Source organism: Pelophylax lessonae (assembly GCF_965119305.1).
Source record: "Pelophylax lessonae genome assembly, chromosome: 2".
Classification (NCBI taxonomy): domain Eukaryota; kingdom Metazoa; phylum Chordata; class Amphibia; order Anura; family Ranidae; genus Pelophylax; species Pelophylax lessonae.
Window position 1 is genome coordinate 11201710 of NC_138769.1, and position 72089 is coordinate 11273798.

The window sequence follows — 72089 nt, forward strand, 5'->3', positions numbered from 1 at the left end:
ATATATTACCTGCCCAGATTATTGGCTCACAGAGTTGGGGGTTTGCTTTATGAAATGTAACCCTTAATTAAAGAAATTTTTTTTTTTTATTTGGTAATATGTATATCAAATTAAAATCAGCAAAATGTTGGGAGCTTCAGAAATCCGTGATTCCACTGTAGCGGAAATAATTAAAGTGAGCCTGTGCCCAGACTAAGGACTTTAAATAATTCATTTTATTAACAAGAAGGAAAAAAAGCTTTAAAACAAGCCCTCACTCACCTCTATAGCTGCTTGTAATGTGACGTTATTCATTCCCAAGTCTCTCGAGGATCACAACAAAGACTTTAAGGCAACCTTTTTCAACCAGAGTTGCGTGGAATCCTAGGGTTCCTTCAGAAGTTTCTAGGGGTTCCTTGATCTATAGGCAATTTCTGTCCCTCAGATTACCACTAACACCATTGATCCTTTTAGCTACATGGGAGCCAGGGAGCATTCTTTCAAATGAGTACCATTGTAAGGAGCATTCTGCCTCCCACCAATGTAAGAAGGCCTTTCTCCTCTGACCAAGGTGGGCCAGTGTAAGGTGGCTCTTCTACCACTGAACACCAACATACAGGGGAGTATTCTCCACTGAACACCAATGTAAGAAGGCCTTTCTTCACTGACCAACAATGTAAAGGAGGCATTCTCCACTTTCCACCAGCGTAACGTGGCTCTTCTACCACCGAGCACCAACATATTGGGGAGTATCCTCCACTGACAATAAATTTAAGAAGGCCTTTCTTCACTGACCAACAACGTAAAGGAGGCCTTCTCTACTTTCCACCAGCGTAACGTGGCTCTTCTACCACTGAGCACCAACATATTGGGGAGTATCCTCCACTGACAACCAATTTAAGAAGGCCTTTCTTCACTGACCAACAACGTAAAGGAGGCCTTCTCTACTTTCCACCAGCGTAACGTGGCTCTTCTACCACTGAGCACCAACATATTGGGGAGTATCCTCCACTGACAACCAATTTAAGAAGGCCTTTCTTCACTGACCAACAACGTAAAGGAGGCCTTCTCTACTTTCCACCAGCGTAACGTGGCTCTTCTACCACTGAGCACCAACATATTGGGGAGTATCCTCCACTGACAACCAATTTAAGAAGGCCTTTCTTCACTGACCAACAACTTAAAGGAGGCCTTCTCTACTTTCCACCAGCGTAACGTGACTCTTCTACCACTGAGCACCAACATATAAGGGAGTATCCTCCACTGACCACCAATGTAAGAAGGCCTTTCTTCACTGACCAACAACGTAAAGGAGGCCTTCTCCACTTTCCACCAGTATAAAGGTGGCTCTTCTAACACTGAGCACCAACATATAGGGAAGTGTCCTCCACTGACCAACAATGTAAGAAGGCTTTTCTCCACTGATCAGCAAAGTAAAGAGGGTTCTTTTCCCACTGACCAACAACCTAGGAGGGACCTTATCCACTTATCACTAACATAAGGGGGCTTTTCTGCCACTGACCACCAATGTAAGAGGGGGCCTTCTCTAATAACACCAGGTTAAGGGGCTCTTCAATCACTGACCATCATAGTAGGGAGGGCCTTCTCCACTGACCTTCTATGTAAAGGTACAACAGTCAAAACAGTCAGTAGCTCGGAAGGTTAAAATCCAGTCTTCTTTATTTAAAGCAATGTTGGGGTAAAATACCAGGAACAAAACGGATAACATGTTTCAGCCACGCAGACAGGAGATCATGGAACCCATCCATTATGGATTCACAGCAAAGTGTCCTTGTACCTTACACCTTAAGAAGAGCTTCATTAGAAAATACTCATCAAACACATTACTAAAGGTTTATTCTATGATAGTTCAGGTCAGAGATCTCTGGACACATTTACCTTTTAGTTGTCATGTCACTGATTATATTATTTGTGTCTTTATCCAGATCCAGAATCTGCGTCCCCCACCAAGATGGGTCTCCTGGTGATGGTACGATTACCAACCAACTTTATTTCATCAATCAATGTACTAACCCAACATTTGCTCCATGGTTTAAGTTTTCCGAATGCAATTCACATATCGGTGAAGAACCGGAATTAGAAGGATTGGGTTTTTGAACCTTTAATCAGAATTATCAACCTACCACATAGTATAACTTTGGCAATAACTGGATTTAATTAATGCAATTTTTGACCTAGAAGTAATATTAGGGCTAGAAATAGGCCTGTTGTGATTATCTAGTGTAGCACCCCCTGACCACTTCAGGAAGGTGGAGTACCCCCAGAGACAGGGTGGGCTCACATTTCACCCCAGGGCTAAAATTGGTGACAGCTGATGAGTCATCCATTGTTATGGATGAGGTGGCCGGTTTCCTGGCCCGCTCCTTAAAAACCAGCTATTCACTGGTTGTTAAGGACTCTGATGGCCGCCGATCCTTAACAAACATGCTACCACTCCTAAACACTGCAAAAACGTTGGCAAAAACCCACTAGATTGAGGATCCAGTGAAGCTGACAGTGGAGTTGCTGGCAGAGTCTCCCAGGAAAAACAGTGTCCATGAGTACTAAGGGACTTGCCAAAGGGTCGGCCCAGGAAGGGGACCACTCCAGTGAAGTCAGGGTATCAAGGAGCTACCTCACACAGAAAGAGTTACAGTAAAGGGGGTGCTGTGTAGAACCCTGAAGAATAGGGATAAAGGGGGTGCCTAGTTGGGCCCTTAAGAGTGATTCACAGAGTAATACAAGTCAATTAAATTCTTCTTCACTGCTAGTGACAAGGGGAAGCAGCGGCCTTGCCGCACTCAGTGATATCTAGACGTCCCAGCAAATTGTGCATAGTTCATTCAAGTTGGAGCATTCCACTCCTCCCTACTCCGATCCAAATTCTCAAATAAACTACAAAAATACCAAAACCCCTAGACTGTTTCTTGACTGAGCCAAGCACTTTGAAAATGCTGAACCGTGATGTTGTTGCTATGGGTAACCCAGGGGAATCCATAACCAGCAGCTCCCAAGGGGGGAGTAGTAATACATTTTTTTATTTTAGCCTTGTTGCAGTGCTGAGTTAATTAACATGTTAATTATAGCATTGTCTAGATGTGGATTCCCATTCACCTATTGTTTCTGTCCAGATGGCTAGGAAATTAGTTCAGGTTAGTTATATTTCTGTACAAAATTTAATCTGCATAGGATAATGTAATCAGGCACCTGACCTGGTGGGGTAATCTGATCAGGAGGGGATGTCCTCCTGTGTGGTATATATTGTGTGTGAGTCTGTTCAATAAAAGTTGTTGTTCCAGATCTATACAAGCTATGTTCTGGCTAGTTTTGTATGTAGGGCGGCTGTAATATCTGATATCTATGTTCAGACTGGAGGAAGCCGTAATCTGACGGATGCCCACAAGCACATTGTGGGGTCGCGGTTCTATTACAGGGTTTATTTACTAATGCTAAAGAGGGCAAAATTAGTCACAATTCTCCATAGAAACTAATCAGATTCTAACCTCAGCTTGTTTACTTAACCACATAACGACCGCCCACCGCAGATATACTGCAGCAGGCAGCCGCTGCTGGGCAAAGTGACATAGGGGTACGTCACTCGCTCAGCCGCCTGTAAGGGGGAAAGGGCACGCCGCAGGAGGCGCGCTTCCACCCCCGCTTGTTCACAGGCATCCCCACGCGAGTGACCGGCAGCTCCGGTCACTCGCGATCTCCCGCAGGAGAGGGAGAAACGCAGGCGGCTGATGTAAACAAAGCCGCTATGTCATTCTCACTGATGTAAGTGCAGAGACTATACAATCCTGCTATGTAGGATCGTATGTCTCTGTGGTTACATCACAAGCCACGCCCCCCACAGTTAGAATCACGCCCCTAGGGACACACTTAACCCCTTGATCACCCTGTCAGTGTCATTTTGACAGTAACAGTGCATATGCATAGCACTGATTACTGTAGTAATCTCACTGGTACTCCCAAAAGTGTCAAAAATGTCAGCCAGGGGTCCGATCTGTCCGCCGCAATGTCGCAGTCCCGAAAAAAAAATCGCAGATCGCCGCCATTACTAGTAAATAAAAAAACAATAAAAATGACATAAATCTTTCCCATAGTTAGTAAACGCAATAACTTTTGCGCAAACCAATCAAAATACACCTATTGCAATTTTTATTTACCAAACATATGTAGAAGAAAACAAATTGGCCTAAAATTTAAAAAATTTGGGATTTTTACATTTTTTTTTGAGAATTTCATATAAAAAAATGTGAAAAATATTGTTATTTTTTTCAAAATTGTCGCTTTTTTTTGTTTATAGCGCAAAAAATAAAAATTGCACAGGTGATCAAATACCACCAAAAAAAAGCTCTATTTGTGGGAAAAAAAGGACGTCAATTTTGTTTGGGTACAGCGTCGCACAACCGCGCAATTGTCCGTTAAAGTCACACAGTGCCGAATCGCAAAATAGGGCCTGGTCATTGAGCAGTCATATCTTCCGGGGCTTAAGTGGTTAAGCTTTAGCAATAAAACCGGGAAGCTGATTGGTTTCTCTGCAGAATCGTGACCAATTTACCCTCTCCAGCTTTAGTAAAAAAAAAAAACCTTATGTGACACTTTTTGAAGACATGTGACAGTAATACAGTAATCAGTGCTAAAAATAAAATGTCACTGTACTAATGACACTGGCAAAGAAGGAGTTAACATCAGGGGCAATCAAAGGGTTAAGCGTGTTCCTAGGGAGTGCTTTCTAACTGTGTGTGGGAGGATGGCTTAACTGGAGGAAGACAGCGATCCGTGTTCCTGCTTAGCAGAAACACAAGATCTCCATCTTCCCCTCTCATAGACCGCCGTTCTGCCTCTCCTCTAAACGATCCGCGGGTCCCGGTGAACATTGCATCTGCCGGACCCGCTTATTGGCTCCTGCTGTGTCCAATTACAGCGGAAGCGAGTCACCAGCGGCAGGCGCCCCAACCCAGAGCATGAGGCGACATACAGATATGCCAGTTTGTGCAGGAGGGCCGTTCTGCCGCAGTATATCTGCATGGGGCGGTCCTCAAGTAGTTAAAGAAAACAATTCCATGATTTATTTTTTAGGTCCAATTGTTTATTTGTTCTAAACTGCGCATCTTCCAATAAAAACTGGGGAAATGGGGGGGTTCTAAAACTTTTGACTAATAGGATAGATAGATAGATAGATAGATAGATAGATAGATAGATAGATAGATAGATAGATAGATAGATAGATAGATAGATAGATAGATAGATAGATAGATAGATAGATAGATAGATAGATAGATAGATAGATAGATGTTAAAACTAGGGATTGACCGATTATTGGCAAAGCCGATATATCCAGGGCCGATATGCACTTTCCCTGATATATCGAACTCGGCCCCCGAGGTGACCGATATTGCCGATATTTCGGGAAAGTGTTTGTACCGCAGTGATCCCTGCAGCTAGAGGCATCACCCCGGTACCGGCGTCCATAGCCGACGGTCGGCTGTCTTGCAATGACAACCGATGTGGCTGAGAAGCCGCTTGGCTGTCTTTACAAGGAGCGGGATGGGACGTCCCCCTCCCGCCGCCTTCCATTGCTCGCCTGGGTTTTCCCGTCCCACCAGGAGACCAGGGCAACCAGCTTGCATGACCGCCGAAGACCCGATCAAAGCCGCATTCGGCTCTGATTGGGTCTCCATGTAAAAACCAGGAAGTGATGTCATGACATCACTTCCGGGTACTCGGCGCCAGATTACAAAAAATGACAGCATTCAAAACACCCAAACTTGGCGTTTTGAATGCTTAAGCCCCAGAAGATTTTACCCCCTTCCTGACCAGGGCCTATTTTGCGATTCGGCACTGCGTGACTTTAACGGACAATTGCGCGGTCGTGCGACGCTGTACCCAAACTAATTTGACGTCCTTTTTTTCCCACAAACAGAGCTTTCTTTTGGTGGTATTTGATCACCTCTGCGATTTTTTTGATCATGCGCTATAAACAAAAAAAAAGCGTTAATTTTGCAAAAATAACAATATTTTTCACATTTTTTTATATGAAATTCCCCAAAAAATAAATGTAAAAATCAAAATTTTTTAACATTTTCGGCCAATTTGTTTTATGCTACATATGTTTGGTAAAAAAAAAAAATCGCAATAAGCGTATTTTGATTGGTTTGTGCAAAAGTTATTGCGTTTACTAACTAAGGGAAAGATTTTTGTCATTTTTGTTGTTTTTTTTTTAACTAGTAATGGCGGCGATCTGCGATTTTTTTTTTGCGGGACTGCGACATTGCGGCGGACAGATTGGACCCTTGACTGACATTTTTGACACTTTTGGGGTTACCAGTGACATTATTTCAGTAATCAGTGCTATACATATGCACTGTTACTGTAAAAATGACTGGCAGTGAAGGGGTTAACTTTTTTTTTGAGAGGGAGGGGTTAAGTGTGTCCCTAGGGGCGTGATTCTAACTGTGATTGGATGTGGCTTGAGGTGTAAGAACAGTGATCAACGGTCGTACATAGTAGAACCGTATGATCTCCCTTCTTACACAGGGAAGAATGACAGGCAGCTTTGTTTACATCAGCCGCCTGCCTTTCTCCCGCTGTCACGGATGATCGCGAGTGAGCCCAATGTCTGCCGGGCACACGCGTGGGGTGGTCCGTGACCGAGCGGGAGCACGCCTTCAGCGGCGCGCGCTCGCTCCCTAGAGCCTCACAGGCTAGCGACGTAGTCCTAAGTCACTTTGCCTGTGAAGGGCTGACTGCCGACATAAATAGTCGTTAGGCAGTCGGCAAGTGGTTAAGTGCTGAGGAGTGGTTTGGGGTCTTTTAGACCCCCAGATTGCTCCACAACAGTACCTGTAAGAAAAAAAAATGTAAATGTACAAAAATATCGGCCCATTTTGGCCGATACCGATTTGCATTGGCCAAAATATCGGCATCGGCAACGAAAAACCGATATCGGTCGATCACTAGTTAAAACATATTTATATTTTAAAGGATACTAAAAGTAAATACAAAGTACGCTGCCTGGCCAAAAAAAAAAGTCACCACCAAAAAAAAAAAAATGGTCACACACAGAAAACAGAATTATTTCCCTCCGGTGTTGCATTCATTTTTTTACCAAGATCTTGTATTGATGATGGGAGAGTCGGAGCACTGCGCAAATCCTTCTCCCGCACATCCCAAAGATTGTTAATGGGGTTAGGTTCTGGACTCTGTGGAGGCCAATCCATGTGTGACAATGACGTCTCATACTCACTGAACCACTCTTTCACAATCTGATCCCGATGAATCCTGGCATTGTCATCTTGGAATATTCCCGAGCCATCAGGGAAGAAAAAATCCATTGATGGAATAACCTGCTCATTCCGTATATTCAGGGAGTCAGCTGACCTCATTCTTTGGGTGCATCCAATAGGAGAGTCAAGGCAGGCTTAGTTTAGTTAGTTTCTTAGTTAATTCCAGGTGGCGACTGGAATTTTTTTTTTTGGCCAGGCATTGTATATCGATAGTTTGCAATGACAGTGGTCTGGGTTGGGTGTTTATTCTAATTCTTTTTATATCCAGACAAGTATATGAGGGTGGGGGGGGGGGTAATCTGTACAGGTGATGCTGAATAAATATCTTGTCTTCTTGTTTCAGTTGCTGTGGGTGGGATGTACCATCATCCAATCTGTGGGGGTCCCAGGTAATGATCCCTCATATAAATGAACTCATTCTGCGTGTCTCTCTTATTCTCATCATGAACAAATGCCCCATTTATACAGGATGGAATGTCTGACATATTATTATGTCACCTCATTCCACATAAGGGAAAGGTGTATTATGGGTCAATGATAATCATCACTCTTATTCTATTACTATTCTACTTATTTTAATTTTATATATTATTTTACTATATTAGTAATTTATTTAGTATCTGTTTTTCTAATATCTATCTATCTATCTATCTATCTATCTATCTATCTATCTATCTATCTATCTATCTATCTATCTATCTATCTATCTATCTATCTATCTATCTATCTATCTATCTATCTATCTATCTATCTATCTACTGTGTGTGTGTGTATATACTGTATATATATGTATATATGTATACATTATATATATATATATATATATATATATATATATATATATATATATATATATATGTATGTGTATATATATATATATATATATATATATACACACAGTATATGTATGTATATATATATATATATATATTTACTTATATATATATATATATATATATATATATATATATATATATATATATATATAAATATATATATATATATAATGTACACATATATATATATATATATATATATATATATATATATATATATATATATATATATATATATATATTCTGTATATATATATATATACACACACACATATATATATATATATTTACAAACACAGTATCTGATAAAAGTAAGTACACCCCTCACATTTTTGTAAATATTTTATTCTATCTTTTCATGTGACAACACTGAAGAAATGACACTTTGCTACAATGTAAAGTAGTGAGTGTACAGCTTGTATAACAGTGTACATTTGCTGTCCCCTCAAAATAACTCAACACACAGCCATTAATGTCTAAACCGCTGGCAACAAAAGTGAGTACACCCCTAAGTGACAATGTTCAAATTGGGCACAAAGCGTCAATATTTTGTGTGGCCACCATTATTTTCCATCACTGCCTTAACCCTCTTGGGCTTGGAGTTCACCAGAGCTTCACAGGTTGCCACTGGAGTCCTCTTCCACTCCTCCATGAGGACATCAAAAGGCTGGTGGATGTTAGAGACCTTGCGCTCCTCCACTTTTCATTTGAGGATACCCCACAGATGCTCAATAGGGTTTAGGTCTGGAGACATGCTTGGCCAGTCCATCACCTTTACCCTCAGCTTCTTTAGCAAGGCAGTGGTCGTCTTGGAGGTGTGTTTGGGGTCATTATCATGTTGGAATACTGCCCTGCAGCCCAGTCTCTGAAGGGAGGGGATCATGCTCTGCTTCAGTATGTCACAGTACATGTTGGCATTCATGGTTCTCTCAATGATCTGTAGCTCCCCAGTGCCAGCAGCACTCATGCAGCCCCAGACCATGACATTCCCACCCCCATGCTTAAATGTAGGCAAGACACACTTGTCTTTGTACTCCTCACCTGGTTGCCGCCACACACGCGTGACACCATCTGAACCAAATAGGTTTATCTTGGTCTCATCAGACCACAGGACATGGTTCCAGTAATCCATGTCCTTAGTCTGCTTGTCTTCAGCAAACTGTTTGCAGGCTTTCTTGTACATCATCTTTAGAAGAGGCTTCCTTCTGGGACGACAGCCATGCAGACCAATTTGATGCAGTGTGCGGCGTATGGTCTGAGCACTGACAGGCTGACCCCCCAACCCTTCAACTTCTGCAGCAATGCTGGCAGCACTAATACGTCTATTTCCCAAAGACAACCTCTGGATATGACGCTGAGCACGTGCACTCAACTTCTTTGGTCAAGAATGGTGAGGCCTGTTCTGAGTGGAACCTGTTCTGTTAAACCACTGTATGGTCTTGGCCACCGTGCTGCAGCTCAGTTTCTGGGTCTTGCCAATCTTATTATAGCCTAGGCCATCTTTATGTAGAGCAACAATTCTTTTTTTCAGATCCTCAGAGAGTTCTTTGCCATGGGGTGCCATGTTAAACTTCCAGTGACCAGTATGAGAGAGTGAGAGCGATAACACCAAATTTAACACACCTGCTCCCCATTTACACCTGAAACCTTGTAACACTAACGAGTCACATGACACCGGGGAGGGAAAATTGCTAATTGGGCCCAGTTTGGACATTTTTACCTAGCCATCAATTGACATTGTCACTTAGGGGTGTACTCACTTTTGTTGCCAGCAGTTTAGACATTATTGGCTGTGTGTTGAGTTATTTTGAGGGGGCAGAAAATTTACACTGTTATACAAGCTGTACACTCACTATTGTTTGGAGGAAGAAAAATGTTGACTATGACCCTAAGAACACCATCCCTACTGTAAACCACGGAGGTGGAACATTATGCTTTGGGGCTGTTTTTCTGCTAAAGGTACAGGCCGACATTGCCGCATTGAGGGGCCAATGGACGGGGCCATGTATTGTAAAATCTGGGATGAGAACCTTCTTCCCTCTGCCAGAACACTGAAGATGGGTCGTGGATGGGTCTTCCAGCATGATAATGACCCAAAGCATACCACTAAGAGAACAAAGTAATGGCTCAACAAGAAGCACATTAAGGTCATGGAGTGGCCTAGCCAGTCTCCAGACCTTAAAACTTTAGAAAATTTATGGAAGAAGCTGAAACTTTGAGTTGCCAAGCGACAGCCAAGAAACCCCAAGGATTTAGAGAAGATCTGTAAAGAAGAGAGGACCAAAATCCCTCCTGAGATGTGTGCAAACCTGGTCACCAACTACAAGAAACGTCTGACCTCTGTGCTTCCCAACAAGGGTTTCTCCACCAACTACTAAGTCATGTTTTGCTTGAGGATCAAATACTTATTTTACTCACAGAACTGCAACTCAATTTGTAACATTTGTATCATGTGTTTTCTCTGGATTTTTGGTTGATATTCTGTCTCTATCATTTAAAATACACCTATGATAAACATTTTAGACCCTTAGATTCTGTGTAAGTGGGCAAACTTACAAAATCTGCAGGGGATCAAATCTTTATTTTCCCCACTGTATCTCTGGAGCTTATTTAGACTTGTAAAGTCACAGACATATCCACGTGTATATATAAGCCTCAAATCTTCTCTCAATTTTTTTTCAGTCCTCCCCCCAGCATCCACCTATTTGTATGGCTCTGTCCAGCTGCCGTGTTCTTTCGAATTTGTACAAGGACCGGAGGGCCTGACGGTGGTTTGGGAAAAAGTGGAATCCAGTGGACGCAAGTTACTGGTTTACAAGTTCATGGAGGGCAAGGACCTTCTCATTGACCAGGATCCGCAGTTCAAAGGGCGCGTGGAACTCTCCAAAAATTTCACGATGGGGAACCTGAACCTGACTCTGAGGGACGTGACCTTCCAGGATGAGGGGGTGTACATCTGCAAGGCCGCCCATAAAAAGGGTGATGGAGATCAGACGGTGACGCTGGCTATCAGTGGTGAGGACCGACAATGCACGTGATTCACAAAACTGTCAATGGCTTCTGTTTTCCTCCTAATTTCCATACATGACAATGGCCCCAGATGTGCCAGGACAGTTCCACTTCTTGGTCCTCTGTCCCGCTGATGCTGTATTCTGGGCCATGTCCCGGGATCACAGTGTCAATCTTACTTGAGTTGCTGCTAAGAGAAGGCATTAATTGTGGAAGCCACCCATTCACAGCCCCAGGGCCCTCAATGAATGCCTCTTTATTTAGAGGCGGGATCTGAGTTGTGGTGGGCAGTCCTAAAATATTTGGAGCTGGGGTGTGGGTGGGACCAACCCAAAAAATGGGTGTGATTTGGGCATGTCCACCTAGAAAGTGGGTGGACAAAATGTGGACCATAGGCGGGGCTAGGTGTCCTGGGATTTGGGACCATGATGTTGGAAGTATGAAGCTGAGAGACCTTGCCATGAGAAGCAGCAGTGACTTTCCCTGACTCTTCACATCAGTTTTAGTCATTGACTATAAATACAATGGGGTTGATTCACTAAGAGTTAAATAACGGCAAATAAAATGCGGTAAAATACTGCATGCAGTAAATCAGTTGTGAAAGTTCAATTCACTAAGAATTTACTGTTTAATACTGGATGCAGTATTTGTTCAATTTAGCAGTAATTTAGCGCATTGGGCTTGTTGCTAAGGAGTGGACCGGGATTTGTAAAAAAAAAACAGCCTGGGAGTCAGGAGACCCCTATCCTGGTTTTTGGCAATGCTGGTTGCTAAGGAGCAGGCCGGGAAGCCGGCCCCTGCCACGTCCTTAACAACCGCAGATTGTAAAAAAAAAAAGCAGACAAAAAAAAGGATTAAAAAAAAAACTGGTGGTTGTGGGGGCCTGTGGGCGGGGGGGGGGCTCATCGGAAACTGGAAGCCCCCTATCACAAGGGGGCCCCCAGATGCCGCTTTCCCCCCCTATATGAATGAGTATGGGGTAAAAAAGTGTCAGAAAGTAAGAAAACCCCATGGATGTTTTTTGACAATTTCTTTACTAAAAAAAATTTTAAAAAAATGTCCCCTGATGTAAACCTATCGTCAATCACAATGCCCAGCGCACCGCCGGAAACCAAAAAACAAACAAAAAAAGAGCTCCGCTCCTGAGGACGGCTGCCTGCCGATGCCTTCTTTGCTGTTTGACAGTTCTTTTATAGGTAAGGGCAGAGCCACCTGGTGATGTCACCTGGTGGCACCGCCCCTTGATGTCACGGATCGATGCATGCTACCTGGTACGGTTCAGGAGAGAGGGCGCTCGCTCGTCCTCGTCCCCCCCCCTTTCCTGACCTGTGGGGCTACATACTCAGATAAGGGTCTGGTATGGATTTTGGGGGGAACCTCACACCGTTTTTTAAAAATTTGGCATGGTATATACTGGCGGGGAGACCCCATGCTGTTTTTTTTCCCATTCTTTTTAATTGTTGCCTTTTTTTTACAATCAGCTGTTAGCAAAGAAGCCCGCTGACAGCTGATGAGTCATCCTTTGTTAAGGACACAGTGGCCTGGGCTGGTTTTTGACGAATACCGCCAGCAAAACCCTGGTGGTAATTATCGCATGCTTTTTTACTCTCTCTGTTCCATTTGTGAATTGGACTTAAGAGCTTTTTATGCAATATTTTTTTTTTTACCGTAAATACCGCATAATCATAATTTTTTTAAATAATTTTTTGTGAATTGGACTTAATTTACTGCATGCAATAATTTATGCAAATCAGTAACAGGACACCCTTATCGCATGCGGTAAATGCAGATTAAGGGAAATAGTGTTGTCTGTCAATGAAGAACAGGAAGAAGCTGATTGTCTATAGTTTAGATAAGACTTTCTAAGCTAGACAATCAGCTAGCCAGAAAATGAATAATATCAAAGATAAAGATATTTAACATACTATTAATAGGAAAAAAAATAATTTTTGACAGGAGTTTTCCTTTAAGGAATGTTTCCAATTTCAACCTCATTTTTCTTTCAGGTTTAAATGTAACGGACCCCGCTATTATCTTCACCTACATAGACGGGGATCAGTATCTGCGCTGCCTGAGCTCCGGGGTGTTCCGTCATCTGGAAGTCAGCTGGTACGATATACGGGAAACAGACTTATCCCGCAACGCCACCAGAAACGTTACCGATCTCGGAGACGGGAGGCAGATGGTGGAATCTGTACTGACGATGGATACGATGCCGAACATAGCCTACTTCTGTCAGATCCAGGAAGGGAGACTGAGGAGAACCGTCCGTGCTGTGATCTCAGGTAGGGCACCCGAGATAAACAGAATCACGTATGTTAACCGCTTGCCGACCGCCCGCCGCATATATATTGCCGCAGGCTGACTCGGCTGTGCGAATCGACGTACAGGTACGTCAGTTTGCGAGAGTGGTGCTAGGGGGCGAGCGGCGCGCTCCTGCCCCCACTTGGCAGCGGGGATGCTGATCCACGGGACCGGCGACCGCGATTTCCGCCGGGCACCCGCGATCGCTCCCCGCAGAGAGAGAAGAACGGTCAGCTATTGTAAACACAGCTGACCGTTTTTCTCTCTGAAATGATCACAGAGCGCCTGTGATCCTTCTATATATGGACAAATGTCTCTATGGTCATTTCACAAGCCACGCCCCCATACAGTTAGAAAACACTCCTCTAGGTTTACAATTAACCCTTTGATCCCCCCCCTAGGTTAACCCCTTCCTTGCCATTAGTACATTAACAGTGCATATTTTTTAGCACTGATTACTGTAGTAATGTCACTGGTCCCTTCAAAAATGTCAGTTAGGGGTCCGATCTGTCAGCCGCAATGTTTCAGTCCAGGTAAAAATTTGCAGATCACCGCCATTACTTGTAAAATATAAATAAATAAATAAAAATGACCTAAATCTTTCCCCTAGTTTGTAGATGTGATAACTTTTTGCGCAAAACAATCAAAATACGCCTATTGCAATTTTTTATTTTAACCAAAAATATGTAGCAAAATACAAATTGGCCTAAAATTATCAAAAAGTTTGATTTTTAAATTTTTTTGGGGAATGTTATATAGCAGAATGTGAAAAATATTGTTTTTTTTTTCTCTTTTTTTCAGAATTGTCGCTATATTTTTTTGTTTATAATTCAAAAAATAAAAATCGCACAGGTGATCAAATACCACCAAAAAAAAGCTCTATTTGTGGGGAAAAAAAGGACATCAGTTTTATTTGGGTACAGCATCGCACGACCGCAAAATTGTCAGTTAAAGTAACGCAGTGCCAAATCACAAAAAATAGCCTGGTCATTAAGGGGGGGAAAATCTTCCAGTCCAGAACTGGTTAAAGCTGACACAAAAAAAAAAACGTACATATAAAAATATATTCACCGACAGCCACAAAGGATTTAAATACACTGTGCGTGCACCAAATGTCTTTGCAAACCCAGATATTGCATCATCACTGTGCTGTACAGAGCCTATGCAGAGAGCAGAGCTGTGGGAGGGGCCCAACAGGCTCCACCCACAGCAAAAAAACTACAGGAGGGGGCGGAGACAAGACCAGTCACCCCGCACAAGGAGAGAGAGAGAGAGAGAGTAACAGTAAACAATCTTTATTACAGGAAGCTCCTGCAAGCCATTTGGTTAAAAGCTGACCATTGTAAAGCACCCCCGGGAGTGTGATATGGTTTGTCCCGACCTCTGTAACTCACTTTTTCTGGACAGCTTGGTCTGCACGTAAAGGTTGAAAATATTTTAAATTCTTTCTTTCAGCTTTTAGCCCTGTCAAACTTTGAATGACAACTGCGCGGTCATGCAACACTGTACCCATATAACATTTTTATCTTTTTTTTTGAGACAGATAGAGCTTTCTTTTAGTGCTATTTAATCACCGCTGGGTGAAATAAACAAAGTTAAACGTTCTTCTTTACTAATGCGAGCTGATGAGGCTGCACTGATGGGCACTGATGAGGTGGCACTTATGAGGAAGCACTGATGGCCACTGATGGCCACTGATGGCCACTGATGAGGCTACACTATTATGCAAAACTGGTAGGCGGCACTGATGAGGCTGCACTGACGGGCACTGATGAGGTGGCATTGATAAGGAGGCACTGCTAAGGCTGCACTGATATGCAGAACTGGTAGGCGGCACTGATGGGCACTGATGAGGAGGCACTGATGAACACTGATAAGTGGCACTATCAGGCTCTGATAGGCGGCACTGATATTGAGCACTGATGGGCACTGATGAGGTGGTACTAATGGGCACTGATAAGAAGGCACTGATGAGGCTGCACTGATATGCGGAACTGGAAGGTGGGACTGATGAGGTGGCCCTAATGGGCACTGATGAGGAGGCACTAATAAGGTTTCAGTGAGAGGCAGTACTGATGGACACTGATAGGTGGCCCTAACGGGCACTGATAGGCCGCATTGATGAGGAGGCACTGATATTGAGCGCTGATAGGCAGCACTAATGGGCATTAATAAGCAGCACTAATGGGCACTGATAGGTGGCACTAATGGGCAATGAAAGGCAGCATTGATATGCAGCACTGATGGACACTAATATGGAGCACTGATGGGCAGCACTGATAGGCGGCACTAATGGGCACTGATGGGGATGCACTGATTGGAACTGATGTCAGGGTTGGCGGTTACCGACTCTCCTCACACTGTGACAGCGGGCGAGAAAGGAGAGCTGATAACTGGCAACTCGGTATACATTGTGATCAGCTGTGATTGGCCCTTCACCATGATTTATGATTGTCTGTGTCTGAAGGGTTTAGTTTTGCTAGGGGTATCTATTGTTGCTGGAGGTATCTATTGTTTCTGTTGGGATCTATTGTTGCTGGGGTGGGGTCTGTTTTTGCTGGGGTGGGGTCTATTGTTGCTGGGGTGGGGTCTATTGTTGCTGGGGGTTCTACTGTTGCTGGCTGCAGAGGATCTATTTTACTGATTTTCTTGATATCATTCACAAATATTATACAAATTATTTATCACCACAAAAAAATACTTGGCTCTGTATTCTCTAAAAGGCCCCTTACTGGGAGGTGGGTAGGGGTGGAACTAAGGGATGGTGCTCGGGGGTGGGTAGGGGGTGGAGGCAAGTAGTGTCTCAGAAGGCGGGAATTCCTGCACCTATTCTCTGAGATAAAAAGCCCCGGATAGGAGGAGTTGGCGGTGCTCCATGTATTACTGACCAATAGAGCTTATGTTTCTTTTTCCAATGCGTGAGTTCGGATCTCATGGTTGTTTCTTTGTGTTGTAGATGGAAGTACACCGGTCATTATCCAAAATATTCACAGCTCCGCCCCCTGGACCACAGCCTGGACGATTCTCCCAGCGCTCCTCACCTGCACCGCCATCAGGATCTGCATTGTGTAATCACCGGGACAGAACAACACTTCCCATTGGCTGCAAATTGTAAAGTTGGCTCCATATAGATTTGGACATCGGCACAATTTTCATACTTTTGGCTCTGTATGCCACCAGAATAAAATGAAAAGGAAACAATCCAAATTAATTTGAAGTTCAGACTTTCAGCTTTTATTCAAGGGGTTTGAACATAAATATCAAGTACAAATATTAGGAACTGCAACCATTTTTTTTTTTTACAGTCCCTCCCCTCTAAGGGCTCAAACGTAATTGGACAACTAAATATAATCATACATAAAATGTTAATTTTTTATATTTTGTTGAGAATCCTTCACTGGCAATGACTGCCTGAAGTCTGGAAGCCATGGACATTACCAAAGACTGGCTTTCCTCCTTTCTGATGCTTTGCCAGGCTCTAACTGCAGCTGTCTTCGGTTGTTCTTTGTTTGTGGGTCTTTCTGCCTTTAGTTTTGCCTTCAGCAAATGAAATGCACGCTCAGTTGGGTTGAGATCAGGTGATTGACTCGGCCATTGCAGAATATTCCACTTCTTTTCCTTCAAAAGCACCTAGGTTGCTTTTGCGGTGTGTTTTGGATCATTGTCCATCTGTACTGTGAAGCGCCGTCCAATCAACTTTGCTGCATTTGGCTGAATCTGGGCTGAAAGTACAGTATCTCACAGAAGTGAGTACACCCCTCACATTTTTGTAAATATTTTATTCTATCTTTTCATGTGACAACACTGAAGAAATGACACTTTGCTACATTGTAAAGTAGTGAGTGTACAGCTTGTATAACAGTGTAAATTTACTGTCACCTCAAAATAACTCAACACACAGCCATTAATGTCTAAACCGCTGGCAACAAAAGTGAGTACACCCCTAAGTGAAAATGTCCAAATTGAGCCCAAAGTGTCAATATTTTGTGTGGCCACCATTATTTTCCAGCACTGCCTTAACCCTCTTGGGCATGGAGTTCACCAGAGCTTCACAGGTTGTCACTGGAGTTCTCTTCCACTCCTCCATGATGACATCACAGAGCTGGTGGATGTTAGAGACCTTGCGCTCCTCCATCTTCTGTTTGAGTATACTCCACACATGCTCAATAGGGTTTAGGTCTGGAGACATGCTTGGCCAGTCCATCACCTTTACCCTCAGCTTCTTTAGCAAGGCAGTGGTCATCTTGGAGGTGTGTTTGGGGTCGTTATCATGTTGGAATACTGCCCTGTGGCCCAGTCTCTGAAGGGAGGGGATCATGCTCTGCTTCAGTATGTCACAGTACATGTTGGCATTCATGGTTCCCTCAATGAACTGTAGCTCCCCAGTGCCGGCAGCACTCATGCAGCCCAAGACCATGACAGTCCCACCACCATACTTGACTGTAGGCTATACACACTTGTCTTTGTACTCCTCACCTGGTTGCCCCCACACACGCCTGACACCATCTGAACCAAATAAGTTTATCTTGGTCCCATCAGACCACAGGACATGATTCCAGTAATCCATGTCCTTAGTCTGCTTGTCTTCAGCAAACTGTTTGTGGCCTTTCTTGTGCATCATCTTTAGAAGAGGTTTCCTTATGCAATGACAGCCATGCAGACCAATTTTATGCAGTGTGCGGCGTATGGTCTGAGCACTGACAGGCTGACTCCCCACCCCTTCAACCTCTGAAGTAATGCTGGCAGCACTCATACGTCTATTTCCCAAAGACAACCTCTGGATATGACGCTGAGCATGTGCACTCAATCCCTTTGGTCAACCATGGCAAGGACTATTCTGAGTGGAACCTGTCCTGTTAAACCGCTGTATGGTCTTGGCCAGGGGCAGACTGGCAACTTTTGGCCCAGGGAGCAGGTACAAACCAGAGGCCCATGGTGCAGTGACTCGGCCCCCCTCCCACTCTCCCTCTTCTCAGCCGCCTCCTGACCCCCATTCCAGGCTGAAGCCCTGCTCCAGGTACTCTCTACTCATTGGCTGAAACCTGGCCAGCAGGAGGCGGTTGGGAGGAGCTGGGACAGCTCAGTTGGGGCTGGCCAGGAGAGGAGAGTCTCCAGTGGGGCATGGAACCTGTCTCTGCTCAGACACAGTTTACACCATCCATGCTGGGGGGTGGAAGTCTGCGCTCTGTCCTTGTCTTCAACCCGCACTCAGTCACTTTTTACTTCTCTTCACCAGGAATCATTTAGGCATGTCTGCGGCAGCCTTTTTACAGGACATCAGAGTGGCCCAGGGGGAAATTGCCTCCCTGCCCCCTGGCCCAGTCCTTTCTTGGTCTTGGCCACTGTGCTGCAGCTCAGTTTCAGGGTCTTGGCAATCTTCTTATAGCCTTGGCCATCTTTATGTAGAGCAACAATTCTTTTTTTTCAGATCAACAGAGGGTTCTTTGCCATGTTGCACTTTCAGTGACCAGTATGAGAGAGTGAGAGCGATAAAACCAAAGTTAACGCACCACATGACACCGGGGAGGGAAAATGGCTAATTGGGCACAATTTGGAAATTTTTACTTAGGGGTGTACTCACTTTTGTTGCCAGCAGTTTAGACATTAATGGCTGTGTGTTGAGTTATTTTGAGGGGACAGTAAATTTACACTGTTATACAAGCTGTACACTCACTACTTACATTGTAGCAAAGTGTCATTTCTTCAGTGTTGTCACATGAAAAGATAGAATAAAATATTTACAAAAATGTGAGGGGTGTACTCACTTTTGTGACATACTGTATATATCTCAAAGATTGCGGACGATATAACTTTTGCCCAAACCAATCAATATACGCTTATAGGGAGTATGTAGCAGAATACATATTGGCCTATATTGATAAGGACATTTGATGTTTTAACATTTTTTTTGGGGAATGTTATATAGCAGAAAGTAAAAAATATTGTTATTTTTGTTGTTATTGTGTTATTGTTATTTTTTTCAGAATTGTCGCTCTTTTTTTGTTTATAGGGCAAAAAATAAAAATCGCACAGGTGATCAAATACCACCAAAAGAAAGCTCTGTTTGTGCAAAAAAAGGGACACACATTTTATTTTGGTACAGCGTTGCATGACTGCGCAATTGTCAGTTAAAGTAATGCAGTGCCGTATAGCAAAAAAATGGTAAGGTCATGAAGGGGGGGTTAAACCTTCTGGAGGTCAAGTGGTTTAAGGGGACCCCATGCCAAAAAAAACCCCCTATAACATCATAGGGCGTGGTCTCTAAGGACCATCATGTAAAGTTGTAGGATTGGGGTCACCCAGTGACGTCACTGGGTGACCCTGCCCCTTTGTTTACTTTGGAGACAGCGGCACTGTCAGTCAGTCAAGTGAGCAGCTGTGTACGGCGGGCGCCTTTTTTTTTTTTTTCCTTTACTGAGCAAGTCGGCAGCTGGCTTTCATTGTGAATAATGATGGATTTACATCGGGGGACATTTTTATTCATTTATTTTTTTTAAATAAAGGACTTATCTCGTGTTTTATTTTCTTTTTACTTTTTCGGTGAATTATGTTTCTATGTACCCTATACTCATTCACATTCACTCCATAGAGGGGTCTTCCAGATTCCAATAATTCACCCTCTGCACCTCTTCAACCACTGGGCAAGGGTCGTGGGGGAAGAGACCTTTCTACTCATCAACATGGGGACAAGGTGCTTTGGGATCCCCTCCATGGGAAAGTGCCCCTCCCCATATTGAGAGCCTGGTATGGTTCAGGAGGGGGTGGGACACTCACTTGTCCCCCTTTCCTGGGCTGCTGCTTGGTAAAGGGTCTGGTATGGATTTTGGGGAACACCCCACATTTTTTTTTCTTATGGCATAAAGTTCCCCTTAACCACTTGCCGACCGCCGCAAGTACATATACTGCAGTGGTCAGCCCCGTGCAGGCAAAGTGAAGTACCGGTACGTCACTAGCCTGTGAGCCAATAGGGGGCGAGCGTGTGCCGCCGGAGGCGCGCTCCCGCCCCCGCTCGTTCACGGACACCTCCGCGCGAGTGACCGGCGGACCCGATGTCCGCCGGTCACTCGCGATCATCAGTTACAGAGGGAGAAAGGCAGGCGGCTAATGTAAACAAAGCCGCCTGTCATTCTCCCCTGTGTAACAGCAGAGATCATACGGTCCTGCTATGTAGGACCGTTGATCTCTGCTGTTACATGAACAGCCACATCCCTGCACAGTTAGAAACACGCCCCTAGGGACACACTTACCCCCTCCTTCTCCAATAAAGTTAACCCCTTCCCTGCCAGTGTCATTTTTACAGTAACAGTGCATATTTATAGCACTGATTACTGTAGAAATGTCACTGGTACACCCAAAAGTGTCAAAAATGTCAGTCAAGGGTCCGATCTGTCCGCCGCAATGTCACAGTCCCGCAAAAAAAATCGCAGATCGCCGCCATTACTCGTTAAAAAAAAAAAAACAACAAAAATGACAAAAATCTTTCCCGTAGTTAGTAAACGCAATAAATTTTGCGCAAACCAATCAAAATACGCTTATTGTGATTATTTTTACCAAACATATGTAGCAGAAAACAAATTGGCCAAAAATGTTAAAACATTTAGATTTTTACATTTTTTGGGGGGAATTTCATTTAAAAAAATGTGAAAAATATTGTTATTTTTCCAAAATTTACGCAATTTTTTTGTTTATAGCGCATGATCAAAAAATCGCACAGGTGATCAAATACCACCAAAAAAAAGCTCTGTTTGTGGGTAAAAAAGGACATCAAATTCGTTTAGGTACAGTGTCGCACGACCGCGCAATTTTCCGTTAAAGTCACGCAGTGCCGAATCGCAAAATAGGGCCTGGTCAGGAAGGGGGGAAAATCTTCCGGGGCTTAAGTGGTTAAAATCCACACCAGACCGAAGGGCCTGATATAGATTCTGGTGGGGGCGGACCCCACACTTTTTTTCTCAACATCCATTCCAGACCCGAAGGGACTCTTCCATTCGGAAGCATTAATGTGTTTTATCAAAAACTTGTAAATTAGCCTTCAAAAGGGCCAGAAAGGATTTGGCTTCTATAGACTCCTATAGGGTTTGGTGCTATGTTTGCCATTCATGATCATCACCATTCATGATCCAGCACACATCCCATAGCAAATCATAAATATATTCTATATAGTTTGGTCCTTGTAAGAAAGAGGAAACTAGGGATGGCCTCTGTGTTAGAGTCAAATGTAAGTTTGACTTAAACAACAGCTGTTTGTGTGTTCGCAGAACATACAAACAAATGGGGCGCTGGGTGGGTAGTTCACCCACCGATGAGCGCCCCATAATGCACTGCGCTGCTGCAGTGCCTTGATTGCTGATGATTGGCCAAAGCATGCACATGACCTGTATGCTTTGGCCAATCACAGCACAATGTCCTATCAGAGCCATGATTGGCCAAAGGCAGGGTGCCTTTAGCCAATTATGGCTCAGGGGCTAAATCCACGTCCCGTACTATATAAGGCTGCTTCTTAGACGGCAGCCATGTATAGTGTGTGATAATAGAGGTTAGGCAGGTAGTTAGTGGATAGTGAGTTCAGTTAGTTTAGTGCAGTCAGTGTAGCGAACAGGCATACCCCACTTTTATAATGTAAAGATATGTTGTAGTCCTGGGTCCCCTCTCAGTGCTCCCCTAGCTTGGTGTCCCTGTCACTTATAGTTCGTGAGCAGTGCCATGCCAAGCTGACCAATATTTCCCATAGATGCCAATGTTAAAGACAGGGAGCTGTGCCATGCCAAGCTGACCAATATTTCCCATAGATGCCAACGAGCGCTGAAAGCTGAAAAGTGGTCTGGGCAGGAAGGGGGTGAAAGTGTACTGTATCTAAGTGGTTAAGGAGAACCCGATGACAGAATAAAAAAAAAATGGCGTGGGGTCCCCCCTAAAATCCATACCAGGCCCTTTGGGTCTGGTAGAGATTTTAAGGGGAACTCCATGGCAAAATTGTAAAGGAAAATTGCGTGGGGTCCCCCCCAAATTTATACCAGACCCTTATCCGAGCATGCAACCTGGCAGGCCAAAAAATGGGGGGGACAAGCGAGCGGCGCCCCCCCCCCCCTCCTCCTGAACCATACCAGGTCGCTTGCCCTCAACATGCCATGTCAATCATGATGCCCGCCGGACCCGAAAAAAAAGAGAAAAATTCAAAAACGCTTTGCCTCCTATTTTATAGAAAAGGGGCGGGGCCACCCAGGTACATCACTTGGTGGTACTGCCCCCTTCTGATGTCACATAAAGTCACGTGAGGTCAGAAGGGGGCCGCGCCACTGTTTGACGTAACCGGGTGCCCCCCCCCTCTGCCTATAAAAGAACTGTCAAAGCCGAAGATCGGCAGATGGCAGGTAGCCTCTGAAGAGGTGAAGCGTTTTTGAATTTTTTCTATTTTTTGGGTACGGCGGGCGTCGTGATTGACGATGGATTTAGATTGAGGGACACTATTTTTTTTTTAATAAAGAACACGTCAAAAACTGTGTTCTGTGGTTTTTAATTCTTTACACTTTTTTGGTGAATGGGTAGGCATTATCCATTCACATGGGGGGGGGGGGGGATCTGGGGACCCTTTTGTTAAAGGAGGTTTCCATATTCCAATAAGCCCCTCACTCGCAGACCCCGACAACCACAGCCCAGGGTTGTCGGGAAGAGGCCCTTGCCCCCATCAACATGGGGACAAGGTGCTTTGGGGTGGGGGGGGGCGCAGCCCCCCATTCCCCAAAGCACCCATCCCCCCATGTTGAGGGCATTTAGCCTTATTTGGTTCAGGAGGGTGGGGTGCTCTCACGTCCCCACCCCTTTCCTGACCTGCCGGGCTCCATGTTTGGACAAGGGTCTGGTATGGATTTTGGGGGGACCCCAAGTCGTTTTTTTCTTATTTTTTTATCTGTATTGCCGGAAGCCGACAATACATTACAGCTGTGAGCAAGTTTTAATGACATTTTTTCCTTTAGAAATGTCAGTATTGCTGCAGCAGGCTCCATACATCGTACAGATGCGCCACTTTACAGGCACATTAAGGGGACCCCCAGGCACGATATTTAAAGGAACTTTTCATTGTTATTTTTTTTCACTTTAAGCCTCATTTAAATCACTGCTCCTGTAAAAAGAGTGTTTTAAAAAAATATTTTGCATTGATACATGTCCCCCAGGGCAGTACCCGGGTCCCCATACACTTTATATGGCAATAACTTGCATATAAGCCTTTAAAATGAGGACTTTTGATTTTTCATGTTTGTGTCCCATAGACTTTAATGGAGTTCGAATGTTCTCTAGAACTTTTCCCTGTTCGAGATGTTCTGGTGCGAACCGAACCCGGGGGTGTTCAGTCCACCACTAGAGGAAACATGGGAAGGTCTTCTATGAATATCCTCTGTGACTATTCTCTGTGGTTATAAAGCGGGGACAGTGTAACATTCAATCAATTATCTCCTCTCCTCCGGGAGACGGGGGAGGAAATTACAGGAGATGCAGAAAAGATAATAAAGGTGAATGAGTCCCAGGTGAGCGGAGCTGACAGGTGAGAGCAGAACACAGCATGGGACAGGTGGATGGTGACAACAAGTGTCAGGAGGGGGGGGGGGGACTCTGCTACATTTCCCATAATCCAACCAACCCCCCCCCCCCCCCATATACCTGAACCCACCTGTACACCCTCCTCTACACAGGACATAGATAGATAGATAGATAGATAGATAGATAGATAGATAGATAGATAGATAGATAGATAGATAGATAGATAGATAGATAGATAGATAGATAGATAGATAGATAGATGGATAGATAGATAGATAGATATGGGATAGATAGATAGATAGATAGATAGATAGATAGATAGATAGATAGATAGATAGATAGATAGATAGATAGATAGATAACATAATAGATAGATAAAATAGATTAGGTAATAGATGGATGATAGATAGAGAGATAGATAGATAGATAGATAGATAGATAGATAGATAGATAGATAGATAGATAGATAGATAGATAGATAGATAGATAGATAGATAGATAGATAGATAGATAGATAGATAGATAGATAGATAGATAGACAGATACATGGATAGATAGATAGATAGATAGATAGATAGATAGATAGATAGATAGATAGATAGATAGATAGATAGATAGATAGATAGATAGATAGATAGATAGATAGATAGATAGATAGATAGATAGATAGATAGATAGATTACATAATAGATAGATGATAGATAAAATAGATTAGGTAATAGATGGAAGATAGATAGATAGATAGATAGATAGATAGATAGATAGATAGATAGATAGATAGATAGATAGATAGATAGATAGATAGATAGATAGATAGATAGACTGATACATGGATAGATAGATAGATAGATAGATAGATAGATAGATAGATAGATAGATAGATAGATAGATAGATAGATAGATAGATAGATAGATAGATAGATAGATAGATAGATAGATAGATAGATAGATAGATAGATAGATGATGGATAAAATAGATTAGGTAAAAGATGGAAGATAGATAGATAGATAGATAGATAGATAGATAGATAGATAGATAGATAGATAGATAGATAGATAGATAGATAGATAGACTGATACATGGATAGATAGATAGATAGATAGATAGATAGATAGATAGATAGATAGATAGATAGATAGATAGATAGATAGATAGATAGATAGATAGATAGATAGATAGATAGATAGATAGATAGATGATGGATAAAATAGATTAGGTAATAGATGGAAGATAGATAGATAGATAGATAGATAGATAGATAGATAGATAGATAGATAGATAGATAGATAGATAGATTACATAATAGATAGATGATAGATAAAATAGATTAGGTAATAGATGGAAGATAGATAGATAGATAGATAGATAGATAGATAGATAGATAGATAGATAGATAGATAGATAGATAGATAGATAGATAGATAGATAGATAGATAGATAGATAGATAGATGAATAAATCAGTAGATGGATACATGGGACACAAACATGAAAAATCAAAAGTCCTCATTTTAAAGGCTAGATAGATAGATAGATAGATAGATAGATAGATAGATAGATAGATAGATAGATAGATAGATAGATAGATGATGGATAAAATAGATTAGGTAATAGATGGAAGATAGATAGATAGATAGATAGATAGATAGATAGATAGATAGATAGATAGATAGATAGATAGATAGATAGATAGATAGATAGATAGATAGATAGATAGATAGATAGATAGATAGATAGATAGATAGATGAATAAATCAGTAGATGGATACATGGTTAGATAAATAGATAGATTACATAATAGATAGATAGATAGATAGATAGATAGATAGATAGATAGATAGATAGATAGATAGATAGATAGATAGATAGATAGATAGATAGATAGATAGATAGATAGATAGATAGATAGATAGATAGATAGATAGATAGATAGATAGATAGATAGACTGATACATGGATAGATAGATAGATAGATAGATAGATAGATAGATAGATAGATAGATAGATAGATAGATAGATAGATAGATAGATAGATAGATAGATAGATAGATAGATAGATAGATAGATAGATAGATAGATAGATAGATAGATAGATAGATAGATAGATGATGGATAAAATAGATTAGGTAATAGATGGAAGATAGATAGATAGATAGATAGATAGATAGATAGATAGATAGATAGATAGATAGATAGATAGATGAATAAATTAGTAGACGGATACATGGATAGATAAATAGCTAGATTACATAATAGATAGTTGATAGATATAATAGAAGATAGATAGATAGATAGATAGATAGATAGATAGATAGATAGATAGATAGATAGATAGATAGATTACATAATAGATAGATGATAGATAAAATAGATTAGGTAATAGATGGATGATAGATAGAGAGATAGATAGATAGATAGATAGATAGATAGATAGATAGATAGATAGATAGATAGATAGATAGATAGATAGATAGATAGATAGATAGATAGATAGACTGATACATGGATAGATAGATAGATAGATAGATAGATAGATAGATAGATAGATAGATAGATAGATAGATAGATAGATAGATAGATAGATAGATAGATAGATAGATAGATAGATAGATAGATAGATAGATAGATAGATAGATAGATAGATGATGGATAAAATAGATTAGGTAATAGATGGAAGATAGATAGATAGATAGATAGATAGATAGATAGATAGATAGATAGATAGATAGATAGATAGATAGATGAATAAATCAGTAGATGGATACATGGTTAGATAAATAGATAGATTACATAATAGATTAGGAGATAGATAGATAGATAGATAGATAGATAGATAGATAGATAGATAGATAGATAGATAGATAGATAGATAGATAGATAGATAGATAGATAGATAGATAGATGATGGATAAAATAGATTAGGTAATAGATGGAAGATAGATAGATAGATAGATAGATAGATAGATAGATAGATAGATAGATAGATAGATAGATAGATAGATAGACTGATACATGGATAGATAGATAGATAGATAGATAGATAGATAGATAGATAGATAGATAGATAGATAGATAGATAGATAGATAGATAGATAGATAGATAGATAGATAGATAGATAGATAGATAGATAGATAGATAGATAGATAGATAGATAGATAGATGAATAAATTAGTAGACGGATACATGGATAGATAAATAGCTAGATTACATAATAGATAGTTGATAGATATAATAGAAGATAGATAGATAGATAGATAGATAGATAGATAGATAGATAGATAGATAGATAGATAGATGATGGATAAAATAGATTAGGTAATAGATGGAAGATAGATAGATAGATAGATAGATAGATAGATAGATAGATAGATAGATAGATAGATAGATAGATAGATAGATAGATAGATAGATAGATAGATAGATAGATAGATAGATAGATGAATAAATTAGTAGACGGATACATGGATAGATAAATAGCTAGATTACATAATAGATAGTTGATAGATATAATAGAAGATAGATTGATAGATAGATAGATAGATAGATAGATTACATAATAGATAGATGATAGATAAAATAGATTAGGTAATAGATGGATGATAGATAGAGAGATAGATAGATAGATAGATAGATAGATAGATAGATAGATAGATAGATAGATAGATAGATAGATAGATAGATAGATAGATAGATAGATAGATAGATAGATAGATCACAGTCGGTCACCTCTGCATTATCCATTATAAGACCATGCACGGGGTCCAATCAGAATTCTTCTTCCCACAATACAGGAAGGTTGTAGAGCGGGGGAGGGATATTTCGGGGTCAGTAGGCGGAAGGTCATAGTAAGGTGATGAATTGGTTGGTTTCTATGGCTTTCTGCACTCAGCTCTACTCAATAAAAGATTCTCCGTTCAACCAATCAGGATTCCCTCTGCAGAAGTGAGACCAGTGTGTGATGGAGACCAAATGGTTGCTATGGGTTACAGCACTTTATTGAAGTTAAAGAGTCCATAGTGAGAGATGGGTGTGATCATACACAGGTGACACAGGTGACACAGGTGACACAGGTGAGGGTGGCTCAGCGTGGCGATATGTGACTGGCCGCCTCCGGCACACGGCTCCCCCGGGTCCTCTCTCTCCACATCCCTCATCTAGAGATATAATTATCAGCAGATTGTTCTCTGTCATCCCAGAGAGGAGACTCTGCAACCTTCAGGTGAGAGAAACTCCTTATATCTATATCCAATATCTGTATCCAGAATATTCCACATCCATATCTCATCTTCTATATCTGTATACGGAATATTCCATATCTCATCTTCTTTATCTGTATACGGAATATTCCATATCTCATCTTCTATATCTGTATCCGGAATATTCCATATCTTATCTTCTATATCTGTATCCGGAATATTCCACATCTCATCTTCTATATCTGTATCCAGAATATTCCATATCTCACCTTCTATATCTGTATCCGGAATATTCCATATCTCATCTTCTTTATCTGTATACGGAATATTCCATATCTCACCTTCTATATCTGTATCCAGAATATTCCATATCTCATCTTCTATATCTGTATCCGGAATATTCCATATCTCATCTTCTATATCTGTATCCTGAATATTCCATATCTCATCTTCTATATCTGTATCCGGAATATTCCACATCTCATCTTCTATATCTGTATCCAGAATATTCCATATCTCACCTTCTATATCTGTATCCTGAATATTCCATATCTCATCTTCTATATCTGTATCCGGAATATTCCACATCTCATCTTCTATATCTGTATCCAGAATATTCCATATCTCACCTTCTATATCTGTATCCGGAATATTCCATATCTCATCTTCTATATCTGTATACGGAATATTCCATATCTCACCTTCTATATCTGTATCCAGAATATTCCATATCTCATCTTCTATATCTGTATCCTGAATATTCCATATCTCATCTTCTATATCTGTATCCGGAATATTCCATATCTCATCTTCTATATCTGTATCCTGAATATTCCATATCTCATCTTCTATATCTGTATCCGGAATATTCCGTATCTCATCTTCTATATCTGTATCCTGAGTATTCCATATCTCATCTTCTATATCTGTATACGGAATATTCCATATCTCACCTTCTATATCTGTATCCTGAATATTCCATATCTCATCTTCTATATCTGTATCCGGAATATTCCACATCTCATCTTCTATATCTGTATCCTGAATATTTATCCGGAATATTCCACATCTCATCTTCTATATCTGTATCCTGAATATTCCATATCTCATCTTCTATATCTGTATCCGGAATATTCCATATCTCATCTTCTATATCTGTATCCTGAATATTCCATATCTCATCTTCTATATCTGTATCCTGAATATTCCATATCTCATCTTCTATATCTGTATCCGGAATATTCCATATCTCATCTTCTATATCTGTATCCGGAATATTCCATATCTCATCTTCTATATCTGTATCCGGAATATTCCATATCTCATCTTCTTCATCTGTATACGGAATATTCCATATCTCACCTTCTATATCTGTATCCGGAATATTCCATATCTCATCTTCTTTATCTGTATACGGAATATTCCATATCTCACCTTCTATATCTGTATCCTGAATATTCCGTATCTCATCTTCTATATCTGTATCCTGAATATTCCATATCTCACCTTCTATATCTGTATCTGGAATATTCCATATCTCATCTTCTATATCTGTATCCGGAATATTCCGTATCTCATCTTCTATATCTGTATCCGGAATATTCCATATCTCACCTTCTATATCTGTATCCGGAATATTCCATATCTCACCTTCTATATCTGTATCCGGAATATTCCATATCTCACCTTCTATATCTGTATCCGGAATATTCCATATCTCATCTTCTATATCTGTATCCGGAATATTCCATATCTCACCTTCTATATCTGTATCCGGAATATTCCATATCTCACCTTCTATATCTGTATCCGGAATATTCCATATCTCACCTTCTATATCTGTATCCGGAATATTCCATATCTCACCTTCTATATCTGTATCTGGAATATTCCATATCTCATCTTCTATATCTGTATCCGGAATATTCCATATCTCACCTTCTATATCTGTATCTGGAATATTCCATATCTCATCTTCTATATCTGTATCCGGAATATTCCGTATCTCATCTTCTATATCTGTATCCTGAATATTCCATATCTCATCTTCTATATCTGTATCCTGAATATTCCATATCTCACCTTCTATATCTGTATCCGGAATATTCCATATCTCACCTTCTATATCTGTATCTGGAATATTCCATATCTCATCTTCTATATCTGTATCCGGAATATTCCGTATCTCATCTTCTATATCTGTATCCGGAATATTCCATATCTATATTTAGTCTTTTATATTTGTATTCAACAAACAATTCTTTGTATTTATAAATAATGTTACTTTGTGTATCTCTTTATCTTCATCAGAACATTGTTTATAAAAAATTACATTTTTTATTTATCTCCCTCTGAACAATGTTACTTTGTATCTCTCTATCTCCTGTCTGATCAATGTTTATAAACAATGTTACTTTGTATCTCTTTATCTCCCATCTGATCAATGTTTATAAACAATGTTACTTTGTATCTCTCTATCTCCTGTCTGATCAATGTTTATAAACAATGTTACTTTGTATCTCTCTATCTCCCGTCTGATCAATGTTTATAAACAATGTTACTTTGTATCTCTCTATCTCCCATATAAACAATGTTACTTTGTATCTCTCTATCTCCCATCTGATCAATGTTCATAAACAATGTTGCTTTTTATCTCTCTATCTCCCATCTGATCAATGTTTATAAACAATTTTACTTTGTATCTCTCCATCTCCCGTCTGATCAATGTTTATAAACAATGTTACTTTTTATCTCTCCATCTCCCGTCTGATCAATGTTTATAAACAATGTTACTTTTTATCTCTCCATCTCCCGTCTGATCAATGTTTATAAACAATGTTACTTTTTATCTCTCTATCTCCCGTCTGATCAATGTTTATAAACAATGTCACTTTGTATCTCTCTATCTCCTGTCTGATCAATGTTTATAAACAATGTCACTTTGTATCTCTCTATCTCCTGTCTGATCAATGTTTATAAACAATGTCACTTTGTATCTCTCTATCTCCCGTCTGATCAATGTTTATAAACAATGTTACTTTGTATCTCTCTATCTCCCGTCTGATCAATGTTTATAAACAATGTTACTTTGTATCTCTCTATCTCCTGTCTGTTCAATGTTTATAAACAATGTTACTTTGTATCTCTTTATCTCAGTCTATCTATCTAGTACAAAGTGAATTTGATTTGTAGATGTATCTGTGTGTGCAGAACAAAGCTATACCTATATATATATATATATATATATATATATATATATAGCTATACTATCATTATAACTATGTGTAATTTACACTTGTCTCATGCGGTGTAATTCCATATTCTGATTGTTGTTATTATTACATGTACTTACTGTATATAGCACAATCAATGTATGCAGCGCTTTACATATATACTGTACAGTCACCTCAGACCCTGCCCTCAAGGAGCTTACAATCTAAGGTCTCTATCTCACATTCATACATACACATAGTAGGACACTATTTAGACAGGAGCCAAATAACCTCCCAGCATGTCTTTGGAGTGTGGGAGGAAACTAGAATTCCCGGAGGAAACCCACGCAGGCACAGGGAGAACATGCAAACAGTCATGCAGTGTCGTGGTTGCATATATGTACAACTGTTTGATGTATATACTGTATAATATATATACAGTGCTGGGACAAAGTCATCCAGCGCCCAGGGCAAAGATGCCAAACTTCGCCCCCCCCCCCTTCCTTTAGGATTAGGGCCAGCATTGATGCCACTGTCATTACTCCTGTCAGTCTTGCAACAGAAGCAACTGGCACAGGTCACCCCCAACTATGCAATAAACCATTGTGCCCAGGGCAGCTCCCTCTTGCCCACCCCTTGTCCCGGCCCTATATATATATATATATATATATATATACATATTTGGGCAGCACAGTGCCTTATTGGTTATCACTTCTGCATTGCACTTCTGGGGTGCTTATTTTGAGTGCTGGCCAGAATATTATCTGCATCGAGTTTTTATATGTTTCTTCCCACACTCCAAACACACGCTGGTCCTGTAGGTTAATTGGCCCTAGTATGAGAGGTAGGCCCTTAGATTGTAAGCTCTTTGAGGGCAATATGTAAAGCACAAAGTTTTGGCATGATATAACTGCCTATGCTAAATAAATGAAGTATTACAGCTGTCCTATATTTACAGGGTAATTCCAGCTGTGAGCTGTAGATGGCGCTGCTATACACTGCTCTGGCAATCAGCCTCCTCCTCTACCTGGCAGGTGAGTCCCTGTCTACCTGTGCTGTGTGTACTGTGTATGGGGGGACTGACGTCTTCTTGTCCTCTGTGTGCTGTAGGATAGAAATATAAAATATTGACACACGTCATCGTACTATTTCATGTAAATCAAATAATTCAATAATATCTGTTTTTTTTTTTTTTTTTTTTTTTTAATTTTCAAAAAATGATAACAATTAAAAACTTTTTAAAATTATAACAATTAACCAGTTGCTGACCGCTGCCGCAGGCTGGCTCGGCTGCGCAAAACGATGTAGCCCTACGTCGGTGGCGCGAGTGGTGCTGGGGGGCAGGGCGCGCACGCCGCCGCCGGCGCGCTCCTGCCCCCACTAGGCAGCTGGCATGCCGATATACGGGACTAACGGCCCCAATTGCCACCAGGCGATCGTTCCCCGCTGAGAGAGAAGAACGGTCGGCTGTTTAAAACACATCTGACCGTTCTTCTCCCTGGAATGATCACAGAGTGCCTGTGATCCTTCTATATAGATACACAGGTCTATATGATCATTTCACAAGCCCCTCCCCCATACAGTTAGAAATCACTCCCCTAGGCTCACACTTAACTCTTTGATCTCCCCTGGTATTAACCCCTTCCCTGCCAGTGTCATTATTACAGTAACAGTGCATAGTTTTAGCACTGATTACTGCAGTAATGTCACTGGTCCCCCCAAAAGTGTCAAAAATGTCAGTCAAGGGTCCGATCTGTCCGCCGCAATGTCGCAGTTTTGCTAAAAAGTGCAGATTGCCGCCATTTCTAGTAAGAAAAAAAAATTACATAAATCTTTCCCGTAGTTTGTAGACACGATAACTTTTGCGCAAACCAATCAAAATACGCTTATTGCGATTTTTTTTGTACCTAAAATTTGTACCAGAAAACAAGTTGGCCTAAAATGTTAAAAAATTAGATTTTTACATTTTTTGGGGGGGAATTTCATATAAAAAAAATTTGAAAAATATTGTTATTTTTTCAAAAATTGTCGCTCTTTTTTTGTTTATAGCGCAAAAAGTAAAAATCGCACAGGTGATCAAATACCACCAAAGGAAAGCTCTGTTTGTGGGAAAAAAAAGACATAAATTTAATTTGGGTACAGCATCGCACGACTGCGCAATTGTCCGTTAAAATAACACAGTGCCGAATCGCAAAATATGGCCTGGTCAGGAAGGGGGTAAAATCTTCCGGTCTTGAAGCGATTAAAAATACGCTCATTGAGAATTTTTTTGTCAAAGACATGTAGATAAATACATTTTGGCCTAAATATATGACAAAAATTGAATATATTGGATATTTTTTAACTGTCAGAAAAGTAGAAAATGTCAATTTTTTCGCAAACTTTTCGCTAATTTTTTTATTAATGTCGCAAAAAAGGAAAATTGCAGAGGTGATCAAATACCACCAAAAGAAAGCTCTGTTTGTGGGAAAAAAAGGACGTAAATTTTGTTTGGGTACGGCGTTGCATGACCGCGCAATTGTCAGTTAAACTCGCACAGCGCCGAATCGCAAAAAGTGGCCTGGACGTAAAGCAGGAAAATCCTCCGGTGGTAAAGTGGTTAACGTGTTGTTTTATTTTTTTTCCGTGTGACATAAAAAATTGCAAAACCCACCAATTTATTCTCTGGGGCCTCTGTTTTTTTTTTTTTTTTTTTAATGTTGTTTGGGGGTTCCAACTAATTTTTTAGCAAAAAAAAGTATTTTCACATGTAGAGAAAAAGTGCCAGAAAATGGCCGATCTTCAAGTGGTTTGGTTACCCATTGGCTCGATGTTACATAGATTGTTTGACCCAAGAATCCTGGCTCTCACTCTAAACTGCATGGTGATATCTAATATGTGCGGCACTATGGTCATATTTATATGTTCATACACCCAGAAAACGTGTTTGCATGTGCATGTCCATGGCTGCGGGGGGGGGGGGGGGGGGTTAAAGTTTTTTGTGTTATTTTTAAAATTAGTTTAAACTGCGTGCCGACCGCCCGCCGCGAATGTACTGCGGCAGACAGCCGTTCCCAGGCAAATCGCTGTATATGTATGGCGCTCGCTCTGGGGAGTCTAGGGGGCGAGCGCACACCACCAACGCCGGCTCGTCAGCAGGGAAGCCGATGCATGGGGCAGGCGGCTCTGATTGCCGCCTGACACCCGCGATCGTTCCCCACTGAGAGAGAACGGTCGGATGTTGTAAACACTGCCGACCGTTCTTCTCCCTGGAATGATCATAGAGCGCCTGTGATCCTTCTATATAGGAAAACAGGTCTCTATGGTCATTTTACAAGCCAGGCCCCCCACAGTTAGAATCACTCCCCTAGGCTCACATTTAACCCTTTGATCACCCACAGGGTTAACCCCTTCCCTGACAGTGTCATTAGTACAGTGACAGTGCATATTTTTAGCACTGATTACTGTAGTAATGTCACTGGTACCCCTAAAAGTGTCAAAAATGTCAGTTAGGGGTCCAATCTGTCCGCCACAATGTCGCAGTCCCGCTAAAAATTGCTGATCGCCGCCATTACTAGTAAAAAACAAACAAAAAACAGCAAAAATGACATAAATCTTTCCCGTAGTTAGTAAACGCAATAACTTTTGTGCAAACCAATCAAAATACGCTTATCGTGATTTTTTTTTCACCAAAAATATGTAGCATAAAAAAAATTGGCCTAAAATGTTAAAAAAATTAGATTTTTACATTTTGTTTTTTTGGGTTTTTTTTGGGAATGTTATATAGCAGAATGTGAAAAATATTGTTTTTTTTTCAAAATTGTCGCTCTTTTTTTGTTTATAGCACAAAAAATAAAAAAATCGCACAGGTGATCAAATACCACCAAAGGAAAGCTCTATTTGTGGGGAATAAAGGACATCAATTTTATTTGTCTCCTGTATCATCAGCTCCATCTAGTGGCCAAAATGTGGTATAGTTTTCTGAACCACCTCAATAAGAAAATATACTGCATTTTGGCCACTAGATGGAGCTGATGATACAGAAGTTAATCTATTATATATATATAAAAAATAAAAAATAAAATAAAGTGAAATTTTGCTAAATTTGTATGAATTTTTCTGACATTTGTGCAATTAATGTTTTATAAATAGACAACTTAACCGCTTCAATACCAAGCACTTTCACCCCCTTCTTGTCCAGAGTAATTTTCAATTTTCAGCAACACTGTACACAAACTAAATTTTTATCATTGTGATCACATAAATAGAGTTTTCTTTTAGTGGTATTTAATCACCACTGGGTTCTTTTTTTTTTTTTTTTTTTTTTTAGTTTTTTTAGTTTTTGCTAAATAAATAAAAAAAATGAACTTTTTGAAAAAAAAAAACGCATTTTTCTAAGTTTTGGTTAAAAGATTTTGCAAATAAATAACTGTTCTTCATATATTTAGACCAAAATGTATTCTGCTACATTCCTTTGGTGAAAATAACCAAAATCAGTGTATATTATTTAGTCTGTAGGAAAGGTATGCAGTCCACATACTATGGGATATAGATCTGAAATCCAATCAATCCTGAAGTATTGACAGACTATATCAATTCTTGAGGCCCTAAAATGCCAGGACAATAGAAATATCCCTCAAAATACTCAGATAGGAAAGCAGATAGTCTAAGGTATTTAGTAAGAGGCATGGAGTGTTTTTTTAAAGTTGTAATTTTTTGTCATAATTTTTGGAAAACGAAGAAATGTAAAAAAAAAAAAAAATTCACAATTTGTTTTAACATACATCACCAGTGCAGTACAGCATCATCATATAACGGGAGTGGCAGTGATCAGTGACCCTTTTTTGCAAAGTAGACAGTCCAAAGTAATTAGTAAGAGGCATGGCGAGTTTTTTTGAAGTCGTAATTTTTTGTCACAATTTTTTGGAGAAAAAAAAAATGTGCAATTTTTTTTTTAACACACGTCACCAGTGCAGTACAGGTTCATCATATAATGGGTGTTGCAGTCATCAGGGACCCTTTTTGTAAAGTAGACAGTCCAAAGTATTTAGTAAGAGGTATGGAGTGTTTTTTTGAAGTTGGAATTTTTTTGGCACAATTTTTTGGAAAATGCAGAAATTTAAAAAGAAAATGTTCACAGTTTTTTTTTTTTTTTAACATACATCACCAGTGCAGTACAGCATCATCATATAATGGGTGTTGCAGTCATCAGGGACCCTTTTTTGCAAAGTAGACAGTCCAAAGTATTTAGTAAAAGGCATGGCGCGTATTTTTCAAGTCGTAATTTTTTTTTTTTGTCACAATTTTTGGAAAATGAAGAAATCTAAAAAAAAAATATGTTCACAATTTTTTTTTAACATACGTCCCCAGTGCAGTACAGCGTCATCATATAATGGGCATGGTGGTGATCAGGGACACTGACTGGTGACAGCACGTAAATTTATTTATTTTTTTCACATTTTTGTATTCCATTTTTTTTTAACTATTTTTTTTAACTATTTTTTTTAACTATTTTTTTTAACACACTGTGCCCAGAGCAATATACTGTTACCATAGTAACATTGTACTACTCTGGGGAAATGATCAGGATTTTTTATTTATTTTCTTACACATTATGATTGCTTATAGCAGTTAATTACATTGCTATAAGCAAGCATTTTACTGAATGAAATTGGTTCATTCAATCTGTTTTGTTGTGATTAGCTGTGATTGGCCAAAGCTAATAACATGGTACAGATGGGCTGTGATTGGCCCTGTCTTTACCATGTGATTAAATTGACCAATCACAGCTAGCAACACAATTGAATGGCATGATAGGAAGCCATCCATTGTGTGTAACTGTCATGTGACCTGCTGTGATTGGTCACGGTGGTTACACGACACCAGCAGCAGCCGGTACTTAGATCACTCATCGGTGGTGTCCCGTAGATGCGTCCGGTGACAGATCGCACCACATCGCTTCCTGTGGAGGATAAGAAATCCCCCGCCCAGCTATCATTTGTCTATAGACTGGGCGGGAAGTGGTTACATTTTAAATGATTTAAAACGTTAATTTCTTAAATGTTATTTTTAAACTCTACATTTTTTAAACATTGTTTTTCTTTTTTTTTTTTTACTTTATTGCTATCACAAGGGGACCGCCCCACTGTATTCCATGTAATGTGTAGGGTTCAAAGCATTTTCTTTTTTAAGATGTTATCTTGTCTCATTGGCATTCATGGTCTGTCTGAACTATTTTTTTTTATTTATTTATTTTTATTTATTTATTTATTTATTTATTTTATTTTTTTATTTTTTTTTTATTTATTTATTTTATTTATTTATTTTTTTTTTATGCCACCAGAAAGAGCCTATTTTTTCTATCCCATAATCTGGCAGGACTGCACTAACTTCTGTTATTGAATTCCATTTCTTCTTTTAATCCCCCCCAGAATGTGACTATGTGATCCCCAAACCTCAGTATGAAGAGGTCCGTGTACACCGATACGGCAATGCCACCCTGCCCTGCCACTTCTCCTTCATCGAGAACACCTACGACCTGGGCACCAGCTGGCACCGGGAGGACATAGTGGAGGAGATGGAGGTGGAAGACATTCAGGCGTACATTCAGCAGACCTACGAGTACAAAGAACCTCAGCTGGTCTACAGCTTCCATAAAGACAGGGAGGACTTTTCAGAGCAGAGCCAAGTCTACTACGACCGCATCAGGGTGGATACCAACGAGATCCCCGAAGGGGACATGACGCTGCACATGCACACTGTGGACTTTCAAGACGAGGGGGTGTACACATGTAAAGCCATCAACCCACATGGCAAAGGAGAGACCAAACTGAAACTCATCGTAGAAGGTAAAATGATTTCCATTCACTTTATAGCTCTGACATATACCGCAGTGCTGTACAGAGATCACTGAGCCAATCACATCAGTCTCTGTACCAGAAGAGCTTACACTCTAATGTCCCCCCACAGTCACACACTATTATTATACATATATATAGCTCTGACATATACCGCAGTGCTGTATAGAGATCACTGAGCCAATCACATCAGCCTCTGCACCAGAGGAGCTTACACTCTAATGCCCCCTCCCCCACAGTCACATTAGTCTCTGTACCAAAGGAGCTTACACTCAAATGTCCCCTCCCCCACAGTCACATTAGTCTCTGTACCAAAGGAGCTTACACTCTAATGCTCCCCACCAGAGGAGCTTACACTCTAATGTCCCCCCACAGTCATATCAGTCTCTGTACCAGAGGAGCTTACACTCTAATGTTCCCCCCCCCCACAGTCACACACTATTATTATTATACATGTATATAGCTCTGACATATACCGCAGTGCTGTACAGAGATCACTGAGCCAGTCACATCAGTCTCTGCACCAGAGGAGCTTACACTCTAATGCCCCCTCCCCACAGTCACATTAGTCTCTGTACCAAAGGAGCTTACACTCAAATGTCCCCTCCCCCACAGTCACATTAGTCTCTGTACCAAAGGAGCTTACACTCTAATGCTCCCCACCAGAGGAGCTTACACTCTAATGTCCCCCCACAGTCATATCAGTCTCTGTACCAGAGGAGCTTACACTCTAATGTTCCCCCCCCCACAGTCACACACTATTATTATTATACATGTATATAGCTCTGACATATACCGCAGTGCTGTACAGAGATCACTGAGCCAGTCACATCAGTCTCTGCACCAGAGGAGCTTACACTCTAATGCCCCCTCCCCCACAGTCACATTAGTCTCTGTACCAAAGGAGCTTACACTCAAATGTCCCCTCCCCCACAGTCACATTAGTCTCTGTACCAAAGGAGCTTACACTCTAATGCTCCCCACCAGAGGAGCTTACACTCTAATGTCCCCCCACAGTGACACACTATTATTATTATACAGTTATATATCTCTGACATATACCGCAGTGCTGTACAGAGATCACTGAGCCAGTCACATCAGTCTCTGCAACAGAGGAGCTTACACTCTAATGTCCCCTCCCCCACAGTCACATCAGTCTCTGTACCAGAGGAGCTTACACTGTAATGTCCCCTCCCCCACAGTCACATCAGTCTCTGTACCAGAGGAGCTTACACTCTAATGTCCCCTCCCCCACAGTCACACACTATTATACATTTATATATCTCTGACATATACCGCAGTGCTGTACAGAGATCACTGAGCCAGTCACATCAGTCTCTGTACCAGAGGAGCTTACACTCTAATGTCCCCTCCCCCACAGTCACATCAGTCTCTGTACCAGAGGAGCTTACACTGTAATGTCCCCTCCCCCACAGTCACATCAGTCTCTGTACCAGAGGAGCTTACACTCTAATGTCCCCTCCCCCACAGTCACATCAGTCTCTGTACCAGAGGAGCTTACACTCTAATGTACCCTCCCCCACAGTCATATCAGTCTCTGTACCAGAGGAGCTTACACTCTAATGTCCCCTCCCCCACAGTCACATCAGTCTCTGTACCAGAGGAGCTTACACTCTAATGTCCCCTCCCCCACAGTCACATCAGTCTCTGTACCAGAGGAGCTTACACTCTAATGTCCCCTCCCCCCCACAGTCACACACTATTATTATAATACATTTATATAGCTCTGACATATACCGCAGCACTGTACAGAGAACACTGAGCCAGTCACATCAGTCTCTGTACCAGAGGAGCTTACGCTCTTATGTCCCCCCACCCCCCACTCTCCTAATATTTTGCATTTAATGACCTTTACAGTTACAGATTGAGAAGATCCTGTAAAGGTCTCAACGCTTTGGTAAATTTTCAATAACTCAACATTTTGCTTGTAGCGGTGTGATGGAGACAATCTAGATTTCGCAATGACCAGAAAGAGCCCCAACCACTCAATTATTACAGGACTCCTCTTCTAGAACAGTGATGGCAAACATTGGCACCCCAGATGTTTTGGAACTACATTTCCCATGATACTCAACTACCTTGCAGAGAGCAGCATCATGGGAAATGTAGTTCCAAAACATCTGGGGTGCCAAGGTTCGCCATCACTGCCCTAGAAGGTTCTATATCAGCCTTTCTCAACCTTTTCAACACAGAGGAACCCTTGAAATAAATTTCTGGTCTCGGGGAACCCCTGCTAAAAATGAAAAATCTACAACTCATGACACATTGGTGTGACAGTCAGTGGGAAGAATGCTCCTTACTTTTGTCATCATTAGGAAGAATTACCCCCCTTACAGATAGCTAAAAGGAACAATGGTGTCAGTGGGAACTTATCTGAGAGGCAGAAATTGCCCATTTCTCAAGGAACCCCTAACAACCTCAGGAGGAACCCCTATCAACCTCAGGAGGAACCCATACCTATCAACCTCAAGAGGAACCCCTATCAACCTCAGGAGGAACCCATACCTATCAACCTCAAGAGGAACCCTAGGGTTCCACGGGGCCCTGGATGAGAAACCCTGGTCTATATGTTTTATGTTCACCCCCATGTGACATCAACAGCCCACCCTGACCTTTGACGTTTAATTTTTTTTTTCTTCCATGCAGAGGAGGAGGAGCCCCCGGTGAAGTTTGACACAGTAGACAATGGCACAGTAGTACGTTGTGTGTCCAAAGGCTGGTATAACATTCCTATTGTGCGCTGGATGAACCGCCGAGAGGAGGACATATCGGAAAATTCCACCATGGAGGTCCTGGAGCAAATGAAAGATGGCCGCCATAGAGTCTCCTCGACCCTTAGTGGAGTGAAGAGCCACGAGATCTACCGCTGCCTCATCAGAGACGTCCAGAAAGCCAAGAGACCGAGGACCATATACAGGAGGCTAAGTACGGGAAATAGCGAGAGTCATTAAAGGCATAAAATACATCTACAACTAATGTTAAAATTTATTTTTTTAAATTGGGTTAGAACTAAACGTGCAATTAGTTTAGGTCTGAATCTAAATTCCGACGAATCTTTGGTTATTCAGATGTATCCAAATTACTAAATGACCATAGTAACAAATATTTAGTCAAAATGCATTTTCGTTTTATTTAGTTTATTCCTTTTCTATTAAAATCCAAATTTTCCAAATGATTTGAATCGGTCAAAAATTTATCAACTAATCCGAATTTTGTGTAAAGAATAGGTGGTTATTAAGAAGCGGGCCGGGAAGTATGCAGGGTCAATGACATTAAAAGGGGGTGGGGTCATCGGGTGGCCCTGCCCCCTAGTTATTTAAGAACTGTCCGATGGTGTAACTGTCAGACGGCGGGAGCAGGTCAGGTGTGGACCTCTTGCTTTTCTTCAGGATGGTGGCGGCAGCGGCCTTCATCGTGATTGACGCTGGATTTACTTCAGGGGACTTTGTTTTTAGTTTTATTTTTAAATGAAGCATTTGTCGAAAACTATGTTTTTACTTAGTTTTGACACTGGCCAGGGTTGTGGGCAAGAGGCCCTTGTCTTATTAACATGGGGACAAATCACCCGCCTTCATGTTGAGGGCATGTGGCTTTGTATGGTTCAGGAGGAAGGTGAGCTCTCTCGCACAAGCTTACACCCCCCCCCGCCCCCGTCGCTTTGCATGCTCAGATGCTGGGATAAGGGTCTGGTATGGATTTTGGGGGGGACTCCAGGCCGTTTTTCTTCAAATCTATACCAGATCCAAAGGGCCTAGTATGGATTGGGGGGGAGGGGGGGGCATGCTGTTGTTTCCTTTATTTTTCATTGCCAACATTCTTTTGTTTACATTCAGCTGCCAGTGGGGAAACCCGCTGACAGCTGATGAGTCAACGGTTGTTAAGAATGTGGCGGCTGGCCTTCCAGCCTGCTCCTTAACATCCATACCAGATCCGAAGGGCCTGGCATGGATGAGGGGAGGGGGGCACAAAGTTTTTTCAGTTATTTTTCATTGCCAACATTCTTTTGTTTACATTCAGCTGCCAGTGGGAAACCCGCTGACAGCTGATGAGTCATCAGTTGTTAAGAATGTAGCGGCTGGCTTGCTGGTCTGCTCCTTAAAATCCATACCAGATCTGAAGGGCCTAGTATGGATGGGGGGGGGGCACACTGTTCTTTCCTTTATTTTTCTTTGCCAACATTTGTTTGTTTACATTCAGCTGTCAATGGGGAAACCCGCTGACAGCTGATGAGTCATCAGTTGTTAAGAATGTAGCGGCTGGCTGGCCGGCCTGCTCCTTAAATTTCATACCAGACCAGATCCAAAGGACCTGGTCTGGATTGGGAGGGGGGGGGTCACACTGTTTTTTCCTTTATTTTTCATTGCCAATATTCTTTTGTTTACATTCAGCTGTCAGTGGGGAAACCCGCTGACAGCTGGTGAGAATGGGGCGGCTGGCTTCCCGGCCCGCTCCCTTACAACCAGCTATTCTTCACATAGAATTTGGATCTGATGATAAATTTTTGACTGATTTGAATTCAGATCGTTCTGAAAATTTGAAATTTGTTAGAAAATGAATAAACAAAATGAAACCGAAACAAATTCTAAATGAAACCACTAAACTAAATTAGTAACATTTATAGGAAATGAAACAAATGTTTCCATTTTTCACATTTCTAGTTAGAACTATCCGGTCAATCACAAGCCTTTGAAATCACTAGATATTAAATCTCACACTTTGTAAATAATGTAATCTGGGGCTGTTTATTAAATCCCAATGCTGGCCTTTTTTTTAACCACCTTAAGACTGGAAGATTTTGCTGCTCAATGACCAGGCCACTTTTTTCAACTTGGCACTGCGTGAATGTAACTGACAATTGCGCGGTCATGCAACGATGTACCCAAACGAAATTTACGTCCTTTTTTCCCCACAAACAGAGCTTTCTTTTGGTGGTATTTGATCACCTGTGCGCTTTTTATTTTTTGCAATATTAATAAAAAAATAGCGAAAATTTTGTGAAAAATTGACATTTTCTACTTTGACTGTTAAAAAATATCCAATATATTAAATTTTTGTCATATATTTAGGCCAAAATGTATTTAGCTACATGTCTCTGAAAAAAAAATTCTCAATGAGCGAATTTTTATCCACTTTTAAGACCAGGAGATTTTACCCCATTCCTGACCAGGCCATATTTTGCGATTCGGCACTGCGTTACTTTAACAGACAATTGCGCGGTCGTGCGACACTCTACCCGAATTAAATTCACGTCCTTTTTTCCCCACAAATAGAGCTTTCTTTTGGTGGTATTTGATCACCTGTGCGATTTTTAATTTTTGAAAAAAAGAGCGACAATTTTGAAAAAAAAAACAATATTTTTCACATTCTGCTATATAACAAAAAAAATGTTGAAATCAAAATTTTTTAACATTTTAGGCCAATTTGTTTTCTGCTACATATTTTTGGTAAAAAAAAAAAAAAATCGCAATAAGCGTATTTTGATTGGTTTGCGCAAAAGTTATCGCGTTTACTAACTACGGGAAAGATTTATGTCATTTTTATAGTTTTTTTTTTTTACGGGACTGCGACATTGCGGCGGACAGATCGGACCCCTAACTGACATTTTTGACACTTTTGGGGATACCAGTGACATTACTACAGTAATCAGTGCTAAAAATATGCACTGTTACTGTAATAATGACACTGGCAGGGAAGAGGTTAACAGTATAGGTGATCAAGAGGTTAAATGTGACCCTTGGAGTGATTCTAACTGTGGGGGGGGGGGGGCGTGGCTTCTGAGATGACCATACAGATATGTGATCCTATATAGAAGGATCACAGGCGCTCTGTGATCATCCCAGGGAGAAGGACAGTCGGCTGTGTTTACAATGCTTACTGACATGTGGGGGGGGGGGGGTTGTGTGACACGGACACAGATCGCAGGTTCAGCTATGCTGAATCCTGTGATCTCTCCCTTTCTGTCACAGAGAAGATCCGCCTGCTCTTTACACAAGCAGGCGGATTTTCTCACACTTTCCCCGACGATCGGGGAAGAGCGGCGGCTAACGCCGTCTCTCCTCCTCCGGCCCCACTCCTGCTGTGTCTAAACACAGCAGGAGAGAGCCTCCGGCGGCACGCGTGCGCTGCCGAGACAGCTAGGAGTCCAGCGATGTAGGTCTACGTCGCTGGACTCAGGGGAGCCGCTGTGCTGCAGTAGCAGCGCAGTGAGCAGTCCTCAAGTGGTTAATGTGCCCCAGGTGTGGGTAAAAAAGCAATTCCAGTTGCAATACTCAATGTATATTTGGAGCTAACCACCGCAGTACATCTTCTCCACCACAAGATGTCCTCAGTCTTCTGGGTTAAATGATGTCCAACTCCCAAGACTGAGAAGAAAGTGCAGGGTGTCATGGCCCCGCCCCCTGAGAATGACACTCTGACATCACAGTGTGTTGATGAACTCATGAGGTCAGTGCTGCTCTCTACATCATCCGGTAACGCCCACCACCAAGGGAAGACAAGGGAGGAAGGAAACCCAACAAATCATGTTATTGGACCCTAAGGGGGAAGGGGCCACTGGGGGAATAGAGCCTGAGTTGGGCTTTAAGGGTTAGATCTTAGAATGCACGCGGTCTTTTACGTAAAGTGACCCAGGCTCTTCCTGCTCCTAATGTAACAATCCCTATGCATCTCTCTATCTATCTCCCATCTGAGTAAAGACTGATTAGGGTAAACAAAGGGATAATAAGTGGCCACAAAAATAATAAAAATTAGTTAAAAAAAAAAAAAACTTGTCCAGTTTTTTTAACTGACAGCATCTGCGGGTGAACAAAAGAGAGTAGATGAAAAAGTAACAATGTTACTTATATTTCTCTATCTCCTGTCTGATCAATGTTTATAAACAATTTTATTTTATGAACATTGATCAGACAGAAGATAGAGAGATACAAAGTAACATTGTTTATAAACATTGATCAGACAGGAGATAGAGAGATACAAAGTAACATTGTTTATAAATATTGATCAGACTGGAAATAGAGAAATACAAAGTAACATTGTTTATGAACAATGAGCAATATCAGACAGGAGATAGAGATACAAAGTAACATTGTTTATAAACATTGATCAGACGGGAGATAGAGAGATACAAAGTAACATTGTTTATAAACATTGATCAGACGGGAGATAGAGAGATACAAAGTAACATTGTTTATAAACATTGATCAGACAGGAAATGGAGAGATACAAAGTAGCATTGTTTATAAACATTGATCAGACAGGAGATAGAGAGATACAAAGTAACATTGTTTATAAACATTGGTCAGACAAGTGATAGATACAAACAATGTTACTTTGTATCTCTCTATCTCCCATCTGATCAATGTTTATAAACAATGTTACTTTGTATCTCTCTATCTCCCATCTGATCAATGTTTATAAACAATGCTACTTTGTATCTCTCCATTTCCTGTCTGATCAATGTTTATAAACAATATTACTTTGTATCTCTCTATCTCCCGTCTGATCAATGTTTATAAACAATGTTACTTTGTATCTCTCTATTTCCTGTCTGATCAATGTTTATAAACAATGTTACTTGGTATCTTTCTGTCTCCCATCAGAACATTGTTTATAAACAGTGTTACTTTGTATCTTTCTCCTGTCTGATCAATGTTTTTAAACAATGTTGCTTTGTATCTCTCTGTCTCCTGTCTGAACAATGTTTATAAACAATGTTACTTTGTATCTCTCTATCTCCAGTCTGAACAATGTTTATAAACAATGTTAATTTGTATCTCTCTATCTCCTGTCTAAACAATGTTTATAAACACTGTGTAAATTTTTTGACAGCAGGAGCTTCTGCAGCTGGTGCATGTGGTATTTAAACAGCAACTCCTGGCTGCCATTATGACAGTAGGTAATTGACCACAAAGTCAAATAGGCCTCTTGTGTCCTTTCTGAGATTTTTGGGGGGCATTTGCAGTATGCCCAGTGCCCACATCTGGTCAGGTTTGGAATGATGAGATTTCCCGTCTTGTAGTGATACAAAATGTATGTCAATGAAGTGAGCAGACCATGGATGGAAGTCTACCGTGCCGTGTCCCCCTCACTATATCTTGTCTTTTTTCCCAGAGAAGGGGGCGCTGAGAGAATATGGGGAGTTCTGAGGCCTCAGCTCAACTTCCAATTTGAAGAAAAGATGATCGAGGAAATTGAGAACAGCAACAACATCATCAGTACCGACAGTACCACCAGTACCACCAATACCACCAATACCACCAATACCACCAGTACTACCAATACCACCAGTACCACCAGTACCACCAATGCCCCCAGTACCACCAATACCACCAGTACCACCAATACCACCAACACCACCAACACCACCAATACCAAAACCAACACAACCAGTGAATAGCCTCCGTGGCCCAGCCTGGATAGTAGAGTATATTGAATATGTAGAGGACCTAGACAATGAAATCACATCCATGCTACAGACCAGGGATATGCAAACTGTGGCCCTCCAGCTGGTGCAAAACTACAAGTCCCATCATGCCTCTGCCTCTGGGTGTCATGCTTGTGGCTGTCAGAGTCTTGCTATGCCTCATGGGAATTGTAGTTCTGAAACATCTGGAGGACCACAGTTTTCATACCCCTGCTATAGACCTTCTTAGTGTCACCAGAAGTGATACCTTCAGCCATGTGGCCACCAGAAATCACCTTCTTCAGTTGTGGACTTTGCAAAGTGAGCGGCTTCAGGGCGCCCTTCATTAGACAGACGTGATCAATAAGTTATAATTATTTATAGATCTATCATATATACATATATATCTCCCAGGATGCTGTAAGCATTACAAACAAGGTTGATACAGGCAGTGCAGGGACAAGGTCATCTAGAGCCCAGGGCGAACATTCCAAATTGCGCCCCCCCCCCCAAAATGTATGAGCATTAAGACAGCAACCCCCCCCCCCCCCAAAAAAAAAAAATGAGCGCTACTCTGCATGCTTAGATCAAATCCCCACATTCCACATGTGCTCCCAGCACAACCCCCCCCCCCCAAAAAAAAATGTATGAGCATTAAGTAAGCACAATCCCCCCCCCTAAAAAAATGTATGAGCATTAAGTCAGCAAACCCCCCCCCCCCAAAAAAAAATGAGCTCTACTCTGCATGCTTAGCTCAAATCCTCTCATTCCACATGTGCTCCCAGAACAATCCCCCCCCCCAAAGAAAAATGTATGAGCATTAAGTCAGCAAAAATCCCCCCCCCCCCCAAAAAAAAAAAAAAAATTGAGCTCTACTCTGCATGCTTATCTCAAATCCTCTCATACCACATGTGCTCCCAGCACAATCCCCCCCCCCCCCCGCAAAAAAAAATGTATGAGCATTAAGTCAGCACAATCCCCCCCCCCCAAAAAAAAAATGTATGAGCATTAATTTAGCAAAACCCCCCCCCCCCCCCCAAAAAAAAAAATTGAGCTCTGCTCTGCATGCTTAGCTCAAATCCTCTCATTCCACATGTGCTCCCAGCACAATCCCCCCCCCCACCCCCAAAAAAATGTATGAGCATTAAGTGAGCAAAAATCCCCCCCCCCCCCCCAAAAAAAAAAATTGAGCTCTACTCTGCATGCTTAGCTCAAATCCTCTCTTTCCACATGTGCTCCCAGGACAATCCCCCCCTCCCCCCCAACAAAAAAAAAAAAACAATGCATGAGCATTAAGTCAGCAAAAATCCCCCCCCCCCCCCAAAAAAGAAAAAAAATTGAGCTCTACCCTGCATGCTTAGCTCAAATGTTCTCTTTCCACATGTGCTCGCAGGATAACCCCCCCCCCCCAAAAAAAAAATGTATGAGCATTAAGTCAGCAACCCCCCCCCCCCCCCCCAAAAAAAAAAATTGAGCTCTACTCTGCATGCTTAGCTCAAATCTTCTCATTCCACATGTGCTCCCAGCACAACCCCCCCCCCCCCCAAAAAGAAAATGTATGAGCATTAAGTCAGCAAAACCCCCCCCCCCCCAAAAAAAAAAAAAATGAGCTCTACTCTGCATGCTTAGCTTAAATCCTCTCATTCCACATGTGCTCCCAGGACAATCCCCCCCCCCCCCCAAAAAAAAAATATATATAATTCCCCCTTCCTAGCAAGAATCCTCACCCCCACTCCAAATCCCCTCTCTCAGCACTAATTCCCCTCTCCCGATCCCCCATTCTAGTGCAAATGCCCCCCGATCATCCCTACTAGCACAAATACTGCTCCCAAAAAAAATCTTCCCTTTTCGCACAAATCCCCCCCCCCATATTAAATTTTCTAGCACAAATCCCCCCTCCCAGCACAAATCCTCTTCCCCCATCTCACCAATCCTCCCCAAATGTCCCCTTCTAGAACAATTCTCAACTCCTGCCGCCCCCCCCCCCTCCTCCAAATTCCCCCCTCCCAATCTCCATGTGGTGCCCCCTGAACCTCACATCTCACATAATACCACAGTGCCCAGGGCAGCCGCCCCCCCCCCCCCCCATCTACCCTTTGTCCCAGCCCTGGATACAGGTAATACACAGGCTCAAGATATTGTGCTGCCTGGGTCCAAGAATGGAAGAATGGCATGCTGCCCCCTAAACCCCCCCCCCCAAAAAAAAAAAAAATTGAGCGCTACTCTTCATGCTTAGCTCAAATCCTCTCATCCCACATGTGCTCCCAATACAATTCCCCCCGCCCCCCCAAAAATCCTCTCCACCCACTCCAAATCTCCTCTCCCAGCACTAATTTCCCCCCTCCCAATCCCCCATCCTAGCGCAAATACCCTCCAATCAATATAGCACAAAACCTGCTCCTAAAAAATATTTTCCCTCCTTGCACAAATCCCCCCCCCATATCACATTTTCTAGCACAAATCCCCCATCCCAGCACAAATCCTCTTCCCCCATCTCACCACTCCTAACACACCTCCCCAAAATTCCCCTTCTAAAACAATTCTCACCTCCTGCTGCCCCCCCCCCTCCAAATTGCCCCCCCAACACCAAATTCCCCATCCCAATCTCCATGTGGTGCCCCCTGAACCTCACATCTCACATAATACCACAGTGCCCAGAGCAGCCGCCCCTCTCCTGCCCACCCCTTTGTCCCGGCCCTGGATACAGGTAATACACAGGGCTGCCTGGGTCCAAGAATGGAAGAATAGAATGCTGCCCCCTAAACCCCCCCCCCCAAAAAAAATCACCCCCACCAAAAGGCCCCCACATCCATTATTTTATATCATGATAATTAAAATTAAAATAAATGTATCAGGAAGTCAGATTTACATACAACAGCACTTTGTCTATATGCAAAATGTGTACAGGGGCTGCGTTGGGGGGGGGGGGGTTAAGGGGCTATATTGTGTGCAGGGGGGGGGAGGTTTAGGGGCTGCTTTGTGGGGTATAGGGGCAACAACAAACTGTAAAATCTTTATTAAAAATAAAATGTAGAAAATATTATATATATTGTTATCTTCTTCCATAATTCACCACCGGACCGGTCCTGTGTCTGCCACGCCCACCACCCTGGAAGATCCACCCTGCCCTGCGTGAGATGGAGCGCGCTGACGTGTGACGTCATTGCGCACACCACGATCACGCGAGGGATGTTACCCGGAGGAGATGCTCCGCCTCCTCATACTCATCAGTTTGCACTACAAGGGGCAGTATGAGATGGGGAAATACAACCCTGAAGACACACAAAACTGCTGGAAAAAAACAATCTTGAGAGTCAATTTGCTGCCCCTCTCCAAGTGCTGCCTGGGTCCAATGGTAGGGCCGGACCTGCCTGCCGCCCCCTCCCAGCACAAATCCCCTCCCTCCAATCTCCATGTGGTGCCCCCTGAACCTCACATGATACCACAGTGCCCAGTGCAGCCGCCCCTCGTGCCCAGGGCAGCCGACCTTCGTGCCCACCCCTTTGTCCCGTCCCTGGATACAGGTAATACAAATACATAAATGTACAACGATTGGATGGAGTGGGGAAGGATTAGAACTGCTGTCAGGTTTTTCTTTCTGGTCTCCAGGGCTCCGCTAGAGAGATTTATCCTCACTTCCTGTTCCAGTGACAACACTTTTACCAGACAGTGAGAAGTAGACATGTGCGGTTAATTTCGTTCTGAATATTTGGACAAATTTTTGGTTATACTGAGATTCGGATATATTCGAATACCCCCAATTACAGTATGAATTAAATTTACCGAATGCTCCGAATAATGAAATGAAATTCGCCCAAATTTTCGGGAATTCAAATTGAAACTCAAATAGAATTTAATATCGAACTCCGGTCGAATTCGAACTGTAAACATATTTCCGAAATCAATAATGTTGATTTTGCTAAGCCAAAGAGGATTTAACCACTTCTGGACCGAGCCCGTTTCTGACACTTGTTGGTTACAAGGTAAAATCTGTATTTTTTGCTAGAAAATGACTTAGTACCCCCCAAACATTATATATATAAAAATGGGCCCTTTAAGGCCGTTGGGAGGAAGTGACGCATGACGTCGCTCCAGTCCTCCAAGGCCATAGAGTGGAGTGAGGGTCATCTTGCACTCAATCTACTTCCTGCCTAGGAGGGGAAAGGACCGGATAGTTTTCCTGCGTACCGACGGCTCCGGTAAGCGGGGAAAAAGTCTGAGAAGCAGCCGGAGGAGGGGGGCGGGGCGACACCTTTCCCTCCATCCATAAAAGTGATCTTGCAGCAAATCCGCCGCTGGAACCACTTTAATGTGAAAGAGGACCGCCCACCCTGTAAAAAAAATACCGTGGTTATGGCAGCTATATGCTGCCATAACCCCGGTATTTACCGTCAAAGTAAAATTGCGGCGGGCGGTCCGGAAGTGGTCAATCGAATCCCGAATATGAATTGAATGCATCATCTGAATTTAACAAAACGAAATAACTAGATTAAGGAATCTAAACGAAACTAACTTTTTTCGTCATGCACACGTCTAGTGAGAAGTGAGAAAAAGATTCCTAGCCTGTCCATTTGTTAGTGTTGGAGAGTTTCCCTCACTTCCTGTCTAGTAAAAAATCGTCAGCAGGACAGGAAGTGCGGGGAAATCACTCTAACGGAGCCCCAGAGCAAAATTTTCTGCCAGGGTATTATTATTTTTTTTTTTCTGTTGGCGTCTCGATCGGGAGCTTTCCTTTCACTTCCTGTGCTGGAGATGCAACAGAAAATGAGATGATGGGGTGACAGGTTTGGACCCCACCTAATTGGTTAGGGGGTCACTTTTCATAGCGGGAGATTTTCTTTTATTCTTGTGTCATAATTACTGCCAGATTGTCAGATTGTTTCTTCTCATCGTTTATGTAATATTGTTGCATGTCCTGACTGTTTTTAACACTCGGATTCCTTTTGTTCTCAATAAAAATTATGGCTAAAAAATCTCTCCAAAGTGAATGAAGTTTCCTCTTTAGATTTGTTGGATTTTGATGGCAACAAATTTTGGGATTTCCCCTAACTTTCTATATTGGTCACAATGCCTCTCGGGACACATAGAGAAGGGGTGTCAAACTCAATTTTATAGCATTATGGTTGCCCTCAAAGAGCCGGTTGTATCTGTAAAGTGGGGTACACACTATAAGAAAATCGGGTGAACGATTGTCCGATTTTCCTCGTTGTTACACAGCAAATCGGAATCGATGAACCAAAATTCGTACGAAAATTCTCGTAGAAAAAAGGCTTTTTTTTGTTGTTGTTTATTGTTTCTGATCATGCGCAGTCTTTCTTTTCTGATTTTTCCTTGTACAAAAATCGTAAGAAAACGGTACACATTAAACGAAAATCGTAAATTTGTTTACATACAAGAAAAATTTTGGAGTTTGTCCCTTCAAAATTTTTCATACGAAAATTCTAAATCGTCTGTAGAACGTTCTGTACACACTATACAAAAATCGTACGACAATTCTTTGGATGAAAATGTTCGCCAATTTTTTTATAATGTGTACAAGCCTTGAAGTGGGGTACACACTATAAGAAAATCGGGCGAACGATTGTCAGAATTTTCTAGTTTCACAGCAAATCGGAACCGATGAAAGAATTTTCTTATGAAAATTCGTATGAGACTTCTCGTACGACAAAGGCTTTTTTTTTTTTGTTGTTGTTTATTGTTTCTGATCATGCGCAGTCTTTCTTTTCTGATTTTTCCTTGTAAAACCGTACATATTAAACGAAAATCGTAAATTTTTTCCTGTACGAGAAAAATTTTGGAGTTTGTCCCTTCGAGAATTTTCGTCGGAAAATTCTAAATCGTCTGTAGAAAGTTCTGTACACACTGTACGAAAATTCTTTGGACGAAAATGTTCCCCCTATTTTTTTTTATAGTGTGTACAAGCCTTTAAACTAGATGTCCACCCCCTTACATGTGATGTCAAGAGCCACATCCCCCACCATTAGAATTCAAGAGTCCCTCACCCTCCCTTACATCACAGTGCAACCCCTGTAACGGAACCGCGACCCACACTGTGCTTGTGGGCTTCCTCCAGTCTGAACATAGATATCATATATTACAGCCGCCCCTCCATACAAAACTAGCTGGAGCTTAGCTTGTATAGATCTGGAACAACAACAACTTTATTGAACAGACTCACACACAATATATACCACACAGGAGGACATCCCCCTCCTGATAAGATTACCCCACCAGGGCAGGTGCCTAATTACATTATCATATGCAGATGAAATTGTGTACAGAAATATAATTAACATATCTAAGGAACAACCAACACAAATAGTATTCTACTTTCCTACTATTAACTAGTAGATGACAGTGATTTAATTAACATGAGCTAATTAACTAGCAGACTTGCCGCCATCGAGCTCATGAAGTACAGCAAACTTGCCGCCATCGAGTGTGTGAAATACAGTACACATTATTGTAAGTGTAAACACATCCCTACAGTCGAAAATAGGTGAGTTATTCAGCATAATCAACAATGTGTGGAAGACAGGTGGTTGATGATATTAGCATCTGCTATGAGTCTGACTATGCAGGGCAGTCCCCTATTGGCGATAGGCAGCTAGGCCTTTAACATGGATCCTAGACCTAGAGTCCCAGAGAGCCTTCATATGTTCCTTCAGGTATATTGTGGATACATATTACTGTCCCATTTTAAGTTATCCAAACCCTATTCTCAGTGTCCATTAAGTAGCTGTCCATCATTTTCCTGGTCACCTTGTGTCCCTAATAGACACAGGGTGACTTAAACATAAGAGGGGCCTAGGGAGCTGAGAGGGATTTCTCAACCTCTGGAAAGTAAGCTGGGTTCCATGGGCCCTTCCAGCCAAAGTGACTCCCGTCACACCCTCTTTACCTTGTGCTGCTGCTGGGAAGAAGCTGGGAGGCAGAAAGTGCAGGGTCTGGAGGAGGTCCAGAGGAGGGCCAGAGTCTCCTGAATGCTGAGACCAGGGGAGACAGAGAAGAGGGAGATCTGCAGAGATTTGCAAGATCTGTAAGAGGAGTTCTGTCCTTCTCTTTGCTGCTGATTGCTGAGATGGGGGGGGGGCAGATATAAGACTCTCCATGGCTGCATGGAGAAGTGCAGGATCTGGTGGAGGAGTTCTGTTCTCACTGCTGAGACAAGGTGAGGGCAACAATGTGGGGAATTGTCTCAGCTGCAGTAGAGGTGCAAGGGCCACATAAAATGGCCTGGGGGTCACATTGGCTCCCGGGTCTTGGGTTTGACACATGTGACATAGGTTGGGTATTCCCAGTGGGGACAGAGACAGCACTACAAACTGGACAAAGGGTCTAATGTTTTCTTACTTCCTCCAAAATCATACCTTTACATACACTTTATGCATTGGCTGAGGTCAGCTAAAAGAAAACAGGAAATCATTATGGCCAATGGGAAAGAAGGAAAGAAGGAAGGTAAGGTCCATTTTTGCACAGAGTTTCACAGCTGCTATCTGGGGATTCATAATAAGCTTACAGCAGCCTCTACATACAGGGGCTGTTATATTAGGTAACAAGAGGAATGGCATGGGTCACATTAGTTTCAGGTTTGGATAGCATAGGGAAGAGCTCAGAGGCGTAGCTAGAACCTTCAGGGCCCCGGTGCAAGAAACCATGAAGGGCCCCCCGGACCCCTGGCCAGGGCCCTTCCCTTTAAGCCTGAGGCTCTTCTCACTGATCCTGGGGCCCTTTTCTCTCATTGTGGGGCCCTTTATTACAGTCCTGCAGCGGGACCCTTTCACAAGTTCTGCAGTGGGCCCCCTTCCTGCCATCTTGGGGCCTACCCACAGTGATGGAATGCCAGGGAATGCCAGGGACCTTTGCGATCCTGGAAGTTCACCCACTCGTGTCAGTAGTTTTTATTTTTTGGTATTTTCATTGTATTATTTTTTTATCATTTTATTTTATTTTTTTACAATGCCACTGACTAAGACTCTGTCCATTCAGAAAAGGAAGGAGCTGGTAAATTACATATTTACCGACCCCTCCCTAGTTCTCTATTGTGACACGTCCCATGCAGCAGCCGGTAGAAAAAGGGAGGGAGCACAGTAGGGGGGGGGACCAGGGGAGCACACAGGGGCCCAGAGACAGCAGAACACAAGTGAACTGGAAAGGAGGAGTGGGGGCAGCATACAGAGGAACCAATCTCCTCCATTTTCCTCCTGCAGCTACAGGAGGAAAAAGGAGGACAGTGATTTCTCTACATGCTGCCCCCGCCGCCCCTCCAATCCAGGTGTACAGGGGAGCAACATAGTCCCCCTGGAGCATGGGGCCTGGTTGCAATTGCAACCCCTGTAGTTACACCCCTGGAAGAGCTGCAACCCCTATTAGGTTATGTATTTGCTGTTTGTGTCCCGATCGGGAGACTTTTTTTCACTTCCTGTGCTGGAGATGCAACAGAAAATGAGATGAAATCTCTCCAAAGTGAACGAAATTTCCCCTTTAGAGTAATTGGACACCTCAAATTTTTGGGATTTCCCCTCACTTTCCATTGTCCCCCAGGGCACATAAAGGATGGATTTACCCAGTGGGGACAGAGACAGCAATACGAACTGAACAAAGGGTCTAATCTTTTCCTACTACATCCAAATTATCAAAATGCCTTTACATACACTTTAGACATTGGCTGGGGCCAGCAAACAGGAATTCAATAATTATGGCCAATGAAATAGGAGCAGGGGCGTACCGTGGGGTTGGCCAGAACGGCGCCCCGCCAGGGGCGCAGGCTGAGGGGGAGGGGGGGCGGAAAAACACTGGCAGTGTAGTGCAGAAGCAAGCAGTAACTTACTGCTCCTCCCGGTCCTCCGTTCAGCCTGCGCCTCCCGGGCCCCGCAGCCGGTGCCCCCCCCCCCGGCCCCCCCGAGCTCGGTGCGATGGGCGGGCCGGCGGCTCCCCTTGTCACAGGGCTCCGCCCACATGACTCGTCATCAGCAGGCTCCTAGGCAGCTCCAGGCTCAGCATGCTGCCGGTGGGGGATGAAGAATGCTGCACTCTCTCTGCCAGTGACGGAAGCTTAGCTGGCTCCCAGGTACCATGAGTAGACCATACTATATACAGTATATATATATATAAAAATGTATACAGGATGTGGTCTCTATACTGCACTATATATATATATATATATATATACAGTGGGTACGGAAAGTATTCAGACCCCCTTAAATTTTTCATTCTGTTATATTGCAGCCATTTGCTAAAATCATTTAAAGCGGAGTTCCGGGCACAGAAGTCATTTTTTAATAAACATACCCCCGGGACAGTCAGGGCTAGCACATTCCACAATGGATAGCCTCTGATCTGTCCCGCTTCGCACTTACCTTTTAGAAGAAATATCTACTTATAAAATTTCTTCCACAGCGTTTCCATCTCTCTTGTGGGCAGCTGAAGCCGGCGCGGTCCTCTTCTGTGTCTTCTTCCGCGTCTTCTTGTCCCAGAATGCGCCTGCACCGGCCCCTCTCGTCACTTCCGGTGCGGCGCCGCATTCCTAAACAGCTTCTGGGCATGCCCAGAAGCTGTTTAGCAGGGGAATGCGGCGTCGCCCGGAAGTGACGAGCGGGGCCGGTGCCGTCGCATTGATTCCTGGGAGCGATGACGTTCAGCTCCCAGGAATCATAGCGAGACAGGAAGTGACGGGGTGAGCCGCGGCTCCGAGGGAGGAAGTACTCTGAGGTGAGTATTTACGATCTTCAGTTAAAAGGTAAGTAAACAAAAAAAAAAAAATAACTATCCAATTCCTTTTCAGGTGATCTCGAACTAGCGGAGGGGCACAAAAAAAAATATCGTTTTTGTGCCCGGAACTCCGCTTTAAGTTAATTCTTCTTCCTCATGAATGTACACATAGCACCCCATACTGACAGAAAAACACAGAATTGTTGACATTGTTGCAGATTTATTAAAAAAGAAAAACTGAAATATCACATGGTCCTAAGTATTCAGACCCTTTGCTCAGTATTTAGTAGAAGCCCCCTTTTGATCTAATACAGCCAGGAGTCTTTTTGGGAAAGATGCAACAAGTCTTTCACACCTGGATTTGGGGATCCTCTGCCATTCCTCCTTGCAGATCCTCTCCAGTTCTGTCAGGTTGGATGGTAAACGTTGGTGGACAGCCATTTTTAGGTCTCTCCAGAGATGCTCAATTGGGTTTAAGTCAGGGCTCTGGCTGGGCCATTCAAGAACAGTCACGGAGTTGTTGTGAAGCCACTCCTTCGTTATTTTAGCTGTGTGCTTAGGGTCATTGTCTTGTTGGAAGGTAAACCTTCGGCCCAGTCTGAGGTCCAGAGCACTCTGGAGAAGGTTTTTGTCCAGGATATCCCTGTACTTGGCCGCATTCATCTTTCCCTCGATTGCAACCAGTCGTCCTGTCCCTGCAGCTGAAAAACACCCCCACAGCATGATGCTGCCACCACCATGCTTCACTGTTGGGACTGCATTGGACAGGTGATGAGCAGTGCCTGGTTTTCTCCACACATACCGCTTAGAATTAAGGCCAAAAAGTTCTATTTTGGTCTCATCAGACCAGATAATCTTATTTCTCACCATCTTGGAGTCCTTCAGGTGTTTTTTAGCAAACTCCATGCGGGCTTTCATGTGTCTTACACGGAGGAGAGGCTTCCGTCGGGCCACTCTGCCATAAAGCCCCGACTGGTGGAGGGCTGCAGTGATGGTTGACTTTCTACAACTTTCTCCCATCTCCTGACTGCATCTCTGGAGCTCAGCCACAGTGATCTTTGGGTTCTTCTTTACCTCTCTCACCAAGGCTCTTCTCCCCCGATAGCTCAGTTTGGCCGGATGGCCAGCTCTAGGAAGGGTTCTGGTCGTCCCAAACGTCTTCCATTTGAGGATTATGGAGGCCACTGTGCTCTTAGGAACCTTAAGTGCAGCAGAAATCTTTTTGTAACCTTGGCCAGATCTGTGCCTTGCCACAATTCTGTCTCTGAGCTCTTCAGGCAATTCCTTTGACCTCATGATTCTCATTTGCTCTGACATGCATTGTGATCTGGAAGGTCTTATATAGACAGGTGTGTGGCTTTCCTAATCAAGTCCAATCAGTATAATCAAACACAGCTGGACTCAAATGAAGGTGTAGAACCATCTCAAGGATGATCAGAAGAAATGGAAAGCACCTGAGTTAAATATATGAGTGTCACAGCAAAGGGTCTGAATACTTAGGACCATGTGATATTTCAGTTTTTCTTTTTTAATAAATCTGCAACAATGTCAACAATTCTGTGTTTTTCTGTCAGTATGGGGTGCTATGTGTACATTCATGAGGAAGAAGAATGAACTTAAATGATTTTAGCAAATGGCTGCAATATAACAAAGAGTGCAAAATTTAAGGGGGTCTGAATACTTTCCGTACCCACTGTATATACAGGACGCAGCCTCCTCTATACTGCACTCTATATATATATATATATATATATATATATATATATATATACACACACACAGGATGTGGCCTCCTCTATACTGCTCTCTCTCTCTCTCTCTCTCTCTATATATATATATATATCTATCGGTGCCACCTTATCAGGGCCCATCAGTGCCGCCTCATTAGCGCACATTATTGAAGGGGAGCAATTACCTGTGTTTTTTTTTTTTTAGAACCTAAACATTATCTTTAATGGATACGCAGACGATTAAAAATGAATAGAAATTGATGTAAAAAGACAAACAACAGAATATCTAACTCTTTAATGGGGGGGGGGGGGGCGCCGATACAGCTTCTCGCCAAGGGCGCTGGAGACCCTAGGTACGCCTCTGAATAGGAGGGAAGAAGGAAGGTAAATTTGATTTTTGCACAGAGTTTCACAGGTGCTATCTGGAGATTTCTAAAGAGCTTACAGCAGCCTCTCTGAAAATGAGATGAAGTCTCTCCAAAGTGAATGAAATTTCCCCATTACAGTTGTTGGACAACTCAAAATTGTTGGATTTCCTCATTTTCAAATCAGTGACAATCGTCCCCAGGACACATAGAAGGTGGATCTCCCCAGTGTGGATAGAGACGGCAATAAAAATTAGTCAAAGGGTCTAATCCTTTCCTACATCATCCAAAACTATAAATGGCTTTACATACTGTATTCTTTAGGCATTGGCTTATGTCGGCTAATAGAAAACAGGAAATCGTTATGGAATTGGAAAGAAGGAAAAAAGGAAGGTAAGGTCCATTTTTGCACAGAGTTTCACAGCTGCTATCTGGGGATTCATAACAAGCTTACAGCAGCCTCTATACACAGGGGCTGTTAGATTAGGTAACAAGAGGAATGACATGGGTTAATTTTCATGTTACATATATTCATTTATTGCCAGGTTCAATATATTTACCCTTTCAGATTTGTGGATGAAGTACAATAATTAAGACCACACACAAGTAGTAAAGTAATAAAAAGATTTACTTAGCTTCGATTAAAGATGGAATTCAGATGATAATACAGATAAATTCAAATTCGGTTTCAATCCAGGGAATCCCTCAACTTCATAATTCATCAGAAAGTCCTGGAATCGACAGTCTCTACATCTCCAAGCACACTCGCTTAGTCTTGGATGAGGTTCTGAACTCAATCTTAAACTGGTATTGTATTTATAATTGAAAAAGGAGCCAATAAGCTGGTTTTATCCAGTTCTAACAAAAGAATAGCTATAACGGTCCTGAGACAATGTGACCATCTGTGAGGTCAGAAAGGTCAATGTATGCAGGAATGAGAGAGCTATTCAGTATATAGGAATGTGTGTATATATATATATATACACAGAAGTGATGACCTTATTAACTACCATAGTTAATAACAGCCAATACCAAGTTCTTTGTAAGTCAATTATGAATATAGACCCATACTACATTAATAGACCCATACTACATTAATAGACCCATACTACATTAATAGACCCATACTATACCCTATTAGGTTATGTATTTGCTGTTTGTGTCCCGATCAGCGGTGGCTTCTCCTCAGTCCTCCGTGTCTCCCGAGTCCTCCTCCTCCTCCTTGGCCAATGGCAATCATTCGCCTTTCAGCCAATCAGGGCACGGGTCTCGGACCCGCTTCCTGATTGGCCAGGAGGAGGATCCGTATGACAATAGCGAATATTCATTCGCTATTGTCACACAAATGGGTGGGCTCAGGGCGCACTGCTCTGCACCCCGGGTCCACCCTTTTCTGAAGCCTATTAGAGCCTCTGGCTCTAATCATGTGCTTCAGAAAAATAAAAAAAAAAAACATTGAACTCCATGCGTCCGGCGCCCCTGCATGTAGATTAGGGGGCCAAGCGCATGGATGGGGGGGGAGAGCGGCGCCCCTGTGCCCCAACGCACCAGCCGCCACTGGTCCCGATTGGGAGCTTTTCCTCACGTCTTATGCTGGAGATGCAACAGAAAATAAGATGAAATCTCTCCAAAGTGAATACAATTTCCCCTTTACAGTTGTTGGACACCTCAAATTTTTGGGATTTCCCCTCACTTTCCATTTTGGTAACTGTAACGGAACAGCGACCCACACTGTGTTTGTGGGCTTCAGTCAGTATACGACTTCCTCCAGTCTTGAACATAGATATCAAATATTACAGCAACCCCCATACAAAACTAGCCTGAACTTGTATAGAACTGGAACCTTTATTGAACAGACTCACACCGAATATATACAGGATGGACATCCCCCCCCCTGATCAGATTACCCCACCAGGTCAGGTGCCTGATTACATTATCATATGCAGACAAAATTGTACAGTATACAGAAATATAATTAACATATCATCGACCACGGGGAAAGCTGATCTGCGGTACCTGCAGCCGCCATTGCCGGCGGGCACCTGTGATCGCTCCCCATGGAGACTGAACGGCGGTCTGCTGTTGTAAACACAGCAGACCTCGGTTCTGTCAGCAATGAACACAGGGATCCTCTTATTTAGGAACACAGATCTCTCTGTTCATTCCATAAGTCCATCCCCCACACAGTTAGAAAGCATCCCCTAAGGACACATATAACCCTTTGATCGCCCCTGGTGTTAACCCCTTCCCTGCCAGTATCATTATTACAGTGACAGTGCATTTTTACTGTATTACTGTAGTAATGTCACTGGTCCCCCCAAAAGTGTCAAAAATGTCAGTTAGGTGTCTGATCTGTCCTCCGCAATGTCACAGTCCCGCTAAAAATCGCAGATCGCCGCCATTACTAGTAAAAAAAAAACGAAATGAATAAAAATGACATAAACCTTTCCCCTAGTTTGTAGACGCGATAACTTTTGCGCAAACCAATCAAAATACGCTTATTGGGATTTCTTTACCAAAAATATGTAGCAGAATACAAATTGGCCTAAAATGATGAAAAAATTTGATTTTTTTTTTTTTTATTGGGACTGTTATATAGCAGAAAGTAAAAAAATATTTTTTTCTTCATAATTGTTGCTGATTATTTGTTTATAGCGCAATAATAAAAACCTGCACAGGTGATCAAATTCCACCAAAAGAAAGCTCTATTTGTGGGGAAAAAAAGGACATCAATTTTATTTGGGTACAGCATTGCACGACTGCGCAATTGACAGTTAAAGTAACGCAGTGCCGAATCACAAAAAATGGCCTGGTCATTAAGGGGGGAAATCTTCCGTTCCAGAAGTTAAAAAAAAACGAAAAATAAATAAAACATTTTCTGGTCCAGAAGTGGTTAAAGTCAAAATTGCGGCAAAAAAATTGTGGCAAAATTGCACGACTTTTAGGTTGCACAAGTGTGATAGGGGCCTAAATCAAATTGTAAAAAAAAAAACAATTGTTTAAATTTCTTTATTTTCCAAAAAATTGTGACAAAAAAATGACAACTTCAAAAAACTTGCCATGCCTCTTACTAAATACCTCAGACTGTCTTCTTTCCAAAAAGGGGTGATTTGGGGGGTATTTGTACTAGTGATCGACCGGTATAGTCGAACATTTAAAAAAAAATATTTTTTATTTTTATCATTTCACAGGTACTGTGGTGGAGGGATCTGGAGGTCTAAAATAGCCCAAACCCCTCCTCTGCACTTAAAAGCATTCAAAACGCCAAGTTTGGCTGTTTTGAATGCTGTAATTTTTTTGGATTTGGCGCCGAGTACCCGGAAGTGATGTCATGACATCACTTCCGGGTTTTTACATGGAAACCCGATCAGAGCCAAATGCGGATCGGGTTCTTTGACGGTGGTGAAGGTAGGATTCCCGGGTCTCCCCGTGGGATGGGAGACCGGGGCGAGCCATGGAAGGCGGCGGGAGGGGGGGGGGGCGTCTCCTTCTGCTCCTTGTAATGAAAGCCGAGCGGCTTCTCAGCCTCATCAGTTGTCATTACAAGACAGCCGACCGTCGGCTATAGATGCCGGTACCGGGGTGATGCCTCTAGCTGCAGGAATCACTCCGGTACAACACTTTCCGAAATGTCGGTAATATCGGTAACCTCCGGTGCCAATTCCGATATATCGGGGAAAGTGCAGATCGGCCCTCGATATATATCGGTGTTGCCGATAATCAGTCGATCCCTAATTTGTACTGTTCTTCCATTTTTGGGCCTCAAGAAATGAGATCGGCTGTCAGTACATCAAGATTGACCGATTTTCAGATGTATATCCGATAGTTTGTGGGCTCTATACCGTTCCTAAAGACAAAATAATATACACTGATTTGGGTTTTTTACACCAAGGAAATGTAGCAGAATATATTTTTGAAGAAAGATTTTTTGGGGGAAAATGTTATAACAGAAACAAAGAAAAATAATTTTGTTTTTCAATATTTTTAGGCTTTTTTTTTTGTTTATTTAGGAAAAATTATTAATTAATAAATTATTATTAATATCACAAAAAAAAGCTCTATTTGTGTGAAAGAAAATGATAAAAAATGTCCTATGGGTACAGTGTTGCATGACCGTGCAATTGTCATTCAAAGTTGAAAATTGGCTTGGGCAGGAAGGGGGTTAAAAAGTGCCCGATATTGAAGGTCAAAAGGCCAAAAGGGAAAAGTAAGAGAAGTTCACTGGTAGGGAATACACTTTAAATGCACGACTCCCTTCAGGAAGGTCCAGCAAGGGCAGGGAGTGCTCACATGATCACGTGCCTTGAGCCCTCTTGCCTCTGTGGACCCTCCAGGTGCTGCAGAAATGCGGTTGATGGGGGGGGGGGGTACAACTTACACAAGAAATTCATGTTGTCAGGGCTGGGACAAGTGGTGGGCAAGAGGGACTGCGGCCCTGGGTACTGTGCTATCATGTGGGATAGGGGAGGGGGGGTGCCACAAGGTGAATGGGGATGGGGATCTGTGTTGAGAGGGGGAATTTAGGGGACAGCAGAGGGCATAAACTGTTTTAGGTGGGGAAATTTTGGGTGGGTGTGCTAGGAGTGGTGTTGGGAGGGAGGATGGGGGATGGGGAGGAGGATTTGTGCTAGAAGAGGGATTTAGGGGGGTGGTGGTAGAAGATGTTATATGGTAGAGGGGGGAAGGGATTTCTGCTAGGAGAGGATTTTTTTTTTCGGGGGGGGGGGGGGGTAGTTTGCGCTAGTAGGGATGACTGGGGGGTATTTGTGCTAAAAATGGAAAATTGGGGGGGGGGGGTGGTGGGATTTGTGCTAGGAGGGGGGTTTGCGCTAGGAGGGGGGCTATTTGTTCTTGGAGGGGGCTTTGGAGTGGAGGGGACAGGATTTGTGCTTGAAGGAGAAATTTGGGGGGTAGAGGACTTGTGCTAGGAGGGGTGATTTTTTTTTTTTTTTTTGAGGGGGCATTTGTGCTTGGGGGGGATTTGGGGAGAGAAAGTATTTGAACTGGGTACTGTGGTATCATGTGAGCTGGGGGAGGGGGGGCGGGTGTGTGCCGTAAGGAGACTGGGGATGGGGATCTGTGTTGAGAGGGGGAATTTAGGGGACAGCAGAGGCCATAAACAGTTTTAGGTGGGGACATTTTGGGTGGGTGTGCTAGGAGTGGTGATTTAGCAGGGATTTGTGTTGGGAGGGGGGGTGGGGAGAAGGATTTGTGCTAGAAGAGGGATTTAGGGGGTTTGGGGTAGATGTCATATGGTAGAGGGGGTAGCGGATTTCTGCTAGGAGGAGAATTTTTTTTGGGGGGGGGGGGGGGGGGAGTTGTGCTAGTAGGAATGATTGGGGTGTATTTGTGCTAAGAAGGGAGAATTGGGGGGTGGTGGGATTTGTGCTAGGAGGGGGGGTTTGCGCTAGGAGGGGTTTGTTCTGGGAGGGGTCTTTGGAGTGGAGGGGACAGGATTTGTGCTTGAAGGAGAAATTTGGGGGGTAGAGGACTTGTGCTAGGGGGGTGATTTTTTTTGTGCATTTGTGCTTGGGGGGATTTGGGGAGAGAAAGGATTTGAACTGGGTACTCTGGTATCACGTGAGCTGGGGGAGGGGGGACGGGTGTGTGCCGTAAGGAGTCTGGGGATGGGGATCTGGTGTTGAGAGGGGGAATTAAGGGAACAGCAGGGCGCATAAACTGTTTTAGGTGGGGAGATTTTGGGTGGGTTGGTGTGCTAGGAGTGGTGATTTAGCGGGGATTTATGTTGGGGGGGAGTAGGATTTGTGCTAGAAGAGGGATTTAGGGGGTTTGTGGTAGAAGATGTCATATGGTAGAGGGGGTAGGGGATTTCTGCTAGGAGGTGAATTTTTTTTTTGGGGGGGGGGGTGTGCTAGTAGGGATGATTGGGGGGTATTTGTGCTAAAAAGGGAAAATTGGGGGGGGGGGACGACTTTGGAGTGGAGTGGACAGGATGTGTGCTGAAAGAGGAAATTTGAGGGGTAAAGGATTTGTGCTAGGAGGGGTGATTTTTTTTGGAGAGGGCATTTGTGCTGGGGGGGGGGGGGGTTTGGGTAGAGAAAGGATTTGAACTGGGAGGGGGGAATGCAGGGGCAAAGATTTCTGCTGGAAGGGGTCTTTGTACTGGGATGAGCAGGAATTTATACTAAGGGGGTAAGTATGCAGATTAATGCTCAATTTGTTTGGGGGAAGGGATTTTTGCTGACACATAATGCCCATACATATAGGGGGGAGGGGGGGCAGCTTGGCATGGTTACCATGGGCTCCAAATGACCTTGTCCCGGTACTGCATATGGTACTCTATAAATATAGCTCCAGTCTGTGCTGGTCAGGATTCATCAGCATTATCCAGAAGAATTGCAAGCCAATTAATCTGGTCTGCAGAGAACCCTACAGATCTTTGGGCAGTATTGCCCAGATTTCCAAATTGTTTGATTGTCCACAAATCAGGGATTTCCATCTTCATATCAAAGCGGATTTATTTATTTTGCATAACTTTTTGTTCATCACCACCATCATGAGGAGCGTTATAGCTGAGCTGGGGATGTGGTTTACCTCCACCGTGTTCCTCCTGTATTGTGAGAAGGTGAGGTGTGAAGGACCTTGCGAGGACTTTCATCATCAGATATATTTCAGCTGCTGTGGTCGTGGTCAAATGCCCGGCACTGTGCAATTACTGTGCATTTCTAAGTCGCTGACATTTTCCAGCATTTACGTAAATGCCTAAATATACGACGTATGTCAGGAAGTGGTGGCAAACCACCCATCAACCGCAGTGTGCTTCCAACATTGTGACTGCTTGTTTACGAAGAACAAACTATTTTCATTTCCCCTGAAGCCTAAAACGTGACTAATGTCAAGAAATTATGTATTATCTTGTGGCCTGTTCATGATTCTGGTCATGGTGGGCCACCTATGGTTGTTTGTTCAACTACAAAATGGATTTTTATTGTCTAACCATGGACTGTATTATCGAATGGTCTATCCTTAGACTGTATTATTGGATGGTCTATCCTTAGACTGTATTATTGGATGGTCTATCCTTAGACTGTATTATTGGATGGTCTATCCTTGGACTGCATTATCGAATGGTTGATCCTTGGACTGTATAATCGAATGGTATGTCCTTGGACTGCATTACGGTATGGTCCATCCATTGACTGTATTATTGAATGGTCTATCCTTGGACTGTATAATCGAATGGTCTATCCTTGGACTGCATTACGATATGGTCCATCCATTGACTGTATTATTGAATGGTCTATCCTTGGACTGTATTATTGAACAGTCTATCCTTGGACCGCATTAAAATATGGTCCATCCATTGGCTGTATTATTGAACCGGCCTGAGGAAGGAGCGCGTGCTCCAAGAACGCGTCGCCGGTGCCATGATGAAATCATGCTTCCGGAAGTGATGACGGATCGGCATCTGAGTGTCCCCGGGACTAGGAAGTGCAGCCAGCTACCGCTTACAGCCTGTCTACCGCTACCGCTCCAGCCATCCTGATCCTTACCGGAGTGTTGTTTATGAGCCTTACATTATACTACCTTTGTGAGTACCCCTTTCTTTGGTCTTATCCAATAAATCTCAAGTTACCGCACTTAGAGTGGCGCCTGTGTTTCCTTTCCAGTATTATTGAACAGTCTATCCTTGTACTGCATTACAATATGGTCCATCCATGGGCTGTATTAATAAATGGTCTATCCTTGGACTGTATAATCGAATGGTCTGTCCTTGGACTGTATAATCGAATGGTATGTCCTTGGACTGTATAATCGAATGGTCTGTCCTTGGACTGTATAATCGAATGGTCTGTCCTTGGACTGCATTATCGAATGGTTGATCCTTGGACTGTATAATCGAATGGTATGTACTTGGACTGCATTACGATATGGCCCATCCATTGACAGTATTATTGAATGGTCTATCCTTGGACTGAATTACGATATAGTCCATCCATGAACTGTATTATTGAATGGTCTATCCTTGGACCGCATTACAATATGGTCCATCCATGGGCTGTATTATTGAATGGTCTATCCTTGGACTGCACTACGATATGGTCCATCCATTGACAGTATTATTGAATGGTCTATCCTTGGACTGAATTATGATATAGTCCATCCATGAACTGTATTATTGAATGGTCTATCCTTGGACCGCATTACAATATGGTCCATCCATGGGCTGTATTATTAAATGGTCTATCCTTGTACTGTATAACCGAATGGTCTGTCCTTGGACTGCATTATCGAATGGTTGATCCTTGGACTGTATAATCGAATGGTATGTCCTTGGACTGCATTACGATATGGCCCATCCATTGACTGTATTATTGAATGGTCTATCCTTGGACTGCACTACGATATGGTCCATCCATTGACAGTATTATTGAATGGTCTATCCTTGGACTGAATTACGATATAGTCCATCCATGAACTGTATTATTGAATGGTCTATCCTTGGACCGCATTACAATATGGTCCATCCATGGGCTGTATTATTAAATCGTCTATCCTTGTACTGTATAACCGAATGGTCTATCCTTGGACTGCATTATCGAATGGTTCATCCTTGGACTGTATAATCGAATGGTATGTCCTTGGACTGCATTACGATATGGCCCATCCATTGACTGTATTATTGAATGGTCTATCCTTGGACCACATAACAATATGGCCCATCCATGGGCTGTATTATTGAATGGTCTATCCTTGGACTGCATTACGATATGGTCCATCCATTGGCTGTATTATTGAATGGTCTATCCTTGGACTGTATAATCGAATGGTCTGTCCTTGGACTGCATTACGATACAGTCCATCCATGGACTGTTATTGAATGGTCAATCCTTGGATTGCATTACGGTATGGTCCATCCATGGACTGTATTATTGAATGGTCTGTCCTTGGACTGCATTACGAAACAGTCCATCCATGGACTGTATTATTGGATGGTCTATCCTTGGACTGCATTACGATATGGTCCACCCATGGACTGTTATTGAATAGTCTATCCTTGGATTGCATTATGGTATGGTCCATCCATAGACTGTATTATTGAATGGTCCATCCATGGTCTGTACTATCTTATGGTCAATTCATGAACTGTACTATGGTATGGAAGATCCATTGATTGTATTATCTTATTTTCCATCCATAGTTTTATTCATGGACTTTATATTCTTGTGGTCCACCTATCATCAATGTTTTTTTTTGTGGTTCATCCATGATCTTTATCTTATGGTCCATCTATGGACTGTATTATGTTATGGAAGATCCATCGACTGTTTTATCTTGTTGTCCATCCATGGATTATATTATCCACTTGAGCTCCAGTTTTTACCCCCTTCATGACCAGGCCATTTTTTGCTATTTGGCACTTTAAAGCAGAGTTCCGGCCTTGGGGGTCAAATTTAGATAAAAATACCCCTCAGGGCTAGTACATTCCACAATGGATAGCCTCTGAACTGTCCCAGGTCACACTTACCTTTTAGAAGAAATACTTACCTTGAGAATTTCTTCTCTAGCGCTGCCATCTTAGGTGTGGGCAGCTGAAGCCAGTGCTGCCATCTTAGGTGTGGGCAGCTGAAGCCAGCGCATCCTCTAATGCATCCTCTTCGGTGACGTCGGAGTCCCAGAATGCCCTGCACCGCCCCCACCGTCACTTCCGGTGCAGGCGCGGCATCCCTGAACAGCTTCTGGGCATGCCCAGATATTTTATTAATACAAATGAATGCATACAACAGCCAAAAAAACAATGGCAACAAGGGAGTTACAAAAAAGACAGTGAATATATAAAAGGAATTACATACATAATGACCATGCAGCCACCAGTAAAATCAAGTATAATAAACCATCTCTAAACTGCATTAGAAACAGAATTCCTCTCCCCATCCCAAACTATCCAACCTACATATAAACATAATCTTACTTTCAGTACCGGTACTGTATTAACCACTTTACCACCGGGCTGTCTTACGTCCAGGCCACTTTTTGCGATTCGGCGCTGTGCAAATTTAACAGACAATTGCGCGGTCGTGCGACGCCGTACCCAAACTAAATTTATGTCCTTTTTTTTCCCACAAATAGAACTTTCTTTTGGTGGTATTTGATCACCTGTGCGATTTTTACTTTTTGCGCTATAAACAAAAAAAGAGCGTAAATTGTGAAAAAATAACAATATTTTTCACATTTTTTTATGTGAAATTCCCCCCCAAAAAAATGTAAAAATCAAAATTTTTTTTAAATTTTTGGCCAATTTGTTTTCTGCTACCTGTAAAAAAAAAATCACAATAAGCGTATTTTGATTGGTTTGCGCAAAAGTTATTGCGTTTACTAACTAAGGGAAAGATTTCTGTCATTTTTGGTGTTTTTTTTTTAACGAGTAATGGCGGCGATCTGCGATTTTTTTGGTGGGACTGCGACATTGCGGCGGACAGATCGGACCCTTGACTGACATTTTTGACACTTTTGGGGGTACCAGTGACATTACTGCAGTAATCAGTGCTATAAATATGCACTGTTACTGTAAAAATGACACTGGCAGGGAAGGGGTTAATTTTATTGGAGAGGGAGGGGTTAATGTATGCCTGGTGCTTACTGACGTGTGTGGGGGGAGGTGACTGAGTGACACAGGGACAGATCGCATGTTCAGCTATGCTGAACCCTGCCATCTGTCACTGTTTGTCACTTAGGAGATAAACAAAGGGGGCGGATCTCCACACTCGATTCCCCCGACGATCGGGGGAAGAGCGGCGGCGATCGCCGCTGCTCCTCCCCTGGCCCGACTCCCGATGTGACTGAACACAGCGGGAGCGAGTCTCTGGTGGCACGCGAGCGCCGCTCAGAAGGGGAGGAGTCCAGCGGCGTAGGTCTACGTCGCTGGACGGAATCGAGCCACTTTACCGCAGTACAGTCCCAGTGACTGGTCGGCAAGTGGTTAATAACACATACATCAGAGAAAAAAATAAGGTTGAGCCAAGCAATTTCCGTGAACATGGAGAAGCAACAGCCCCTTGCATACATTGTGGAGGGTCAATCAGGAGTCTTAGGGGTACCCACAGTAACTCCCATAATTTTGCCCCTCAATCTAGATCCCTCCTACACCTCCAGCTGCTAAGAGAGCGGGCAATCAATATTGTCACTCCCCTAGCATGGCTGGAGAAGGTAGAATGAAAACTGTGCGCAATAAAGGCCCTCTTCAGAGCTAGAGTCCTGGAACCTGTAAAATGAGTCTCCTGTAAGAAAATAATGTGAGGCTTGTATTTCTGGATGTAGTTGAACACCAGAGCCTCTGTTATTAAGGCCCCTAGCGCTCCAGGACAAGATTGTTAAAGTTTCCACAGCCATCGTAATGAGAGGAACCTCAGAGCCATGACTCCATAGGAGACAGTCACCCTAGTGGGCATCGGGGGAAAAACATAGTCCAAAAACAGCACCAGTCTCAAAAAAAGGGGTAAGGAAAAAAAAACATAAAAGTACATAGGTCGGAAAACAGTCCCCAAAATTAACCCCAGACCCCCCACCCTGCTCGCAACCCCAACTGCCACGGGCCTCAGCCCCAAACTAAACCAGGTGTAGCATAGGGGAAAAACAGACATCTGTATTGTTCATGTGGACCTCCGGGGGCCACAACATCCACCGCATCTATGAATCATCCGGGCTACAGGAGTAACAGAACCATAGGGATAGGAAGCCTCCAGGCCCACTGTAGAAACAGGGTGACAGGAGAATAAGATGATGAAAGGGGGGACAAATAATCCAGGCAGCCAAGAAGGGCCCCCAAAAAAGAATGCCACGATAAGGACCCAGCCAGGACACGGCCTGTCAAACCAATGGATGGGCAGACGGACAATGTCACTTTATCAGCACATCAGATAGGGACTCGGGCCCTGCCCAGGGAGTCCAGCCATTGATCAGCATCTGCAGGATCCAGAAAAAAATGCACTTTACTTTTGTACACCACTCTTGAGTTTTGCAGGATAGAGCACGCTATAAGGGAGGTGTCTTTCCCTGAGACGCTTTTTCACATTCAAAAACGCAGCCTCTGTTTTTGCGTTGTGGCAGAGAAATCAGGGAAGATGGTAATGATGTTATTATTAAAACTGAGATCCGCCAACTCCCTACCTCTCCTCAATGCAGCATCTCTGTCTTTGAAATGTAGAATGCGCGCCAGCAATGGTCTGGGCCTAGCCCCCGGGATGGGAGCACGAGAGGGGACTCGGTGGGCCCTCTCAATAGCAAAGAGGGGGGTAAAGGTGTCGGGTCCCAGGGACCTGCGCATCCAGTCCAGAAGAAAGTCCCCTGCCTGTCCACCTTCTGCCCCCTTAGAGAACCCCAAAAAACTGAGATTATTGCAGCTCAGGTGGTCCTCCATGTCACCTAGCTTCTCTGCCTGCGCCCTCTGTTCTGCCTGTATGTCCCTGATGGCTGCGGGAAGAGGGAAGACGTCATCCTCCACCCAGCTGATCCTCTGTTCTGCAGCCGAGACCCTTTGTCGGATCTTGTGCACATCATCTTTGAGGAGGGAGAAATCCATCCGCAGGGCGTCTATGTGAGAGGTCAGTGAGGCCTGGCATCCCTTAATGGCGTCCATTATCTGCAACAAGGTAGGTTCTGCCATCCGTTTAGGTGGCGGGTCCCCGTCCACCCCCCTGGTGCTGATCGCTGGCTGCAATGCTGGCCAGTCCCCCCCATCCTCTGGCCAGGGCAAGAGCGGACTGTTTGAGGCCTCACTGCCCGGAGATGGAGTACGGGCGACATCTTGGGCCAGTCCGGGGGAACCCGAGCCGCAGCTCGCTGGGGGTGCTGGGACATCCCTACCATACTTCACCATGTCCGTGGGGGTCAGGAGCCTTCCAGGAGTTGTCAGGGGATGGATCGATTGTCGATATGAGGGCGGATGATGCAGGATTCTGTGGCGGATTATTCAGTGGCGGCGGAGCTGCCTAAAAACGCTCCTCACATCCATGAAGTTGGACACGCCCCCCATGGACTATATTATCTTGTTGTCCATCCATGGACTGTATTATAATATTTTCCATCCATGGACTGGAAAATCTTGTTGTCCATCCATAGACTGTATTATCTTGTTGTCCATCCATGGACTGTATTATCTTATTGTCCATCCATGGACCGTATTATCTTGTTGTCCATTCATGGACTGTATTATCTTATTGTCCATCCATGGACTGTATTATCTTGTTCTCCATTCATGGACTGTATTATCTTATTGTCCATCCATGGACTTTATTATCTTGTTCTCCATTCATGGACTGTATTATCTTATTGTCCATCCATAGACTGTATTATCTTGTTGTCCATCTATGGACTGTATTATCTTATTGTCCATCCATGGACTGTATTATCTTGTTGTCCATCCATGGACTGTATTATAATATTTTCCATCCATGGACTGGAATATCATATTGACAATCCATGAACTGTATTATCTTATTGTCCATCCATTATCTTGTTGTCCATCCATGGACTGTATTATCTTGTTTGTCCATCCATGGACTGTATTATCTTGTTGTTGATCCATGGTCTGTATTATCTCATTGTCCATCCATGGTAGGTATTTTAATATTTTCCATCCATGGACTGTATTATCTTGTTGTCCATCCATGGACTGTATTATCTTATTGTCCATCCATGGG

General features: G+C 42.6%; 2 protein-coding genes across 2 annotated transcripts; both read left to right on the top strand.

The window, feature by feature from the left end:
- The first annotated feature begins 1949 nt into the window (after positions 1-1949).
- Positions 1950-16493, top strand: LOC309547844 (butyrophilin-like protein 3). Its single transcript, XM_082247849.1, has 5 exons — positions 1950-1969; positions 7615-7660; positions 10802-11122; positions 13123-13401; positions 16377-16493. The coding sequence occupies exons 1-5, from the start codon at positions 1952-1954 to the stop codon at positions 16490-16492; spliced, it is 780 nt and encodes a 259-aa protein (XP_082103975.1). The 5' UTR covers positions 1950-1951; the 3' UTR covers position 16493.
- Positions 16494-32322: 15829 nt separating this feature from the next.
- Positions 32323-46402, top strand: LOC309546890 (V-set domain-containing T-cell activation inhibitor 1-like). The gene is made up of 4 exons (XM_082246584.1): positions 32323-32398; positions 37775-38191; positions 40868-41146; positions 46331-46402. Exons 1-4 carry the CDS (start codon positions 32347-32349, stop codon positions 46363-46365), a joined length of 783 nt encoding a protein of 260 aa, XP_082102710.1. The 5' UTR covers positions 32323-32346; the 3' UTR covers positions 46366-46402.
- The last annotated feature ends 25687 nt before the right edge of the window (positions 46403-72089 follow it).

Coding starts and splice junctions, on each gene's coding strand:
- LOC309547844 (XM_082247849.1), top strand. Junction 11,123..13,122: donor GGTGACGCTGGCTATCAGTG/GTGAGGACCGAC, acceptor TTTTTCTTTCAG/GTTTAAATGTAACGGACCCC. Junction 13,402..16,376: donor CGTCCGTGCTGTGATCTCAG/GTAGGGCACCCG, acceptor TTTGTGTTGTAG/ATGGAAGTACACCGGTCATT.
- LOC309546890 (XM_082246584.1), top strand. CDS start 32,347: ATGGCGCTGCTATACACTGCTCTGGCAATCAGCCTCCTCCTCTACCTG. Junction 32,399..37,774: donor CCTCCTCCTCTACCTGGCAG/GTGAGTCCCTGT, acceptor AATCCCCCCCAG/AATGTGACTATGTGATCCCC. Junction 41,147..46,330: donor GACCATATACAGGAGGCTAA/GTACGGGAAATA, acceptor CTTTTTTCCCAG/AGAAGGGGGCGCTGAGAGAA.